We start from the raw sequence: 72,089 nt of genomic DNA on the forward strand, positions 1-72,089 counted from the left end.
AGGTACTTACTTATGATTATTTGCAACACACATAATTAATATTATTCTTGAGAAAATAGTTTTTATTTATTTATTTTTTATTACTTTATAAATAATACCAATCAAAATTTCCACTTCCTCCCTTCCTCCCACTTCCCTCCCATTCCCTCACACACTCTCCCCTCCCCCCCTTCCAGTCCTCAGAGAGGGCAAGGTTACCTGCCCTGTGGGAAGTCCAAGGCTCTCCCCATACATCCAGGCTTAGGAAGGTATGCATCCAAATATACTGGATCCCAAAAAGCCAGTACATGCAGTAGAGACAAATCTCAGTGCCATTATCATTGGCTTCTCAGTCTGCCCCAATTGTCAGCCACATTCAGAGAGTCCAGTTTGATCCCATGCTGGCTCAGTCCCAGTCCAGATGGATTTGGTGAACTCCATTAGATCAAGCACACTGTCTCAGTGGGTGGACCAACCCCTCATGGTCCTGACTTCTTTGCTCATATTCTCCCTCCTTCCTGTCTTCAACTGGACCTTGGGAGTTCAGTCCAGTGCTCTGTCTAGATGTCCATCCATTGCCGGATGAAGGTTCTATATTGATATTCAAGATAGTCATCAGTCTTACTATGGGACAAGGCCAGTTCAGGCACCCTCTGCTCTGCTGCCTAGGGTCCTATATAGGGTCATCCCCATGGACTCTTGGGAACCCCTCTAGAGCCAAGCCTCTTGGCAACCCCAAAATGGCTCCCTCAATTAAGATATCTCCTTCTCTGCTCCCATATTTCTCCTTCCTCCATCTCAGGAATCCCACACCCCCTTAATCTCCCCAACCCTCCCCTTCTCCCTTCTCTTTCCAGCTCTCCCCTTTCTCCCACCCAACCCTAGCCCCATGCTCCTGACTTTTGCCTGGCTATCTTGTCTGCTTCCAATTTCCAGGAGAATCTATATATGTTTTTCTTTGGGTTCACCTTATTACTTAGTTTCTCTAGGATCATGAACTATAGGTTAAATATCCTTTGTTTATAGCTAGAATCCACTAATGAGTGAGTACATACGATATTCATATTTTTGAGTCTTGGTTATCTCACTCGGGATAGTATTTTCTACTTTCATCCATTTGCATCCAAAATTCAAGATGTTATTGTTTTTTGTTGTTGTTTTTTTCCACTGAGTAGTACTCTAATGTGTAGATGTGCCACACTTTCTTTATCCATTCTTCCATTGAGGGGCACCTAGGTTGTTTTCAGGTTCTGGCTATTACAAATAATGCTGCTATGAACATAATTGAACAAATGTTTTTGTAGGGTGATTGGGCATCTCTTGGGTATATTCCCAAGAGTGGAATTTCTGGATCATGAGGGAGGTTGACTACCAATTTTCTGAGAAACCACCACATTGATTTCCCAAGTGGTTGCACAAGCTTGCATTCCCACCAGCAATAGATAAGTGTTCACCTTACTCCATATCCTCTCCAGCATAAGCTATCACTGGTGCTTTTGATTTTAGCCATTCTGACTGGTGTAAGATAGTATTACAAAGTTGTTTTGATTTGCATTTCCCTGATAGCTAAGGAAGTTGAACATGTCCTTAAGTATCTTTTGGCCATTTGAACTTCTGTTGAGGATTCTCTGTTCAGTTCAGTGCCCCATTTTTTTAAGTGGGTTAATTAGCATTTTAACGTCTAGTTTCTTGAATTCTTTACATATTTTGGAGATCAGACCTTTGTCTGTTGCAGGGTTGGTGAAGATCTTCTCCCAATCAGTAGGTTGCCTTTTTGTCTTAATGACAGTGTCCTTTGCATTACAGAAGCTTCTCAGTTTCAGGACATCCCATTTATTCATTGTTGCTTTTATTATCTGTGCTACTGGAGTTATATGTAGGAAGTGGTGTCCTGTGCCCATGTATTGAAGGCTACTTCCCACTTTCTTTTCTATGAGGTTCAGTGTGGTCAGATTGATATTGAGTTTTTTAATCTATTTGGACTTGAGTTTTGTGCCTGAACACTGTATTTCCTGATAGAGTCATTGTAATTTGCATAACTTTGCTTATACTCTTTAGAATGATTCCCATGAAATGGGCTTGATTTTCTGAGGCTGTCATAACAAAGTACATCAAACTGGGTACATAAAAATAGCAATACAATTTTTCATAATTTTTCAAGGCAGAAGCCCAAGGTCATGAGTTTAGTAAGAGGATTTCTCCTGAGACATCTCTCCTTGGACTGTGTTTAACAGCTTTTGTAGTCTTTTCTTTTGAGGTAACAGTCACCTTGAATTAGAGGTTGTCTTTTTTTTTTTTTAGAGGTTGTCTTAATGGCCTAATTTAAATTGATTGCCTCATGAATTTGTATCTACAAATACATCTGAATTCTAAGGTTAGAAATACTGGGAATTTTAAATAAATTGAATGAATTGATGTTTTTCAAGAAGGAAATGATAAAAGTATTTGACATATTTAACTAACAGTCAGGTTTGGGTATTTGGGCACTTTGAGAGGGTGCAACAGTTACTGAAAGTGAAACTTCTTTCAGTGTAATGTCTATAAGAGTTCAGATTCGCCATAGTAGAGATCAACTAGAACTGGAACTCAATCTCAGGATTGGAATGTAGGTAATTGTTATAAGACACACATAATAGGTGTGAGGATTGGATAATCAGTACAAAACCAAAACTCATTTCATTGAAATAAATCATCAAATCTTTTGAACTAAATATATGACTGGGCTTTCAATTCCATTCATTTTCAAGGCTTTTAAAAATTTTATTTTGGCGTAACTAAACAATGTAAATATATTAGCAAGCTTTCCATGAATAAATAATTTTATAGTGCATTTTATGTACTATATTTGAAGAAAATTGGAAGCATTTGTTTCCAGTGTTTTTCACTGCAGTGCTCAGAATTGCTATTTTCAACCCAATACCACTGTTGATGGTCCCCAAATGCTAAAAGTCATTTCTGATTTACTTTTGGCTATGAAATTTTGCAAGTGTTTATTTACTTCTTTGTTTTTACAAATCAGAAAGTATAAAAGATTAATCAAAAGCAGCACATAAATTTTTGTGAGGAATGAGATTACCATAGGTCTGAGCCATTGGTTCATTTCTGAAAGGTCTAAAACATATTAGTTTTCTGTTGTATAACACATACAGTGTGATTAGCCCCTTCATGAACTAGAAAAAACTGTGAATGTGACTTTTTTTTTCTGTCGACCACTAGACATACTCTACTCTATTATCAGGTCCAGTAGGAGGGACTGTTGTGGTTACATTTTTGAGTGATAACAAAATGGATATCAATATAGATGCTCAGTATAGGTAAAATATTTATTTATTTATTTATTTATTTATTCATTCATTCATTCATTTATTAACTATCTGTGGTATGGTTGAACATCTCATGTGTTCATTGACATTTATAACTAGGTATTTTATATGGGAAGATAGATTGAGAAGTTGAAAGAGTATGAACCTGTGTTTCCAACCCATATCTCATAATGTAAAACTTTTTAGCTCCTATCTTCCCCAATGTCAAAGGCCAACTTTTGTATGCAATAGAGACAGAAAACAGGAAAACAGACTTTTGAGGCAGACTAACAATTCCAAAAAAAAAAAAAATGTATTCATAACAACCAATTACTCACAAACTATACTCTGTTTAAATAAATTTTAAAATCAAAAGTAATGCTTGATTCATGGGATACAGCACAGATATGTATTAACAGACTTGAAAATATTACCTCTTTTATAAAAAAAAAACTATGAGCTATTTATTATATGACAATGTATATTTTCAGGAAAGTACTTTGATAAGGAGAGTTTGCCTGAACAGTAATCTTAGAATAATCAGTAAGTAATGTTATACACCAATTAGCTGGAATTCAGGTCTGTTGTATTTACAGAGGAACAAAGTAGATTTAACATAGTGCTCAATGATCCCAGTGTTTCTGGGATAATAAGTGTAACTGTTGTTAGCAGTATCACTAATTGAAGCAAAAGTGTCAATGTGGCTTTTAAACTTGGAAGCCTGCTAAGACTTCCCTCTTTCTGTGAAATCTCAGAGGACATCTTTATCTAATAGGGGCCTATGTTTTTTTTTTTTTCTTTTATTGGCACAGGAAAGTAAACCTTTTGATTAGTATAATCACCTTCATCATCTTCTTAGCTACACCCCCCAACATAGTTTGCTGTGGCTTCTGTAATTGCATTCCTTCTACACTTTGCTGTATTGTAGATGATTGCTTTTCCTAAACATTGAGTATTAAACATATGTGTGTTAATTTGCATTCTTATACACCTTCCTTACATCTATAAGACTTCGTAAACTTGAGGAGACTTAAAATGTGTTTTTTTTTATACTATTTTTTTTTATTGAGAATAAGAAAAAAAAGTTTCCGCCTCCTCCCAGCCTCCCATTTCCCTCCCCCTCCCCCCAATCTTCTCCCCCTCCCCCCTCTCTTCTCCCCCTCCCCCCACTTCTCTCCCCCTCCCTCTCCTATCCAAAGAGCAGTCATGGTTCCCTGCCCTGTGGAAAGTCCAAGGTCCTCCCCCCTCCGTCCATGTCTAGGAAGGTGAACATCCAAACTGGCTAGGCTCCCACCAAGCCAGAACATGAAGTAGGATCAAAACCCCTTGCCATTGACCTTGGCTTCTCATCAGTCCTCATTGTTCGCCATGATCAGAGAGTCCGGTTTTATCCCATGCTGTTTCAGTCACAGTCCAGCTGGCTTTGGTGAGCTCCCAATAGATCAGCCCCACTGTCTCAGTGGGTGGGTGCACCCCCCGTGGTCCTGACATCCTTGCTCGTGGTCTCCCTCCATCTGCTTCTCATTGGGACCTTGGGAGCTCAGTCCAGTGCTCCAGTGTGGGTCTCTGTCTCTATCTCCATCCATCACCAGATGAAGGTTCCCAGTGATGTCTCTCCTGGTGCCTGGACCGGAACTCCTTTTAAAATGTGTTTTGAATTAGGCCCTGGTTTAAGGCTTAAGGTTGGAGAAAGTCTAATCATAAAAATACTAAAACTTTATCCAATGTAGACGCAAGCTTCTGATTGTATGTTTGCTGTCATGGTAGTTTAAATTTTTTTCAAGAATGTTTCTTTTATTTTTGTACCTTGGCTAAGTGCTTGCTGCAAGACACCACCATTCGCAGCTGCTGGACTAAGCATAATGCTTATGCCTTTTAATGTGTCTTCTTCATTAAGTTTAATTATTCTAAAAAATTTGATTAAAGGAGAAATACAAGTCTTTCCTTTTCCTCAAACATTAGAAGATCCTTGTGTGATGTCAAATTGAACTAATTTCAACATTATTGTAGGAAGCAGAGACCACAAGAGAGGTAAAGACATTGGGGTATAACGGATAAAGTAAACAGTTAGAAGGTGCCCAACATCTATCATTGTGTCATGATACATAGACGTGGTTTATAGTACCCTAAAAAAAGTAAAATAGTGAAAACAAAGTGCCAAAGTTTATGATGACATAGAAAATAATTATTAGACAATGAAAATATTATGAGATTTACAAATTTATATTTTACAGACATTACACAGAAGTCTGAAGTGTTAGATGAGTAGTGGCAATAATCTTGCTCAACAAATCATTCTTGAAAAACTACAACAATATCAAGTGAGTAACATTGATATAACTGTATGAGTTTTCAAATATTAAAACACTGAATATGGGTGTTAATAAATAGAAAACAAATTATTTATTCAATAGTTACAAAATGCTAATGGACAAAGATTCACAAAAAACATATCTATGCTAAAATTGGGCATGCTGGAAATAGAAAAATGAAAAAAATGTTATAGAACTTTTGGTGGTTAATATTGATATGTTTTAAAAAAAATAAATGAATGTTAATGACAGATAAAAGAGGATCTACACAAAGTTTTTCTTGTCTATATGACAGGACACATACAATCTTACAGTGTCTGCGGCTGCTTTTATAGGACCTGAACAAAATTAATCCAATCAATATGGAGTTGGAAGAGTTCCTCAACCACTATCCCTAGGTGAGGAGATATTGAGAGTGGATAATTGTTAAGGCAACAGTCAGTTTCTTTAAAGAAGTGGTCCTTGGTTGGTCAGCTATGCACCAGTAGATGGGATTTCCCTATGTCCATGAGTATACCATGGGAAATACAAATTAGACTCAATAGAATGTGAAAAAATCGATGTGGGAGAGAGTATATTTTTTTAAAATGCTCATTTACCATGAAAACTGAATATTAAGAAAAATAATGAAGAAAGTTCCAGTATAAAATAAGTATTCACCCTTTTTCTTTTCTGCTAGAGGGTGAGGTTTGAGAATGTCAATCATTCCAGTATTTTCTGGCTGTGAAACTTTCCCCATTTCAGCAAGCTCAAAACAAGGTTGATTTTAGTTAATTGCAAGGATCTGTTTTTAATTTATATCCGAAAGATAAAAGAGTTGGCTTGTATAGTGGGGATAGTGGAGAATAGTGTTGTCCATCACGCACAGGCCTTGTATGTCCAAGAATACTACCATGTATTTGTTCTACTAATATGAAATGCTTAATTTACTCAGCCTTATATGCTAAGGTCAGATATAACTCGGATATATTTCATTTGTTCTTAAATAAAATTGAGAAAATCAAAAGGAAAATAAAAGGCTTTCCGTTATGCTTCCAAATATAGAATAAAATATGATATATGTAGCACAAATGATATTTTTATGAAAATAGTTCCCTTTCTTTTTAAAAGTAGGAAAAGACTAAGGAAATATTACCAACTCCCCTAATATAATTGCTATCTTGGTTTGTGTGATGTACTTAATGATACTTGAACATGGGAGTATTTACATTTAGCGTGACGTGACCATGCCTGTCATGCAACCATTTTTTTTTTTTTATTGAGCTCTACACTTTTCTCTATTTCCCTCCCTTTAGCCCTCTCCCAAGGTCCCCATGATTCCAATTTACTCAGGATATCTTGTCTTTTTCTACTTCCCATGTAGATTAGATCCATGTATGTATGTCTCTCTTAGGGTCTTCATTGTTGTCTAGTTTCTCTGGAATTGTGATTTGTGGGCTGGTTTTCTTTGCTTTATGTTTATAAACCACTTGTGAGAGAGTACATTGATAATTGTCTTTTTGTATCTGGGTTACATCACTCTAAAGGATGTTTTCTAGCTCCATCCATTTTTCTGCAAAATTCACAATATTATTATTTTTTTCTACTGTGTAGTACTCCATTGTGTAAATGTTCCAATTTTCCTTATCCATTCTTCGATTGAAAGGCATTTAGTTTTTTTCCAGGTTCTGGCTATGACAAACAATGCTGCTATGAACATAGTCGAGCACATGTCTTTGTGGCACGATTGAGAATCCTTTAGATATATACCCCAAAGTAGTATTACTGGGTCTTGAGGAAGGATGTTTCCTAATTTTTTGAGAAATTGCCACACTGACATCCACTTGGGTTAGTGAAGATCTTTTCCCATTTTGTAGGCTGTCGTTTTGTCTTGTCAACATGCAAACATGTTTTATGTAATGTACTTGTATTTCAAAAATACAAATTAGAGGTTTGCTTACTTGAATAGTCTCATCTTTACCTATCTTTTGTATAATCACTTAATTAAAATAATTGTAACAATTTAATATTAATATATTTGTTTTAAAAAATGGAAAATATAATTTGGGAGTAATGACAAAACATAATTAAATATTCATCCCAATAACCTATTCCTAGAAATTTAATTTCAAATGTAAATATACATTTTTAGATTGATATTTTTCATGTAATGAATCAGAAATGTATGTAGTATTTTACCTAATATATAATGAGTCTTTGTAGGAGGACTCCAACATTGTAGACTATGATATAAAACTAGCATCAGTTGTTTTCAAAATGTTCATTATTTGAATCGTCTACTTTGTTGAGAGAAAATGCACAATTTTATGTAATTTGTCTCTCACTCTGAATCCTGCATTCAATGAATGGCCTGATTATTATTTTTGTTTACTACTTTCTTGTAATTCTTCAATAATTTCAGCATTTTAAGCTGTTGTTATAGTTTAATTTGATTTAAATAGAGTAATTTGAATGCAGTTTTCAATTTTTCCCTAGGGAAAAAGAAAACACAAAGAAATGTTTACTAATGATTGAGCCCCATTACTACTGCATTCATGGTCTGAGTTAAACATTCTATTTTACACAGCATACAATTGTTAAATTAGAAAATATCAAAATGAGTGCAAAAAGGTATTTCAAATGCTTTAAGAAAGTGTTCAAAAAGAGGAGAAATAAAAGAACGATATCTAACAAAGGGAAAAATATTTAAGAATTATGTTTCTATAAATTTTCTCTTTGAGCCTTATCTCCCTACATAGTCTGACCTGAAAAAATTGTTTCCCTTGCCTTAGTGACTTGAATATAGTGTTCAATCCCTGCCACTCACCCTGAATACTGGTGAATCTTTGCTGATGTCTTTTATATATGCTCAGTTTTTGTTGTAGGAGCTCGCTTGTTTGTTCCATGCTACTCAGACTCAAAATACAACACTGTGTTAATTGCAATATTGTTTGGCCAATAGCTTAAGCGTATTTCTGGCTAACTCATATCTTAAATTAACCCATCTTCATTAATCCGTGTATCATCCTGAGGCTGTGGCTTACTGGATAAAGTTCCAGTGTCTTTCTCTGGCGGGGTTACATGGTTTCTCACTAAATCTGCCTTTTTCCCCCAAGCATTCAGTTTAGTTTTCTCCATCTAACTACTCTGTCCTACCAATAGTCAAAGGCAGTTTCTTTAATCACCAATGGTATTCACAGCATAAAGAAGGGAATCCCACATCAAATAGAGTTTTTATTAAAAAAAAAATGCTTACCAGGGAATTGAAATTAACCATAAGGGATTCCTGGTTTACCAAAGCAACTTAACAAAAATTGTACTACGACTGGAATGCAATATTTACACAAACGCTATAAAAATGCCTTTAGGCTGTGCTTTAAATAATTCTGAAACACATCACACATGAATGATCCCAATCTTGTAGAAAATAGCAGTATGTATTAAGAATCTGTGAGAAAAAAAAATGCAGGAAGAAATTTCACATGAAATGGATTCCATTTCTAGTCTATCTGTTACATTTTATTCAATTAAAAATTTACATTGTAAAAAAGAATGTTAAATGCATGTTTTGAAATAAGAATATTACCAAATTCAATAGACATGCTATAAAACTATGAAGCAAGAAACAGAGTACACGTTAAAAATTGAAGTATAAAACATTTCCAATCAATGCAGGCTATATTTCTTTACATTTATTGTACTTTCTTAATTATATAGATTCTATGATCTCTGTGTGTGTACCAGAGGGAAATTATGATGAGAAAAGGGGAGAAGGTGTGAAAAATGAAATTAGAAAGAGGGAGACTTTAGGATCTATTTAACTTCTACTTAAATGATAATTGAGGTAGAATTACCATGATAGCCTAAAAATAACCGCATTCATTTATTTCCTATATATGTGGAACCCTAATGCAAAACAGATGCCATTTAAAACCCTTTGTAATTTCAATTGCAAATCTAACTTGTCAACCAAGTCAATATGGTATTTGAGTTCATATGGAGAAAATGTACTTAAGAAATGAGAAGGGTTTAAACATTTTTAAGCTTTCAACATTTTGTTTCACTTTATAAGTTTCAGTTCAATGTTTTATTCTGTAGGATAGAAACTGATCCAATTTTTTTAACACTTAAAAATGGGTATTTTAGTTGAAACACTGAAATGTAGACCAGAAGAAATTATTGATCTATATTCTCATAGACACAGATACTAAACCAACAATTGGCAAATGGAAACTCTTGAAACTAAAAAGCTTCTGTACAGCAAAGGACATGGTCAACCAAGTCAAGAGGCAATCAACAAAATGGTAAAATCTTTTTCAGCTATATTTCTGACATAGGTGTAGACTAGAAAAGGAACTTTGAAGTAAAGGAAAGGAGGAAAGGAGGGAGGGAGGGAAGAAATGAGACATGGAGGGAATAAAGAAAGAGAGAGGGGGGAATGAGGAAGAGAGAAAGGAAAGAAAGTGGGATAGAGAAAGGGAGAAGGAAGAAAAGAAAACCAAACATCAAGAAAATGAACAACTCAAATAACTAAATGGGTTATAGAGCTGAAAAATTTTCAAAAGAAATGCACATCACCAGTAAACAATTTGAGAATTATTAACACCCTCATCTATGACAGAAACAGCGTCTATCTCACCAAGTTAGAATGGCAACCATCAGAAAGAAAGAACAATAAATCTGCCATGAATGTGGAGAGAAGGAAACATTATTTCTTATTTTTATGAAGAACACAAAAACAGAGTTTTAAGCTTTAATTTATGAAGACTTAAATAGTCTTACTTACCTAAACCTATTTTTATACAGTTATTGGTTAAAAATAGTTGTAACAATTTATATTGAATTCAAAGTATAAAATCATGAACTCTCTCAACCCTTTACTCTGAAGTAATGTCTATCTTTGAGGTTGAGGTGTGTTTCTTGTATACAGCAGAAGGCTGAACCCTGCTTTTATATTCATTCCCTTAGCCTGTGTCTTTTTATAGGTGAATCGAGACCATTGATATTAAGATATATTAATGAACAGTGGTTGTTAATTCCTGTTATATTTCAGTGGTAGTGTTTGTGTGTTTTCCTTCTTTGGGGTTTGCTGGTGTGAGGTTACCTGTTGCCTGTGTTTTTATGGGTGCAATTAGCTTCCCTGGGTTGGAGTTTTCCTTCTAGTACTTTCTGCAGACCTGGGTTTGTGAATAGATATTGTTTAAATCTGGCTTTGTCATGATTATATTATTTTCTCCATCGATGGTGATTGAAAGCTCTGCTGGGTATAAATGTCTGGGTTTGCATCGATGGTCTCTTAGTGTCCGCACCATGTCTGCCTAGGGTCTTCTGGCTTTCATGGTTTCCATTGATAATTTGGGTGTGATTCTGAAAGGTCTGCCTTTATATGTTACTAGAACCTCTTCCTTTGCAGCTCATAATATTATTTCTTTATCCTGTATGTTTTGTGTTTTGATTATTATACGGTGAGGGAATTTTTTTTTTGATCCAGTCTATTTGGTATTTTATAAACTTCTTGTGCCTTCATATTCACTTTAGATTGAGTAAGTTTTCTTCTATGATTATATTGAATATATTTTCTGAACCTTTGAGATGGCTTCTTCTCTTTCTTCTATGCTTATTATTCTTAGGTTTGGTCTTCTCATTGTGTACAAAATTTCCTGAATGTTTTGTGTTAAGAATTTGTTAGATTTAATGTTTTCTTTTACTAATTAATCTATTTCTTCTATAGTATCTTCAACACCTGAGATTCTTTCTTCTATCCCTTGTATTCTGTAGATTATACTTGCCTCTGTAGTTCCTGTTCATTTGCCAAAATTTTCTACATCCAGAATTCCCTTGGTTTATGTTTTATTGCCTCTGTTTTAGTCTTCAAGTCATGACTGTTTATTTCACCTGTTTGATTTTTTTTTGATTTCTTTGAGGGATTTATTAATTACTTCAAATTTTTTGTTTGTATTTTCCTCCATTTCATTAAGGGATCTTTCATTTTTTTCTTTAAAGGTCTTCATCATCTTTATGAAGTTACATTTAAAGTCATTTTTTTCCTACTTCCTCTGGGTTAGAAAGTTCAAATCTTCCTGTTGTATGATCCCTGGTTTCTGGTATTACCATGCTGCTTTTTATGTTGTTGGATGAATTTTTGCATTGCCACCTAACCATCCCTTTCTTCTAATGAGGCCCAACAGTGTCTTTGCATCTTGTTTCAACCCTTATAGTGGCTGTCTGAGTCTTTGGGAATTGTTCTTGGTATGCTCTGTACTGGTGTGGGACAATGGTCTGTATTCTGTCAATTATATTTTAAATAAATACTGATTGGCCAGTAGCCAGGCAGGAAGTATAGGTGGGACAACCAGACAGGAAGTAGAGGTGGGTCAATGAGAATAGAAGAATTCTGGGAAGAGGACACAGTCCTGATCCAACCACAGAACAAGCAAGATGTGACTGCCTCACCAAAAAAGGTAACAAGTTACATGGCTAACATAGAGAAGAATAATGGTCTAATATAAGTTATAAGAGTTAATAAGAAGCCTGAGCTAATGAGTCAATCAGTTTATAAGTAATATAGACGTCTGTGTAATTTCTTTGGGACTTAATGACTGTGAAAACTGGGCAGGACAGAAACTCCAAAACAAATGACACTGGATGTGAGGCTGACGATATCTATTTAAAATCCTGAGAGAGCTTGGGAAGTAATTCTAGACAGAAAAAAAATATAGAGTTAAGCCCAGCTTATTGATAGCATCATTTTCTCAGGTGGGCTCTATTTGCTAGAGATAAATGTGTCTCATTTAGGAGAGGCTTCGTGACTCAGCTTTAGCTGCAAAACCTTGCAGCTCTTTTAAAGGTACTGACACAAAACACTTAAATGGTATTGGCAAAAAGCTGACCACATGCTTTTTGGTTTTCTGCTGTATCAGGAAAAAAAAGTTGCACCATTTTAAAATGCTAGCTTTCTGTACAGTCCTGCCAGTGCAAACTCTGACTCTTTCAGGCAGGAGGTCCAGCTCCAGAGCATTTGGCTGTGGTTTGTGAGAAGACTGCTACAGCTTGCTTGCTGGCAGGGAACTTGAAATGCCATAGAGTTGTGTCAATAAACGTGACTACAGTTGGTACCTCTGCCATGAGGCTAGAATCTAAAAAAAAAAAAAAGGCTGGATCCAGCCACCAAAGCCACAGCTTTAAGCCTAGCCATATTGCCTAGCAAATTAAAGAATCATGTGGTCAAAAGAAAAAGAAAAATAGACAGTAAAGATAGATTCAAAGATTTAAAAAAATACTCTAAATGGTTTACTATGTTTAAAAATATATGTAGGCTTAAAAAATGGACAAAAAAGAGAGAGTAGATGGGTTGGTGGCCCACACTTTAATCCCAATACTTGGGAGGCAGAGGCAGGTGGATCTCTGTGAGTTCAAGAACAGCCTGGTCTACAGAGGGAATTCTAGGACAGCCAAGGAGAACCTGCCTCAAAAAGCCAAAAATTAGAAGTAAATATAGAAAAATAGATTTTAAAATAAAGCCCCCTAAAGACAAAAACACACAGAGAATCTGGATACTGTATGTTATTATTTGAGTTCTTTGGATGCTGAGGAAGGAAAAAAAAACAGCTGATAGAAGATATTTGTGTATAAATGCTGCTAAATTAATCCAAGATAAGTATGTTAAAAACACCTTGACTTAAAATTGAAGTAAAAAAACATGTTACTTTGGAGAAGAGGTTTTGCTTTTGTCTCCACAAAAAAAAAAAAAAAAAGAGAGAGAGAGAGAGAGAGGCTGTGAATTCATTCTAAGTTAAGAAAAATCGGGTTTGATCAAGGAAGACCACCTAAAAAAATCCCCAGGAGGAAGAGATGGCCAAGATGTCAGAATTCTATATCCAGAAAAGATTCGAGACTGTTGCTTGAGATGATCAAGCCTAACAGGATACTCCAGTCAGGACTTGATTATACTTCTAAATTTTCTTTAGGCTCCCATAATATTATCAGCACCCCCAACCAGCAAAAGGTAGCCTGGAAAACTATGTCTACATTCCCAAAAGATGGACTATGGATATTTTCCTTTGTTTAGGATGTTGGTTACAAGTTGTTATGCCCAATGGTCCAGAGAAAAAATTAACAAAGGATATTAGATTCAGAGTTCTTAAAAAAAAGGGGGGGGGGAACTGGTGTGAGACAATGTATTCTGTCAATTATATTTTAAATAAATACTGATTGGCTAGTAGCCAGGCAGGAAGTATAGGTGGGACAACCAGACAGGAAGTAGAGGTGGGTCAATGAGAACAGAAGAATTCTTGGAAGAGGACGCAGTCCTGATCCAACCACAGAACAAGCAAGATGTGACTGCCTCACCAAAATAGGTACCAAGCCATGTGGCTAATATAGACAAGAATAATGGTCTAATATAAGTTATAAGAGTTAATAAGAAGCCTGAGCTAATGAGCCAATCAGTTTATTAATAATGTAGACTTCTGTGTAATTTCTTTGGGACTTAATGACTGTGAAAACCAGACAGAACAGAAACCCTGGCAACACTGTACTGCCAATGTCTGTGTATTTGGGAGCCACTGAGGTCTCTCTAAGCTTGCTCTCTTGGCCTTCTCACATGGTTCACTCCCTTGGTCTCCTCAGTGTTTTAACCAGCTTTTGGTCTCTTCAGTAATGTAGCAAGCTGTGTTTCAGAGTTCTGCCAAGGATGCAGGAAGAAAGGTGAGTTTTGGAATGGGAATGGGCTAGTGGCTTGCATGATCCCATAGATGATACCATAGGGTATTGAGGTAGCCTACCTGGAAGAAACTCTCCTGCTTGCTGACTAGAGAAGCAGTTGGGGGAGTAGACCGGGGTTTTGTCCCACTATGGAGGTCCAAGAGAGTGTCCTGCCACATTACTGTTCTCTCACTTTTTGTCCCCTCAGTACTGTATCAAGCTGTGTTTCAGAGTTCCCCCAAGTTGCCAAAAGTGAGGTATGAGACCTAATTTGTTGCAGGATATTTGATTACAGAACCTGGGACTATGTTAATAAAATCAATCTTGGATCAAGGAACAGAGTCAGCAACTAGAAGACAGGAATTAACCATGGAAAGCATGGAGTAACTAGGAAAACAAATAGAGAGATGCACTAGAAAGATTGGGGAGGAACTTGATGTTTCTCAGTCTTTTTGGTTTGGGACAACAAGAGAGATACTCTTTTACTGGGTCTCTGGCCAAAAAGGCAAGGTCAACTGATTTCTTCTCAACATCCCCGAGTGATCAAGTTTTTACCCCAACGTCTGATTCCCAAATCTTTATTGGTAAATAGAAATATAGAAATTTAGTATAAAACAATGCTAACTGATAAACATAATTTTTCAAATTGATTGCCTTAAAGTTGCTTTTATTGTTAAAGATAAGTATATGCAAGACTGTTATACATAATTACTTTTTCATTAAATTGAATAAATACAGGAAAGAGATTCAGGATACAGGCTGAAAATTTGGACAAAGACACATAAAATGGAATATACATTCTTTGAAATACTGTTGAGACAGTCACATAAAGGACAATAATTTTACCAAAGAATAATAAAACCCCAAATGACAAATTACTGCCAATTTATATATACTGTTTCATAAAGAAAATGAACAAGGTTCTAAAGAATTTGTTCATTAGTTAAGAGTAATTGTATCTATTGTTTTGGATACAGGTTAATTTCCCTGCACCTACATGATGGTTCACAATGATATTTAATTAGAATTTAAGAGAATCTAAAACTTCACTCTTAAACATTTCATGTGTATACATATATGCATGAAATATATTCATAAAAAATAACTATTTTATCAAAGGAAAATGACCAAATAAAAATAACAAAACTAGCTAATTGCATCACAAAACCTTTATATTCAACCTGTATAATATGTAACTTGTATACTTATCTTCAAGATTTAATTGGGAACAGGTCAGCATGTAGAGAATAATGAACTGGAGATTGCTCGACCCTAAATGACATATTTTTGGTACAATTCTTCCTTACAAGGATATGGGATCATCTTGGAAAATATAGGGTAGCAGAGATAATAAGAGCCAGAAGAAGTGAATGACTAGGGCAAAACAGAAATGTTTTGACTCACCTGCACACTTAAACTTATAACAGCCATTACTATATGTATAAAACCCATAAAAGATCAAGGCTGTCAAAATCCCAAAACGATGGGAGGTCGTTGTGTAGCCCATACCTTGTTGGAGAGTATTGTCTTTGATGTCTCCAAGAAGAGAGAGAATCCAGTTTCTCCAGGAATGATACCTTTGAGAGACTGACTGCCCATGCTCTGATACATGGTTATGGACCCATATTAGCAGTTCTACATAGAATCAGAGTGTCTCTTTCTTCTTTTTCAGGAACACATAAAATTGGAAAAAATGGTTTTCTTAGATAGAGAATGAAGAGAGGGAATAAAAATTTGATTTGATTAAAATATAGCATATGCAAGTGTGAAATTCTCAAACAATAAAGATTTAAAAGGTTATTAATTGAGAAATACTGAAATAACTTGAATATATATTCTGTTATAGTTTTACCATTTCTATCTGAAGAGAGAAAGATCATCAACCACACAATGTTGAATGGGGTTTGATGGTGCCAGTTGAGAGTTAAGAACAAACACTCATTGCAGGAATGAGAATGCTGTTCCAGAGCCAACTAGTAAATATCAGCAATGATTGTATTTCTGAATTTAAGCCAGAGGAGGAGGAGAAAGCTTTCACATGTTACTGAACCCTATTAACAGCATGGCAGGCTATTTACTTTTCTTTTTTAATTCATTATATTGACTTTATTAAGCTCTACATTTTTCTCTTCTTCCCTTGCTACCTTTCCCCTCTTTTTACCCTCGCCCATGGTCCCCATGCTACCAAATTACTCAAGAAATTTTGTCTTCTCTACTTCCATGCTTGTAGATTAGATCCTTGCATGTCTTTCTTTATGGTCCTCATTGTTATCTAGGTTCTCTGGGAATGTGAATTCTAGGCTGGAGTTTTTTGTTTGTTTGGTTTTGGTTTTGTTTTGTTTTGCATTATGTCTAAAAGCTACTTATGAGGACATATGATGTTTATCTTTCTGAATCTGAATTACCTGATTCAATATAATGTTTATTAAGCCATCTATTTGTCTGCAAATCTCAAAATATAATTATTATTTTCTGATGTGTTTTAAATGTTGATGACAAGTTATCCTGGGGAGGATGTGGTGTAAAGGGAACACTCTTGAATTGCTGGTGAAAGTGTAAACTGGTACAGCCCCTTTGATATCAGTATGGCACTTTCTCAGAAAATTAGCAAACAACCTTCCTCAAGACCCAGCAATACCACCTTTGGTATTTTAGTATCCAAAGGATACTAAATCGTGCCACAAAGACTTGTGCTCAGCTGTGTTCATAACAGTGTTGTTTCTTATCCAGAACCTGGAAACCACCTTAATGCCCCTTGACTGAAGAATAGATTGGGATTCAGTACATAACGGAGTACTGCACAGCAGGCTGTTTTCTTACAGTACCCGTAGTTTGGCTTCTTGTACTACCTAGTATTGTTCTAGTAAATTGATTCCAAAGTTGGGGGTGCAGAAGGTAATCTATTTCTGAGTATCAGAGGAGTGGTGTTCGGTTAGTAATTTAAATAAAACAAAAACTTTGGCTTACTTAAAACATGGAAAAACTGAGTTTATTTAAAGCTTTGTATAGCACAAAAAGGTATCCTACAAAATGGGGAAAGATCTTCACTAACCCACCATCAGACAGAGGTCTGATATCCCAAATATGCAAAATCAAGAAATTTGTCATCAAAGGAATGAATAATCTAATAAAAAATTGGAGCACAGACCTGAACAGAGACCTCTCAACAGAGGAATCTAAATTGGCTAAAAGACACTTAAGGAAATGTTCAACATCTGTAGTCATCAGAGAAATGCAAATTTATACAACTCTGAGATTCCATCTTACACCTGTAAGAATGGCCAAGATCTAAAACACTGAGGACAACTTATGCAGGAAACGTTGTGGGGAAAAGGAAACACTTCTTCATTGCTGGTGGGAATGCAAGCTGGTACAGCCCTTTTGGATGTCAGTGTGGCGATTTCTCAGAAAATTAGGAAACTTCCTTCCTCAAGACCCAGTAATACCACTTTGGGGTATATAAATAATGCTCAATTGTGCCACAAAGACATGTGTTCAGCTATGCTTATAGCAGCATTGTTTGTCATAGGCAGAACCTGGAAACATCCTAAATGCCCCTTGACTGAATAATGGATAAGGAAAATGTGGTACATTTATACAATATAGCACTACACAGCAGAAAAAAATAACGACATCTTGAATTTTGCAGGAATATGAGTGGAGCTTGAAAACATTATTTTGAGTGAGTTAACACAGACACAAAAAGACAATTATCACATTTACTCACATGTAGATTTTAAACATAAAGCAAACTAAACCAGCCTACAAACTACAATCCCAGAAAAGATAGACAACAACGAGGACACTAAGAGAGACTTAAATAGATCTAATCTACATGGGAAGTAGAAAAAGGCAAAATCTCCTGAGTAAATTGGGAGCATGGGGACCTTAGGGGATGTCTTAAATGGGGAAGGGAGAGGTGAGGAGGGGAGCATAGAAAAATGTAGAGCTAAGAAAATCAATAAAATGAATGTAAACCTCTGGAAAAAAATAACTTGTATATGTCCAATGTATTTATAGTGCTATAGTGCTGACAATTATTTGGATAAATGGCAACAAAGTTTTAAATTCTATATTTTAAGTGATATTCAGTATTTTATTCTGAATATTATGAACTCTAAATGGAAATGAAAATTTGATAATTTTGTAAATACACTTTATGTATTCATGCCACAGAATAATTTGAAATAAGATTTCACTTTGTCTCATTCATATTAGTTTTAATAAAAATTATATAATGCTATAATGATTTCAAATAAAACCTCAGAGTATCCCATCTTTAATAGACATTCATTTCTTTTTACCTATAAGAATTAAAATTATATCATTTTTTGATTTGTGAGTCAAAGAATTGTGAATTAATTCAAAACTATATTTCCCTGAAATACTATTGGAATGATGCTATTAAAATCATAGACCATATGATGTAGATGAATTGGACAGCTTAGAAATAATGCTGTTTTATATTTCTAATAATTCTAGTCTGTATAGGTGCCAGACTCGTACTAAAACCTTAAAAATTCTCAAAGTGTAATAAATCTAATGGGTTTTAGATTTTATAGCACTATTTTTTAATATAAGATAATTTCTGAAATTGGAAACTTTCCATGGAAATGTATCAACCTGCCACATCCTAATGTGGTGTTCATTTCTGTAATATTTGAACTTCTGGATAGAGCTCATTTCACCAGTTGACTTAGCTTATTCTTTCATAAGCTAAACTTTCCTGACAGATCTTTGCTAGGTAAATTGTGTTCTCCCAGAAATTCAGATAAGTGCAACTGTTTGACTATACCAACCAATTGTTCTAAAAACTTTTGTATTTTGTGACAAACATCCATATACAACATAAATATTAAAGGACTTGTGAACCATTAAGTGATATAATTGTATTACCCATGCACATGAGATATGCTGGAGTTCTAAAGCTTATCACCTCAAAATTTGGTTTCAGCAATAGACACTTGTACGTGTCTAAGATAGGGAAAGATGGTTAGAATTGATTTTCCACAGCCTTTAAAGGACCCAACCCTGCTGATACACAGGTTACTGACTTCTGATCTCCACGGTCTGTTAAACCATTCTCTCTGTGATATTTCTTTTCCAATGTTGGTTCTTCCGAAGTTATCCAGAAACTTCAAACACAGAATCAAATATTTTTGTCACCTTCTTGAAAAATGGAAGCTCCATGACTTTAGTACACATTGAAAAGTAAACAACTATTATGTAACTATTACAGCATATATGGCAAATCAATCTATGGTACTATACCATTCAGCAAAAAATTAAACACATATGATTTAATATTTAAACAACAAATTTTATTCATTTGGAGGACAAAATGATTCTCAGAAATAATTTATCCTCATATCATATGTGACATTTATTCATATTATGTGCCCCACAAAAGACAAGATTCAAATATCTGTTCTCTAGTCACCTTAAAAATGTGCAGACATAATCAACTTAAATTTACATGTAAAAACTTCAGCACTGTTTTCAGAAAAACTGTCAATTGACATTTCTAGACTAATCTTCTGAAATACTTGTTATAAAAACATAGGAAAAAAAGAATGAAATATTCTTCATGAATGCAAAATGGGTATTCCACGGAGGGTGCATATCTAGAAACCTAGGGCAGTTTGGAATCTAATCTAATCTTCTACAATTCTTTGGATATGTACACCTTAATATTAAAATCTAGTTGGATACCAGATCATTAACATATCTAAGCAACATATACATTTCATTATTAAGTGCCCTATTTTTCAAAGTATGCATGCATATTTCTGCAAACTCTATGGAAAAAAAATATTTACCAACTCCTAGTTTTTCAAAGGCAAATAAATCAGAATGATGAAAGGAGATCTTAAATTAAGACTTAAGTTTATCATTGTGCTGACTATTCACTGCCTACACATCAAAGTAGATAGTGTTAGCCTATTGCTTATAAAGTACCTGGTGACATTGCGGAAGAGAGGGCAGAAAGCATGAGAGAAGCAGAAGATATGGTGCAAGGCAGGGAAAAAATACGATCTTAGCGTAATACTGTTAATGCAAAAAATGTCTCACAACTGTGGCTACCTGTCAACACCTGACGTGTGGGCAGTTATTCCACAATGACTTGAGAAGGAGTTAGGGGCCTCATCCTTTACTGCTGGACCAATACTGATACATACTGATTCTGGGGAAGGTGTTGACATTGTCTTCAGTTATGCACACACTAAGGGGCCAAACCAATGACAGGTGGCATCATCTGAAGCACAACATTTAGGCATCTAACCAAAGCAGAGAAAAAGATGACTAGGACAGGATCCATCAGTACCCCCCTCTTTTTTTTTTTTTATTTTCGAGACAAGGTTTCTCCATAGCTTTTTTTGGTTCCTGTCCTGGAACTAGCTCTTGTAGACCAGGCTGGCCTCAAACTCACAGAAATCCGCCTGCCTCTGTCTCCCGAGTGCTGGTATTAAAGGCGTGCGCCACCACCAGCTGGCCCATCAGTACTCTTAAGAAGGACACTCAGCATAATCTAAAGTTTTCCTAGTAGTTGCTAACACTAGCCTTATTCAAAACTGCAACTCTAGAAGCAAAGCTTTCTTACACAGGTTTTTGGATGCACACTTATTACCTAAAAATACAATACTAATATACTAAAGGTCAAAAACTATTATAATCATAAATGAAATAATGATATACATATTTTAGAGGTAAATACACAAATTTAAAAACTCACACTTGTACCACTTCAAGAATAAGAATATATTTTATACTATCATAGATAACATAAACTTATGAGATTCTGATGAATTTTATATAAATGCATGAAAAAATTGAAACACAAAGGGATTCCATAATCAGCAACATAGAAAATATAGTTTTTCCACTTAAGCAATAGTGTGCTGGTGGTTACATTTGCAAATGGCCCAACTTCATTTCCTAATGAATAATGGAAACCTTAAAGAAGTACAAACAATACTTCACACATACACACACACACACATACACACACACATACACACACACACATACACACACACAAACACACACACACACAGAGTGTCCCAGCTCTCACATTATTGGAATATGCATGAAATATAATAAAATTTCTGATTTTCTGAATAGAGTCAGCACATCAGAAGGCCTAATGAGCAAGCTATTTTTTCCTCTTTTTTTTTTTTTATTGAGAAGATTTAAATTGTAGGGACAGGCATATAATTCATTCTATCTAATATAACTTATATTAAGCCACAAGAACTACAGTCAGTTATAATCCTTTCTTTTACTTCATGGACCAGATGCTGATTTAAATGGGCAAGCCAAATAGTTGGCTAGCTGTTGGAAAATTAAATATTCATGAATGTGTTTGCACATGAGTGAATGAGTGTATGTTGTATGCATTTTTCATCTATGCAGATCCTTAATGAATTATGGAATTTCTCTCTAGCTTACATATAAGGAGAGGACCAAATAGGAAGCACAAGGTGTTTATTTTTAGTTTTCATTTGCCAAAGCAAATGGTTTTGATTATAACAGTAATAAATTTCAATGATTTTCTGTTTTATAATTCTGGTATTTTATTCTAAGGTTTTGCCTCAGCAAGACACCATCTAGAGAAATGGAATGCAAACCCCTAAAGTGCAGTTTACTTACCAGTCAAAAAGTAAATTACCTTCATATATATTTGATTAGATAATAGTTTTATCAGTTTGGTTTGCAACCCTTAATTTTTCCCAATAGCTGCATTATATAAATATTTAATTACTTAAATCAATCACTGTAGTCTTAGCCAATCAAAAGTGATTATGGATTGGCTTTGTTAACAAATCCTGTGAATATTGTGTGGAAGGGTGATCAGCAGTTGTATGTCTCCTCTAAAAGTCCTGAAAGCTCTTAAAAATGCTAGCATACAATTTTTATCATTTACTAAGAAATCCTAATCTTTGATCTAGTACCTACCATATATAAGGAAAAATAATCTGATATTCACACCAATACACAGATAACGTTAGTATTAAGAAAGCAGAAAATAATTTTTCATAGTGACCAATTACTGACAAATGCTTAATAAATAATTTGAAAAAACATAAATAATTTAAAGTTCTTATTATTTTTCACAATAAATGTCATCATCAGCTCAACACCTTTATTTTGGGACTTTCTACTTGATGTGCTTATGAACTGAAATATCTCTTGCATATGCCAAAACATTTCTTAGTGCATAATGAATACTGTTGCTTTTTGTCCATATAGCTTCATCCTTTATATTTCTCAATTTTTAGCATAATTATAAGAGCATTATTCAAATATGCAACCTTGAAATACAGCTTTTAAAATAAAGAAAATATTAACTGCATTATATATATATGTATATATATATACACACACACATATCTGACTTTATTAAAAAATTGGGACTACTGGAGTGTGACTTTATTTTAGGTTTTTACCTGTTCAAGTGTGTTTTTGAACCTTCTGCCTCACACCCTTTCCAGAACAGTATCCATACACCATGAACCCCTCTAAGAATAAATATCACAGCCGGGTGGTTGTGGCGCACGCCTATAATCCTAGCACTCAGGAGGCAGAGGCAGGTGGATTTCTGTCGGTTTGAGGCCGACCTGGTCTACAGAGTGAGTTCCAGGACAGGCTCCAAAGCTACACAGAGAGACCCTGTCTATCGAAAAGAAAAATGAAAAAGAAAAAAAGAATAGGAAGACTATATAACACAAGGATTCAAATAACTTGTGAACAGAGAATCCTGGGGTGTTATCTTACACGCTTGTACATTCTCCTCATTTTTATTATTTATTTACATTGGCAGCTACCCAGGAAACCATGCTCAAAAGCGAGAAAATAACTCTGTTTGGATTATGTAAATTCTCACTTGACCAGAGCAACCGATTTTCTTTCTCTTATGAAGAATCTTGTAAACTGATAAATAACTTGCAAAATATCTTTGAAGAGAAACTCTAGTGTCTACTGGCCGTCTATCATAGGCCCTGGTAATTTAAATGCCATATTGTAAAGCAGGGTGTGGTGATGCATGTCTGGAATCCCAGCACTTGGGAGACTCAGGCAGAAGGATTAGGAGTTTGAGGATGGTCTGGGCTACCTATCAAGACCCTGTCTCAAAAAAATACCTCCAAAAAGTGTTATTATTTCAAATTAACTCTACATAAAATAACAATATATTTTCTTTGTCTTAACCAAAAAAAATATTGGGACTAAAGTAATTTGATTATTAATCCAATGAATCCTATTATTAACCATAAAATTAGTCACTTATAATATTTTAGTTTCTAAAATATCTAACACCCAAAGTTATATAATTACTTGGTCTAACAGAAATATTTAATGTATCTAAAACAAAGAGTCTCAACATAGTTAATGGTGAGACTCTTTCATATAGTTCCTCATGTAGTGTTGCCCAATCATAAAAATTCTTTTATTTCAATTGCAAAGCTGGAACTTTGCTACAGTCATGTATCATAATGTAAATATTGACATGCAGGATATCTGATATGTGCCCCCAAGGAGGTTGTGACCCATAGGCTAAGAACCACCTATAGAAAAGAAATGTACTTCTTTTCAATATATTAATTCACAACCTTAGTAATACTTCGATTTTTACAAACATTTTGTGCTTATATAGTTAAGGAAATTATGAATCTTTCCCTTGTGACCATATTGTCAGGAATGGAATTCTATTTTACAGAATTATGAATGATAAAAGGGTTATTTATTTAAGAGAAAACTTACAAATCACTGGCCTAGATGACAGTCTTCTGCGCAAACAGATACAGAGTCTAGCAACCGGAAGTGGAAGCTGGAAGCAAAAGAGCAAGCACACGCTTTACAGCTGCTTTTTACAGTATCAGAGACCACATCCAAGTGGGCTGGTATCTTAAAGGCTATTGGCTGAAGGGGCGGAATGTGCTCCACAACAGTGATAAAGCCTCACAGAGGCCAGAAATATATGTATATCTTCTAGGCTGGCATGAATTTCATGATGATCCTCCTGCCTCAGCCTCCTCAGTGCTGGGATTAAATGTGCCAAGCAGGTTAGGAATAGAGACAGTGAGGTTCTCCTGATTTAGCTGGTCAGGCCCAATATAATGACAATGATCCTTCCACGTGTAAGAGAGGAGCCCAGGCTCACCTGAGCCTCACTACAACCCTCCAATGCTGGCCTCCTGTGGGTTGGGAGGACTTGTTTGTTTGATCACTCCCAGCTGAGCGTTCAGAGGCGAATCTTGGAATTCTTTTTGTTTGTTTTTTTGTTTTTTTTTTTGAGACAGGGTTTCTCTGTGGCTTTGGAGCCTGTCCCGGAACTAGTTCTGTAGACCAGGCTGGTCTGGAACTCACAGAAATATGTCTGCCTCTGCTTAATTCTTATTTCCAACACTTCTGCTTACGCGATGTTTCAGTTTTAAACAAGGAACCATGCATGACACTCAAAGCCATTGTACAAACATAGTAATTGCCACTACAGTACAATACCTTTGTCTAAAGAATGCTAACATTCATAAGAAACCCAGTTGTTAGTGATGGTTATTCTTAAAATTCCAGCCTATGGAGACTCTCAGCTCAGAACAAGCATAGATCATATCTCGGGTTTGAGGCCAGTTTGAATTAAATGCACCATCTCACTCACTCAATTAATTAATAAATTAATGTGATCATTAATATTTTAAAATATACAGCATTGTTTTTTTCTTCTTCTCTCATCATTATATCATTACATCCTGACCCACAGTTTCCCATCTTTCCACTCTTTCTAGTTACCCCCACCATCACCACCTCCCCTCTCTCCCAGATTCACTCTTCCTCCATTTCTTTTCAGAAAAAAAGACCAGGTCTCTAAGAGAAATCATCCAAATATGGCAGAACAGATTACAATAAGACTAGGTACAAACCATTATATCAAGAGTGGACAAGGCAATCCAGTAGGAAGAAAAGGGTCCCAAAAGTAGGCAAAAGAGTCAGTAATACCCCCACTCCCACTGATAGGTGTCTCACAAGAAAAACAAGTTAGAGAAACATAGCATGTGCAGAGGACCTTGTTAAGGCCCATGCAGCCTATTTTCTTGTTGACATGGTATTTCTAATTTTCCACCCTTTGGGAAAAAGCTACCGTTCTGAAAACACCCAACACTTGAAATCTATTTTTAGTGCTTCAGGTTGGACATAAGTTATAATTTTAACATTATATTTCTTTAAAATAAGAGAGATTTTCATTTTAAGATGAACATTTTACATTTTTCTTAAGCTTCCTTTTTCATAATTTCATTTATATTGTAGATAAATATTCATGTACCTAATCATCTGTCAAATATATTTTCCAAACCTTTTTATGAATTTACTATTATACAGAATAATTATGTGTTTAAACAATATTTTGCTGGTATTTATATCAAGGATAGCCATTGACACCCAATGAATTATGAGTCAGCACAAAATATAAGATGCTGAATGTTCAGGACACTCATAAGTAAAAAGTGATGTAACATATAATTAGTTCTATAAGATTGACAGCTTTGTGTTTATTAAGCATGAATATGGTTTTGAGGTCATAGAACTTTGGCTTCCTCCACCCATTATGTGTCTGAGGTTGCCTTTCTGTAGGCCTCTATACTTACCTCTGTGTAGTCTGTGCACAATATATGCACGTGCTTATGTTCACACGGTTGTGGCCTGTGTGTGCTGACACAGGCATGGGTACCTGGCATTACCTACTTTCACTTTCTGAGCAGTTTGTGTGCTGCTCAATAAATTATGTCTTACTTGTCTAAAACTCCTATTGTTCTCGATTTCCCAGACTCCAAAAACTGCCTTTGCATCTGGCATCAGAACTTCTACCCATCACATTAATACACAAGTATTTCAGGGAACACCATTTGTCAACTGCTTTACTATTCTGTTCACCGTTTACAAAACATGATCAACCTATCTATATAAAGTCTGAACTATGATGTTTAAATGAGTACCATCCACAGTATTATGATTTGAGTGCCTTCCAGATCTGATGGAAGAAGGTCATTGGCCCATTTTATTGGTTAGAACATAGGTGGGTGGAGTAAACAGAAGAGAATGCTGGGAGGAAGAGGAAGTGAGGTCAGAAGTAATGCAGCTCCTCTCAGAGCCAGACGCCTCAGACAGAGAGGCATGCTCCGCTCTCCCGGGCAGATGCACACAATTAAGTTCCTCTGACCCAGGATAGACGTAGGCTAGAATCTTCCCGGTAAGCGCACCTTGGGGTGCTTACACAGATGATTAGAAATGGGCTAAATTAATATGTGAGAATTAGCCTAGAAGAGGCTAGATAGAAATGGGTCAAGCAGTGTTTAAATGAATACAGTTTGTGTGTTGTTATTTTGGGCATGAGCTAGCAGGCGGCTGGGGTGCTGGGGATGCAGCCCCGCCGTTCCTATTTCAACACAGATCCGCTAATAGAATAAATTTCTCTCAAGAAGTTTATATTCTTCATCAAACATTCTCTTTCAAATCCCATAAATTCTCAATATTATGAGACACTGAAATCAACACTCAATTACATAAGAAAAAATACTGCATGTTTTCAAGATCTTTTGTTCTTAAATCTGGATTACACCCTTCTAAGTATTTGTTATTAATCTCCTTTTTTTCATTCTGTCTCTTTGCATGTCTCCATGTTTGTCTCTATTTCTCATCGTTCATTAAAACAATTTTGATAAAGATTAATAATCTCATGCTTTTATTATTACTGTTGTTTTTTTTTCCCTCTCTTGTTTTGTTTCCTTTTGTTTGTGACAAGACCTTCCTATGCAGGACTACAACGCACAATGTAGGCCAGGATAGCCTGGAACTTATCAAAATCTGACCCCAGAGTTCTGGGATCAAAATTGTGATCGGCTAGATCTAGTTCACCTCCATTTCAATGGTGTGTTTTCAGCACCATTTATGCTAAATAGTATAAAGAATTATAAAAATAAGTAGAAACTGATACATCTTTTGATCTAAAAAAAGTATATTTCAAAAGCAAAGAGCATGGGAAAAATATTTATTCAATGCCACAGTCTACTAGTGCCAAAATCTTGACACTTAAAGAATTCATTTATCAACCAAAACAGAATTCTAATGTTTGGTAGCAAAGTGATTAAACTCTAGATTCTCTACAATCTGTAAGGTAAGACCTTCCTTCCTGACCTAAATGTAGGACAATCAATAAACACGATGCCCAGAGACAGAGATCCCTCTACTTAAGTGGCCTTTCCCATTTATGCTGTCATTTCTTCAAGGGAACTTGCTCTCATTTGCTAGAAGGACCCAGTCAACTCTATCTGTAAGTACAGTCGAAGAGCCAATTTTTTTTAACCATGAGGAAAAATCAATTTATATTCATAGGACAAGATCCGCTAATAAAGTATTTGTGCCTGGTAGATGTCATGAGTTAAGTACTGTATGGCATGTCCCTCAGTAAATGCTACCACCTCAACTGTCATTGAGGTAAGTAGTGATGTTGGAAATTCTCCAAAATGTAAATGAAGGTGTATGTAGCTCATAATCTGAATCCTGTAGATGCTTATATCTTTGCTGAATCTACAAAAAGCTGGTTAATATTATCTGATTTCTAAAAAATACAAATAAAAATATCGTTTTCTAATCAAAGTGTTAAGTGAGTTGAATTAAAATTCAGGAAATTTGTTTCAGTTTTAAAACTGATTCATTGTTAAAAATGCAGATATTTTATTTTCAGAATTTATCCTTTCTGGAAGTTCAAATTTCTATTACTGAATAATTGTGGTGTATTTATTTTATATGGCGCTTTCATGCTGTGCATGAAATATGTATATATGCATATACATGGCAAGGTAAATAAGAGAAAAATATTCTATGTTGTGTAGTGATTATTTTTCAGATCTTTAAGCTGATATATAACCTCTTTGTGATCATCTTGAAGGCTAGGCAAGAAAGAAGGTGTGTCTTTCTCTAATAGGAAGACTATGTGCCTAACAGCTTTAGAGTCAGAGGAAATGCATTAAGTAGCGTTCCACTAAATATAGAAAATTTACCATTTATGGTGGAATTAATCCAACTACAATCATCGTTAAGCAATTTGACCTAAGAAAAAAGCATACACATACACACACACGTGTGCACACACATACACAAAATCATGGGAATCAAAAAAGAATGGGAGAAAGAATGTACTGTGTAGACAGAACAGATATGAAGGAAGTGAGTCTTCTGGTCAAGGAAGTTAATGGAATGGCTACTTCAAACAGGTCAAGAGAAGGCTTAAGGCTCACTTTGGAGTTTGATGCTATATAAATGAAAAATTATTTAGAATTGTTCAAATTCTTGTACATCCAGTTTAAAAACATAAGTAACATTTGGTCAGTAGTGCCCATGTAATCTGTAGCCTGTCGTTCCTCATCAGCTTCTTAGATTTTATTCTAAATTTTCCATTAGAATAGTATATGGCAATATTCCAGAAACTTACAGGAACCCATCTAAACTGCCATAGACTTACATATTTAATAACCCATTCTTGCAGGTAATTAGTATTTTCTGCATTAAATGCTTAGTGACTTGATGGATAAACCAGTGAAGGTGGTGAAGGGAAGGGATAGTGGTTAATACTTGAGTGGAAGTCTTGATCAAACACTCTAAGCTCCTAAAAACATTCTTTGAAATATCCAAAGCTACAGCACTTACCTTAGAATTTTTAATTTTTATTTACCTGGCGATATCATTTTGATATTGAAGTAAATGAAAAATATTTCATAAAGAAAAATATAAAAGTTGAAATACCATGTTATTTTCCTTTTCCCTTCATTCCTTCACATATATGTATGTGTTATCATTATGTATACATATACACATATTTAAAAAAATATACACACACACACTATATATATATATACACACAAAATTATTTAAAATAAACAAGAGAAGTGTGAGTAATGAGTAGTGAGGTGATACTCATACATTTTTATATCTATATGTACATAATTATTTGTCAAAATGGATTTTAAGTTCTATAAATCTAAAATGGCTAAGAAATGTTGGAACTGACAAAATTACATTCTAATGTTGTTATAGAAGAACTTAATATCACTGGATAACAGTCCTGATTTTAAGAACTAAGAGGCCAAAAAGATTTGGGAGGTCTGTGGCTTATTTTCCAGAGTGCTCTGAGTGAAAAAGAACAAATCATCATTCCTAACCTACCAGTAGTAGAGACGACCATGGCCCAGAGTCACCACAGAGGAGTTAGCTGAGGCCATCAACATTGTAGGCATATTTTCTCTTTCTAGGCAGACTTGTATATCCTGCCAAAATATCTTTTCTTTCTTTTGTTTTACTTTTTGTTGTATCTATCTACTAAAGTTATCTTAACTCATGTGTATGTCACAGTTTCATATTTTTTCAAAGTATGTATAGGAGAAAGAAGACCACTTGTTTCTTGACTGCTCAGCTGCGAAATCACACAGAAACTATATTATTTAAAACATTGATTGGTTCATTATCTCTAGCTTCTTATTGGCTAAATCTTACATTTAAATATAACCCATTTCTATTAATCTCTGTATCGCCATGTGGCTGTGGCTTACCGGGTAAAGTTCCGTCCAGCTCCGGTGAAGCTTCATGGATTCTGCCAGACTCTCTCTCTCTCTCTCTCTCTCTCTCTCTCTATNATTTTAAAACAATTTCATTTCTTGTGGAAATAATGTACATTATGCTTTTCACTGTGAATTATATAAATAGTCCATGGGGTCGGGCACAGAAAACAAAAATAAACTCAAGAAATAAAAAGGATGATTCCAGGAAACCATCTTCAATTCAAAGGAATACAATGTGAATTTCATTACTACTTTTCTCTACCTTTTCATTTAGGTTTCAGTATGTTAAGATCCAAAAATGTGACTCCATCATGAATACCTTAGATGTGCACTCAAGTGTCTATTCCAATATTTGATTTATGCCTTATTTGAGGCTTTATAAATTCTTACTTAATTAAACATGGACTATACAAGTCATCTGTGGCTAAGAACTCAGGAAGTGGCTGATTAAATTGTCTTTAAATTGAATTCTTGTAGAGAGAGTTAATCACAATGGCACTTGCAGATAGATGACATTCTCAAAAAACAAAGAAAGAAGCAGAGGTGACAGGAAACAGATTTTTGTTGAAGCACAGATGGTGAGAGGATGTTCATGCTTCAAACAGATGTCTCTGGAGCCATAAATATTTTGTCCATATTATGTGGACATGGTGGATTTAAAAAAGAAGAGTATAAGAGTCAGGGGAGAGAAGTGTTAGTATGATTATTGAAAAGTAATCAATGAAGAACTGTAAGAGAGAGAATGGGAGGTGACATTTACTAAAAAGGAACTATATGCATGCATGAGTCGATCAATAATAAAAAAACAAATAATTTCTATTGGACTTTTGAGGGTTTCAAACGGTTGGGATTTTAGAATTAACATTTTTGTCCCTCTTTCTGGCAATCTCTAAGAAAAAGACTGGAAAGTTTTAGGATTTAATTTGATGACATTTTATTCTCACCAAGGTTCTTCATGTTTCTGATATTGCAAGTTGTCTCTATTCCCAATATATTAATTTTGCTGCTGGGCCTTTTCAGTGTAGACCCATGAACATTGTCATTCTTCTGGATTGTATCTGCAAGGTGAGCAAGGATCACTCACTCACAGTATGTTAGATATGCCTTAAAGTTTTTGACATCTGAATGTTCTTCAAATTAACACACCAGTCTAAATATTTTCTACTATGTTGCCACTAACCTGAAATTAGAAAATCTTATATCTGTCGTCTGTTACCGCTTCTTTGTTTATGATTTGTTTTTTGTTCTTTGCTTTATTAGTATCACTCTTAAAGATCCAAGTTCCCTTATTGATAGACAATAAATGGATATTGTCCCTGAATATTCTTCTTGGTTATTGCATTAATTTAATATATATTCATATATAATAATATATAATATAATATATAATAACAAAATACATAATTTAATATATATGTACAGAATTTGTCCAAGAGAGAGAAAGCTGCATTTTCTTATGCCCCTATATTTATAACATTTTACTCTTTCTTAATCTCTAAATTTACCATATTTATTATTTTCTCCCATCAGCACATCTCAGTGGATTTATTTTAAAACAGAAATTTACATTCCCTAAAGTATTTTCTGTTTCGTTATACCCTTGTGAATCCATATCCTCACAATATTCAAATGAAACAAATCCCTTTATGACATAACATATAGCATATTGTTTTATGGTTATTTCTGACCTTTCCTCATGTCATTTAGTAGATTATAAATTCCATGCTAACAATGCCAAGTATTGAACTCGGTTATAATTCTTGATGCTTCGAAGACAAATGGAGGTGCTAAAGCGAATCTAAATGTTTTAGTGAAAGTTAGAAATAATGTAGGTGTTTAATTTGCAGCAATATTTTAAAACACTCCTAAAATATATTAAACTGATATTTCAATTTCATGTGAAAATCCTTCAAGGATACTATCAGGCAATTTGTTAAATGCTCATTAAATTAAACTGAATCTGCACCAGGTCTTGCACGCAAGTAATCCATGCAGATTCTCCTAAGTCCATAGTCAATGTGAGGGTTGAACACTGCTGTAGAAACATAAAATGTCCAGGGTTGAACCTAGATATTATTATTTTTATGTTACGTTAAAAAAAATCAAACTATACCAAACCTTAAAATAAGGAGACTCTCACTGATTTTTAGAGGAAGACCTAACTACTATCAAAATCTATCAGGAGTAGAGGACTTTCCCACCCCCTCATACCCCGTGGGCATGAAATTATGAAACAGAAGAAAAGGACCAAAGATTTACTATGAAAAATAACCGAACCATTTGTTGCTGGCACTGAGAGAAAAGGCTATGTAGTCATGGCACTTGAGAAATTTTTGGAAGCAGAAACTTAGTGTCTGCTACAGGTCTCTAAGGGAAAGCAGGAAATGTGATACAAATAAGACATAGAAGACTTCCAAGAAGCAAGAAGAGGCCAAGGCAATTTTACTCTGTGGTTGGCTGTAGCTGAAGTTTATGAGTAAATAAGGTCTTTTATTACAGAGGATCCCTGTGGATGCTGTGATAAGACTAAGTAGATGAGAAATGAAAGAAAGACAGTAGTCATACACAGGTAATTGTGTCAAAACTGATTAAATACAGCTTCAAATTGGAACAAGAAAGAGATAGGTGGAGAGATGATAGATAGTGAGATTCTGTACAATGTATTCCAACCATAGGGTAAGATAGCATTTGCAGGTAAGAAAAAGAATTTAATAATAACTATAACAGAGCTGTAGTGAGAATCTAAAAATAAAATGGAATTTTGATAAATTGAAGAAATAATCCAATTGATGAGGATCTGGATGCTGTGTGTTGACTGAATTTCTAACAATGTACGGTAAGGTGATAGGAAGTTGGCTGTGAGATATTTGAGTGCTATATCATGAAGATGCTTAAGTATTTGAGAATATTTTAATAATGAATACACAGGGCAGAAGAAAGTCTCTGAATATGGTAAAACCATCAGGAACATAAAAGTCCTGAGAAATGGGAGGGGTACCAGGTAGACTCTTTCCTAGTGAATTCAGGTTATAAGATCAATAACAGAACAAACTCTTAAATAGAAATAATGGAAAAGATTCACAGAACAATAAGTCTCAATAAACCGATTCCCTCTTCTCTCTTATACCCACATGTGCATGCGAACATACACACACAAATGCACACATACACACGACTGCAGCTTATGCATATGTAATTTCTACAGTCAGTAAAATATTTTCAAAGTAATGTAATCTCCAAATGTTTGCTTTGAATAAAACAAAAATAATTTTACACTTGGCATTAGTGTTTTTCTTAATTAGAATATTTGGTGCTTTCTGCCCTAATTCTCTCTGCCAGGCTCAGTATATCAACTTTATGGGCAAGGGTTTGGGTCTCCAAACTGACAGAGAGTTCTCCTGTCACCCCAATAGCCCAGAAACTGCATGGAAAACAATATTAGAAAGTTCTTTGAGCACAGCCTTGAAGGGTGATCATTGTGGATGTGCTTCACATGCAAAGGGAATTGTGCTGGGAAAAGGATGTGTTGAAACTAAATAGACAAATTCTGCGATCAGGAAGAGAACGGCAAGAAGATCACAGGCCTGTGTGCTTAATAATGGCTGCTTGAAATTTATTGAGGAAAATGGTTAAATTCTATTTGTTGGATATGGTAAAAAAAAAAATAAAGGTCACACTGTAGGTACTATTCCAGGAGTCCACTTGAAGCACTCAGTTTGACTCTTTTGTTCCTACTCTTCTTTATATGAATGTTCAGATGTTTTAGTAAACTCTCACCCATTGGATCTCTTCCTATTTGATAGTAACTGAAGTTTTCAATTGTAACCAGCTTGGGTATCCATGACTCATCAGGATATAGTCTCTGTGGATGACATTGCTTTTACTTAAAAAGAAAAAAAAAAAACTTTTCTGATAATTCAAGCTTTTTTTTTTTTTTGCCAATGACTTCTATGTTGGCCATCATTAGGACTCTGATAAGTGACCACATTTCATTCCCAAAATTGAACATCTTAACAATACATAATTTAACACACTTAATTGGTATTCATTAATATGAAAAGTTGTTGAATTATTAAAATTCTGGTATCTTAATTTTACGATTGCAATCTTCTGAAGTTTCTGAGAAAATGTCTTTGAGCTGTACCTCCACTGGAACATCTGAGAACAAATCCAGAAGCACAGGACACCTGCCTTTTGATTTGACAGTATCACTTTATTAGACAGTGGCTTCCTTAAAGTAAAGCATGTATTTATAGAAAGTATTTCTTATATTAACAGAAAAAAGTGAAAGGAATGTCAAACCAATTAAAATTGTATGGTGCTGTGATGCTGCTTGTCTTTAGTGCTTTATATCTCAGTTTATGTCGTGAGGTGTTCATTAAATTCATCTGTTTTGGTTTAAGTGAGTGTAGGATGGGCATCTAGAATCTAGCCAGAAAAAAAAATACTGCAGATCAAAAAATGTTTTATAGTTGAGCCTTCCATACCTTTCCTAGTAGTTTCTTATTTGTATTTTGATGAATAAATCTCAACCCCCAAACTAGAAATGTAAGACATCCAAGCCACTAGAAAAGTCTTTCCTCTACTAAGGCTCAGCAACCGCTTCCCTCTCCTCTCATTTAATATTCCCTCTCATGCTGGGATTAAAGAAGTGACTCCCTAGTACCAGGATTAAAGGTGAAGACATTGAAGGTGAAATCATGATGTAAATATCTGATACGCAGGATATCAAATATGTAATCTCCAAAACAGTCATGATGCAGTTTGCAAACTGCTGGTGTGGTTTACTAAATTTCTTATTCCATCAACGATTAATCAGTCATGGGTATAATTACCTCCAGAATTAATTTATGAATATTAGAATTAAAGAATTCTAATTTATCCATTATCACTATACAACAGAAAATAATTGTTCTTCATAACTAGGATTTCAACATTTTAATAGTATTTGTTATTTTCCTTATTCATCATTCTCAAGTACCAAATTTTCAAAATTTGATAATTTTATGTATCTCAAAATGTGCTGTGTAGCTAGTACTATGGAGTATTTTGGATAAATGCAAGATAGATTGCTGAATTTTTAATTTTATTTTCATAACAACCATAAGCAAATTAGAATGTTTTAGTAATCTTACAGAAACTATATATCTACTTAACTTGTAATTAGAATATGTTCTCCTTTCTTCACTACTCTGGAGAACTAAACTGTAGAAAGCTTGCTGGCGTCTGAGTCACATACTTTAATAGTCTTTTTTATCACATTATTTGTGAAAATTTCTCTATCCTATCCTATCAGTCCTTAGCAGTTATAGATACCATTAAGACAAGAGTCATCAACTTAGTATTCATGACATTGTGTGATAGGAAGCAAGAAAAAATTAATCAGAAATGAAAGCAACTCATAAAAAATGAAAACTATAAATATTAATCCTCTGAGGCCAGATCCAATTCATTGTATCGCAGTAGGAATCTTTGAATTTAAGGGGAAACTAAGCATTTTCTGCATCATTGAATAAGGACATTTTCTTCATCATGGAAATAATACAGAACTGAAATCTTAGTATATCTCATCTTATTAAAATGGAGTACAATCAGTAAAATCCTCTCAGGGATCGTTCATTATAAATAGTGTTGCTGCTTGGATACTTCCAATTTCAGATAAAAATAATAGAGAAATTATATTCCAATTTGGACCAATACAATTCATGGGACAAACTGTGGGTTCGTCTATGAACTGAAATAAGTAAGCCCAGAGTTTCCAGAGGCCAGATTTGTATCATTAAAATAGTTTCTTTAAGTAAGATGCTATTTAAAAGTTTTCCTTACAAGGTGGAAAACAAAAAAAAAAAAATTCACTCATTATTTTTGATGATGTTTTGATAACATTTTAATGACAGCAAATATCATTTTGTTATTACTGATTAAAATGGCAGTTACTTGAGATCAACCATTTTGTCACACATAATTCAATAAATGTTTCTTATGTGGACAGTAAGATTAATTTATTACATATTAATAGTCAACATTATATAATGGTAATATACATACACACATTTATATATATATATATATAATTACTAAATTTTAATAAGGTACTTCTAATTACTCAAATATAATGGGAGAGGAAATATGTAGCATGTTATTTATGCTAGGGTTGTTTGACTGGTTTTGGTATCTGCTTTTGGTGCTGAACAAAATGCCTATGTATTCTGTACATATTCTTTGTCCTCAGGCACCCAATCAATACTTGTAGTTGACGTTTTAACAATCTAAAAATTTAAATACTATTTTATTACTTATTTAAGGCATGTTATCACATAAATAATTCTGTAATATAAAAATTATTCTCTCTCAGTAGCATAAACAATTGTCCATTAAGAGCTGTAAACAAGGTATCAAAATCATATCTGAAAATCATTCTTTATTTCTCAATGAGTGTAGCACCATAATATGTTCCATGAATATAATTTTGATGTTTCAAACAATATTTCTGACTGATAATATGAGTCACTGACCTCATTTTCACAAGATCAGAGAAATAAAACTAAGGAACGGGACCTGAAGACTAATAGAAAATCTTATCACTTTCTTTCACTACTGAATGCAAATACTTATGGGTTGATGGTAGATAGGGTCAAAAGAGATTTCCATATCACCATTCATTAAATCCATTGCAATTCGTCTTCTTAGGAAAAAAAATTGCCAAGTACTTTGGCATCTTAAAAGAGATAGGAACATTCATTAATATGTCAAACAGAATGAAGGTTAAAGCACTGACAACTGCAATTGCTAATAGAAGCAGAGATGCAATAAAACATGAAAACATTGTACTGAAATTCAATGAGCATATCAAAAAAAATGAATGAAAATGTATGACTAACAAAAAAGGAAAGGTTTTAATTTTTGTTCTTGTTTCCTTTCAATTTATTGACACTTTTTTTCTTTTATTGAAAATAAATTGCTTTTTCATATAGTACATCCAGATTATAATTTCTACTCCTCCCAGTTCCTCCCCACCTTCGCTCCCTTCTGGATACACTCCAATTTTGTCTCTCATTAGAAAACTACAGGCTTCTAAGACAAAGTAACTAAACATTAAAAAAGAAAATATAATAAAATGAAACAAAAACTATCATATAAAATTTGGACACTGCAACACACCTGGACAAAAAAAAAGTCCCAAATGCAGGCAGAAGAGTCAGAGACCCACTCACTGTCAGTCAGGAATCATATATAAATACTAAGCTAATAGCTCTAGTATATATGCAGGAGAGCTCATGAAGACTCGTGTAGACACTATGCTTGCTAACTAAGTCTCTGTGAGCTCATATGTGTATTGCTTAGTTATTTCATAAGACCTTGTTCTTGTGGTGTCCTCCAATTCCTCTGGAATTTAATATCTTTTCACATCCTTTTCTTCAGGATTCACTGAGCTAGGAGGGGAGGGATGGTCTGGAGACATCCAAGTTAGACTCTTTCTTCACACAATGTTTGGTTGTGAGTGTCTACATTTATTTTTTTCTGCTGCTGGAGGAAACCTCTCTAATAATGTTTGGGTAAGGTACTGATCTACAAGTATAGCAAAATAACAGTAGAAACCACTATACACACACATATATGTATATACGCACATATACATATATGTAAGTGTATGTATACACATATATGTATATATACATGTACTACTCGATTACCCAGGCAGTATTGGGTATGAGTTCCTTCTAGTAGAGTGGGTCTATTAAGTCATATCAGACACTGGTTGGCCATTCTCTCAAGTTCTGAGCCACCATTTCCCTAACGTATTTTGCAGTCAGATAAATTGTAGGCCAAATGTTTTGGGACTGACTTGGTGTTTACATTTTCCTTCAGTAGTCTGCAGAGCAAATTATAGACCCGAAGAGAATTGAATTAGGGTGAAGGCACCTGCCCAAATTATCCATGTGGAATGAGTTATGTGGGCATTGTACTCAACAATGGGTTCCTGACGTCAATCTGAGGAAAGCCAGAAATTTGTTTAAGCAACAGTCTGAGTTGTTTCAGGATTTTCATGGGACTTACTTGACCAACAACTCAATTGAATGCAACCCAGTCCCATCATTGGCAGCCTTCCCTGTCTACAAGAGAAAACCAATGAATTCTCCGTATATCCCATTACTCTTTAGGATCACTTTTAGAGATTCCAAAATGTTTTAACTGCACTAGGTTTCTACACCAATCCCCAAATGATCCCTGGTACTAATCATTTTGCCCCCAGATTCTCTCCCTTTAGCTTATTCCCCTCATCTGATCCATCTACCTCAGTCCCCACCCAACTCCAGTCTTCCCACAAAACCTATAATATCACCCCCTACCAGGGACATCCATGTGTCATTCCAAGACCTTTCCTCTTTACATAACTTCTCTTGGTTTAAAGATAACACTTTGGTTATTGTCTATTTAATGTCTAATAGCTACTTATGAATAAAATAAAACATATTTTTGCTATGATGTCTAGTTTACCTAACTTAGGATAATCTTTTTGCTACTTTTATCTAATGGTCTACAAATTTCATAATGCCATTTTTTTTAAACAAATGAGTAATACCTCATTGCAAAAATGCACCACATTTTCTTTATCCAGTCTTCTGTTGAAGGACATCTAGGTTGTTTCCAATGTCTGGCTGTAATGAATATTACAATGAGCATAACTGAGCCAGTGTCTTTGAAGTAGGATGGACTGTCCTTTGGGTATGTCTCCAAGAGTAGTATATCTGGTCTTAATGGTGCGGAAGAATTGTCTGTAATCTGTCAATTATGTTTTAAATAAACGCTGATTATCCAGGCAGGAAGTATAGGCAGGAAAACCAGACAGGAAGTAGAAATGATGCAATGAGAACAGGAGAAGTTTGGGAAGGAGGAAGTTGATATCTCCCACTCCCGCCCAGACCATGAAGCAGCAGGATTTGATCTGCCCCACTGAAAAAAGGTACTGAGCAACATGGCTAACATAGATCAGAAAAATGGGTTAATCAAGATGTGAGAGTTAGCCAGTGAGACACTAGGGCTAATGGGCCAATCAGCTTATAATTTATGGAGATCTATGTGTGATTTTCTTTGGGGCTAAACAGTTGTGGGATACTGGGTGGGACAAACCCCAAAAAAGCAGGCCTGGCCCTTCATAAACAAGTAGACCGTTCATGTTACATCTTTAGGAAGAAAATTTCCAACTTTCTGAATAACCACAACATTTATTTCCATAGTGGATATACAAGTTTGCACTCCCATCAGCAATGTAGGAATGTTTATCTTCTCTACATCCATGCCAGCATGAGCTGTTGTTTCTGTAACTGATCTTAGCCCTTCTGACAGGTATAAGATGGAACCTCAAAGTAGTTCTGATTTGCATTTCCTGCTGGGTAAAGATGTTGGACATTTCTCTAAGTGTTTCTCTGCCATTTGATATACTTCTGTTGAGAATTCTCTCCTTAGGTATGTATCACATCTTTATTGGATTATTTTTTTGATATCTAGTTTCTTGAGTTCTTCATACATTGTGGATATCAGTCTTCTACCAGCTGTGGAGATGGGAAAATCATTTCCTATTCTCTGGGCTATTATTTTGTAGAATAGATGGTATTGTTTGCCTTACAGAAACGTTCAGTTTCATAGGATCTTATTTATGATGGTGTCTTCAACTCAATGCCATTGATGTCTCTTTTTATGCTAATACCACGTGGTTTGCAATATCATACTTTAAAACAGAAACGGTGGTACACTCAGCAGTTCTTTTGTTGTTCAGAATTGTTTTTAGATATCCTGTTTTTATTTGGTTGTTGTTGTTGTTTTTTTTTTTTTTTTTGTCTTTTTTTTTTCCAAATGAAGTTTGGAATTGTTCTCAAAGAATTAGCTTTTGTTTCACTGATTTTTTTTATATTGATCTCCTTTTTTCCTATTTTATTGATTTTAGCCCTCAGTTTGATTGTTTCCTGGCTTTTGCTCCTCTTGAGGGTGATTACTTATTTTTTTTCTGTACAGCTTTGGTTATGCTGTTAACATGCTAGTATGAGAACTCATCAATATTTTGTATCTAAGTACTTAGTGCTCTGCAGTCCCTCTTAATACCACTTTCATTCCGTTGCTCTGATGAGGGTCTCTGTCTCTACCTCCATCCGTCGCTGGACGAAGATTCTATGGTGATATTCGAGATAATCATCAGCGTGATAGTGGGGCAAGGACGGTTCAGGCACCCTCTCTTCTGCTGTCCAAGGACCTAGATGGGGATATCCCCGTGGACACCTGGGATTCCTTCTAGAGCCAAGTCGCTTGCCAACCCTAAAATGGCTCCCTTAATGTAGCTATCTTCTTCCCTGCTCCGATATCCACCCTTCCTCCATCTCCACCCTCCCACTCCCCCAAGCTTTAGCCAGTCTTTCCCTTCTCCCTTCTTTCTCCTCCTCTCTCCTTACCCCAGCTCCACTCCCACCCCCATGCTCCCAACTTTTGCCTGGCAATCTTGTTTTCTTCCAATTTCCAGGAGGATTTATATGTTTGTCTTTGGGTTCACCTTGTTATTTGGCTTCTCTGGGCTTGTGAACTACAGGCTTAATGACCTTGGTTAATGGCTAGAGTCCACAAATGAGTGAGTACACACCATATTCATTTACTTGGGTCTGGGTTATCTCACTCAGGATAGTGTTTTCTATTTCCATCGATTTGCTTGCAAAATTCAAGCTGTCATTTTTTTTTCCACTGAGTAGTACTCTAATGTGTATATATTCCACACTTTCTTTATCCATTCTTTCATTGAGGGTGACCTAGGTTGTTTCCAGGTTCTGGCTACTACAAATAATGCTGTTTTTATATAGACTTCTCTATATCTGGGTTTGTGATGATTATAGGTGTTGGTGATGATTTCTGGATTTGTCTTTTTGCATGAATAAATCTTGGTTTCTGACTTCTCTCTGGATTTTGGGACAGTTTGATGACTGTGTGTTGCCTATATTTCATGTAATGTAATGGTTAGCACTCTGGACCATGAATCCTGCGATCCGAGTTCATATCTTGGCGGGACTTCCAAATGCTGCGCACTGCAGCCCCCGTCTGTGCTCTATGCGCTAGAACCCAGTTCGCGATCTTCGTGTCAGGGGCTGGAGGTTAAGAATACACATGCAGAGACAGACGGATGCAAGGATCTCCAATCACTGGTACCAAAAGCCCCTCTTTAATAGCACCTTGGAGGCTTAAATACCCTGCAGTCGTTGGCCAACAGGTGAAAATCCCATCCTCTGATCCCCTAAGCTAGGCACAGCTTCTAGTAACTTCAATTAGAAGGCTCTAGACAGGAAAGAGCAGCTGAAAGCCAGGACTCAATTAGTCCCAACATCTAAGTTTGTTTGTTCACAGGAAATACCTTCTGATGTTGGTGGCTAGGAAACTAGATGCATTGGGGAAAGAAAATAGGAAGCTGAGTCTTTGTGTTCAGTTGAGGATAGGAGTAGAAAGGAAATGGAGACCACAGCAGATTTTCTGCTACAGATCTGGGGATGACTGAGGGGATTACATCTCAGGAGCAATAGGAAAGTTGTGGGTCTGCCATCAGCTTATTTGTTGCCTTGGAAGTGTTACCCTTGGGTTTGCAGGGGCAGGCTCCTGAAGTTGGGGACTGAGAAACTGTATGAAGTAAGGCAAGGGTGCTTGGGATGGGATGGTCTATGGGATCCATAGGGGAGAAGAGCAGAGGGAAGGAAGACTGCACCTCGAGGGACAAGACTGAGTGATTGGGTCTGGGGAATAGAGTAATTGGATGGCTTTTATAAAAACACTTTTGATATTTAAATTATGCAATTAATTTTAAGATTGGATTTAGAAAAAATATAGAATTCTGTTGCAAGGAGAACTGTTTGTCCTGGCCACCCAGAACCAAAATAATCACACAGAAATTGTATTAATTAAAACACCATTTGGCCCATTCATTCTAGCTTGTTTTTGGCTAACTTTTAAATTAAATTTTAACCCATTTCTATTAATATGTATATCACCACATGGCAGTGGCTTATTGGCAAAGATTTGGCATGTCTGACTCTGCTGGCTCCATGGTGTCTCTCTCTGACTCTGCCCTTCCTTCTTCCAGCATTCAGTCCAGCTTTCCCTGCCTACCCAACTTCTGCCCTATTAACAGACCAAGGCAGTTTCTTTATTCTTTAATGGTAATCACAGCACATAGAGGAGACTCACACATCAGAATTCAACAGTCTAAAAGTCAAAATTAATTTCTAGTCATAAAAGTAGAGAGTTGATTATGGGGTAGCAGGAAAAACTGAGTTGTGTTTCAGAAATAAAATTCTACTTTTTGATTATATAGGTATGTACATATATGTATGATAATTCACTTAGATGTTGTCAAAAGAGTAGGCATTCATTATATAAGTATTTTATATTAGTATGATACATATTAATTGGTTGCCCATGATCTTCTAGAGTATACACAATTAATAAATGAAACTTACTGAAGAGAGAATGTAGGAAAGCGATCATATGTTCATTTTCTGATATGAAATATTTGATGACATACATTGGAAAGGCATTTGGTGTGTTTTCCTCTATTTAGCAAATAGCCAAGCAGCTCAGAAAACTGAAGAGAAACTAGCATATAAATGTGACATAAAATCACTCATTCCTCAGAGTACCAGAAGGAACAGAAGTTAAAACATTCCAACCGTTGTTCTGAGAAATGAAGCTAGTTAAGGGAAGAGCTTTGTAAATGAAAGTGACTGTTGATGTTGTCTACAACACATCATATTTGTTTTACTTTGTCAGAGAAAAATATCAAGTAAGAGAAGAATCTATCATCACCACTTTACTAAACCAGCATAATTCCTAAATATTTCTTTTCTAAATATTCATTCTTATGTCCACAGGTAAGTACAGCTCTTGCCCCCTCAACAGGTAAACTTCATTTTGCTACAATCAGACACCATCACAGAAAGGTGTACCTGATTAAAACAAAGAAAATGAGTGATCTTGTGGTATGCAGTCTCAACTGATGCATCTACGATACGCAGGTCCTGCACCTAAGACTCAGGCAGCATGATGGAAGAGGGAACAAAAGACTGGAAGGACCTCATGAAAGGATGTTTGCTGTAAAGTTTTAGCACTTAGGAATGTCAGAGGTGCTGCACTGACAATGCATCAAAAATATGGCTGTCTAAATATGACAACACCAATAACAAACTTAAACAAGGACAGGATCCATATACATGCTAGCAAGGAACTGGGAAAGCTCAAAGACCCTAATCCTAAAAGAAGAACTTCAGGATATATATATTCCTATGTCTCCTGTCTCCTTCTTGTACCTTTTCTCCATGTGCATGTGTATGTGCTCATGTTTTGTTTTTGTCCTATTCTGATGTGTTAGTTTTGCTTTATCTTATCATATTGTATTTTATTTTATTATTATTCTGTAGAAGCCTGTTTATTTTTTAGTGAGAGACAAAATTGAGGTAGATATGGGTGATAGGGAAAGCAGGGAGGATCTGGGAGGAGTAGAGAGGAGGGAAACAGTAATCAGGATTTTTTATATGAGAAAACATCTGTCAGAATGACTAAGATCAATAACACAAGGGAGCAGTGCTCATGCTGGTGAGAATGTGAAATAAGGTGAACACTTATCCATTACTAGGAGTTCCAACTTGTACATCCATTATGGAAATCTATATGACAGTTGTTCTAAAAGTTGGAAATTAATCTCTTTGAAGACCCAGCTGTACCACTCTTGGGTATATACCCAAAAGACAGTTCATCTTACCACAAGGACACTTGCTCAATCACTTTCACTGATGCTCTACTCACAATGGCCAGAAACTGGAAACAACCAAAATGTCTCTCAACAGAAAAATGGATAAAAATATGTGATACATTTACATAGTGAATATTACTCAGCTGTTAAAAAAACCTGACAGCATGAAATTTGGTGGAAAATATATGGAAAAAGAAAATAATCACACTTAATGAGGTAACCCAGACCCAGAAAGATAAACATGGTGTGTGTCCACTTATATGTGGATTATTAGCCATTAAATAAATTATAGCGAAGCTATAATCTATAGGTTCAGAGAGACTAAGTATAGAGTAAGGGACTGGGGTGGGGACACATGGGTCTTCCTGAGAGGGGTAAATAGATTTTATGGGAAGATTAAGAGCATGGGAGATGGGAATAGGAGAATCAGGTGAAGAGGAGGGGAAATGGAATTTATTCAGGGAATACTGGAAAGGACAGGTAGTATTGAGGCACATTTATCGAAACCTAGTATAGTGGAAATTTCCTAAAATGTATTAAAATGGTCCTAATGAAACCTCCAAATAACGATAGAGACAGAATCCCAACTGATCATCTCTTGGCAACACACAAAGTTTCTGTTCTGGGATTGGGTTACATCCAATGTAATTGTTGGCCCAAGACATTCTTTTGAAATCCCCAAACAACCCATACTGCTAAGACAATAGGTTGCAAGTTGAAAGCAAGAGTCCATTTCTGAAGACAACATACAAATCTCATTCATCATGGGGAGGTTCTGTTGGTGTTTACATAGAGCTTTCACCACTCCATTCTGGTGAACTTTGTACAGGAAAGTACTCTGCAGGCTGCCAAAAGATAAATGTAAAGGCAAATTGAGCCACCGAACCTTTGATTTACAAGCTGCCCTGCCTTCAAAATATGTTTGGGTAATGGTGGCACAGAGCTTATGGGAGTAACCAGCCAATATCTAATTTGACTTATAACCATTTCCTCAAGATGGAACTCCTGCCTTCCCAATACTGCTTAGGTGGTTAGGAATCTAAAGCAAGATAGATAGAGACCTAGGGCAAAACCAAATACTACTAAAAAGAAAAAAGCAACAATGAAAGAACTTCTGATGATATTTTACTGTTCTCTGTTCAGCTACTAACAGAGAATCTTCTTTCTGAAAAAGATGGGGAAAATACAGAGACCCACAGTGAGACATTAGGCAGAGAAAGAGAGAGAGAGGGAGACCTCGGAACACACAGCTCTAAATGGGGTAACTCAATCAAATTGCTCCTCTAGGAGCTCAGGAAAGCTCATGAAAAAAGAGGCAGGTAAGGCAGACGAATATACAGTAGACAAGAACAGAAGCTGCCAGTGTATGAGAGCCAGAGGGGATGGAGAACAAGGCTTTCTAAATCACCTGAGCAGAGCTCATATGAATTCACAGAGACTGAAGCAACAAGCCCAGGGTCTGCCCTGGTCAGCACCATTTTTCCATACTCCTATTATAGCGTTCAGTTCAGTGGTTTTAGGAGACTACTGAGATACGATTGAGGAGGTCTCTGAATCTTGTGTCTTCTCTTAAGGGCTCTACTCCTATTGCATTCCCTTGTTAAAATTCTTTGTAGTAGTTTTTGTCTTATCTTATTATATTTTATTTTGGTTTGCTTTGTTATCTCATAGAAACCTGTTTTCTTTCTAATGAGAGACAAAAAGTGAGCAGATTTGGAGGGGACAGAGGGAAGTGAGGAAGAACTGGAAGAGAGAGAGGGAAAACTGCAGTCAGGATATGTTTTATAAGAAATGAGTCTATGTTTTAATAAAAGGAGGAAATTTCAAAAATTAAAAAAGAGAAGAAGAAAAAGAGAATAAGAAAAAGAGAGGGAAGGGGAGGAGGTAGGGGGATTCAGGAGTAGCAACAGCAGTAGTAGGCCTTCCCCATGGTGAAGATAGGAAGATAGGACTTGTCTGTGCTGATACAAAGTGATCTTATGGCCAGCTCTGAGGTGCAGGTAAGGCAGACGAATATACAGTAGACAAGAACAGAAGCTGCCAGTGTGTGTTGAGGGCTGAGGCCGCAGCATGGGCTGGCATTGCTGAAGCAAAGGCTATGCTCTGTTTTGATTTTGATTTCTTGGCATTTACCTATTAAGAGTGTATGTGTGTTTCTGGGTGGTGGTCGTGCACACCTTTAATCCCAGCACTTAGAAGGCAAAGGCAAGAGGATCTCTGTATTTGAAGTTAGCCTGGTCCATAAGAGCTATTTCCAGAACAGGTTTCAAAACTACAAAGAAACTTTGTCTCGAATAAATAAAGAGAGAAAGAGAGAGAGAGAGAGAGAGGGAGAGAGAGAGAGAGAAAGTGTATGTGTACTACAAGAAAACTTTGTGTGATCTTTTCTCGGCTTCCATCATGTAGGGTCTGAGGATTGCATCCAAGTCAGAAGGCTTAGAAGCAAGTACCTTTAATACCTTTATCCATGATCCATCTTGCCAGTTCTCATTGACTAATTTTATTGCAGTAAAAACAGAGTTGTTTTTGAGCTTGCATGTTAAATAAATTCAAAAGTAACAAAACCCCTTATTTTTTTTAATAAAAAACAATAAAACAAAAATAAAATAGAGGACAGATATCATACATCTGAGCAAGAACAAAGGGGTTTATATGAAAGGGGTTTGGAAGAAGTATAGAGAAAGAGAAAATGATGTAATTATATTATAATATTAAAATAAAACATTAATTCTTTATTGATCATTAACCATATTGTCAATCATATTGATGGCTTAAACCTGTTTATACTTTAAAACTATGAATATAAAAAGTTCCATGTATCTAAATTACTAGTATACCACTAAAATAAAAGTTATCATCCTGACAGTGATATGAAGAAAATTTGATAAAATAGTATTGAAATTTTATAATTGGATTCATATGCAAGAAATTGAATAATGCTGAAAGTAATATCATATATCAGTGGAAAGGAGGGTACTTTTAATCAATAATTTATAAAAATATTAACACCTAGAAATATATATCTATCTTGCTCTGTGAAGAAAATATAAACCATATAAAAATGTACAAAATTGGAAAAGGTACTAGCAATTTAATCTAATGAAAATGTATAGTCTTTATTTCTTACATAAGAATAGGAACAGATTATATATGTATATTATATAATAATAGATTTATAATAAGCAAAATTATGGATTTGATTAGACAGATATGTAATAACAAATGTTTTAAGCATGCAATTATATTAAGTTTAGAGATATCTAATAGCCTAAAAGAAGATACATACACTATACAAAACTAAAAATAGGATTAAAGAATACAAATTTCCTTTTCCATATACTTAAGGGATTGTTTTAAATTTTCATGCTACCTAGTGACAAGGAAATTTCTGTGGGATCAGGAAGAAGGCAATTGTATTTAACTATGCTTATTTTACATTTTCCCTAGTAAATTTACTTTGCTCCTATTTAATGCTATGAGATTAAAGACCTGAAAACTTGTTGTTCAACATTCACAAATCATTAGCTTAGCATGTCACCTGTGGACCTACAGATGAGTTGAGTAGCTCTGGGTTCAGTTCAGAAGCACATAGTGAACTATGATTACTTAGTACACATAATGCATCAAGCAATTTCTGCACATATACCACAAAATTTCTTTGCGTGGTCCCATCTGAGACCTGTATACGGATATATTTTTCTTGTAGATTCTTATGTTAAGATGTTCTAACCAGTCTGTGCTGTCTCAAAGGCATGTGTAAGATGTGACAAGGGTAACAAAACCAGCAGTCTCCAAAGCCTTACATATAAGGCTTGCATAAGCCCCAAGCTTATGTATACAGCACATGGCTGGCCACAAACTGAAGGACCTAGTATGTGACAGCGTACAATGCCGATGGGATGAGAGGTTAAAAATTAAAAGTATTTTATAATGTCAAAGTTAAAAGGATGCACAGAAAACCCACAGAAGTTATAATGACACATATACACTCTAAGATGATTAAAAATATTGAACATGCATTTTGGACAACTGGGATAATACTAAAAATAGACAAAGGAGGAAATAAAAGCAAGAAAATTAGAATAAGCTTTTATGGACTAATAACACTCATTAAAATATCACAATTGTATGACACATTGAAGAGATAAAACATGAAGGACATAAACATAAAATTTTCTCCTTAAATTTAATTTTTTAAAAGCCACACTTCCAATGTTGCTTCATTATTGAATGTTTCGTTTTAAATTATCTCATAAGAACGTGTTTTATGGACAACTATTAACATGCTTGGGTTGTTGTAAAGATGGAATGATTATAAGAAACATAATTTACAGATGGGTCTTCTGTGCAAGCTAAATGATTTCCTTGTGACATGGCTGAATTAAACGTATAGCCTTTATATTTGTATCTTTTCTATAAATTAACTTAAATTAAAAGTTGGGGGTTGGAGAAAGGGTTCAGGATTTACAGGTGCCTGCAACTAAGCCAGATGACCTGAATTGATTCCTTGGTAAACAGACAGTGTAGAGAAAATAAATCAAATTTAGCAAATATTCCTCCACTAATTATAATGGCCCATGCACATGTGTGTACAAATGGGAGCACACATACACACACGCACACACACACACACACATAAACATAAGTGTAGTTAAAATTTCATACCTTCCTCAAAAATATTCCTAGGATATTTTTGTACCTTTTACCCTAATATTCCCACTGTACTTTATAAATCAAACACGTTGCCATAAATGCTTCCACATGACCATAGAAAATAGAAGAATCTGATGCTGGCAAAGAGGGTATTCGGTTCATGCATATTTGAATTCCCGTTCCTTCAAATCCTCCTTCTTATTCTGTGGTAATTCTCTAAAAAGCACTGGATTTAACTAAGTTCACTAGTCATTGCCTCTGTGAATACAAATTCATATTGTATTTCATGTGGTTTCTAACTGCTATTACCAGTATTTAAAATGCATGTGAAAATATATTTAATAAAACACAACCTTGTTTGCTTTTGTAGAATGAGTTATGTCTAGCCTACTATTATATTGGTAGATTCAACTCCAAAGACAATATGTATGATCTGATCTGTGTTTTCCACTTAGAATTATCCCAAATACAAAGCATAACTAGCACTTTCTCTTTGCACTTTCAAATTGCTTTTTCTCTTGTCTTGAACTTGAATTTAGAAATGGCAGTCTCTATAGAGGTAGAGGGTAATTTCCCACAAGACCTAGCTAATTTATAGCTTTCAGCACACCAATGACCCCTGCAATTTGGCAGTTGCTTCATTAATTCCTCTACACCTGCTCCATTTATATTGAAAAAAAGAGACAGATAAAAGGCACAGTATTTTTCAGCACAGCTATTGTGAAGAACAATTCTTTACCTAGTCCTGGAGTAAATCGTAACCAGCGTCATGGAGAACAAAAAGGACGGCTGTGTAGATGGGCATTTCTTGTTCCTCACTGGGACAGAGAAAAAGAGTCTTAATGGCCATATATTCTGGCGATTTATTTTTCCATTATTTAAAAGTAATGTCTTCTTAAGGAACAGCGCAGTTTCAGTAAAGACTGGCATTTCATTCCTGCATTTTCAGGAACATAAATGAAATCAAATGAATGCTTTACGATGCCCTAAGGTTATATAGATATCTTCCTACTTATTGATATTTTTACCTGTAAATCATATACTTATCTGTTGTCATAAAATACATAAACATAGATTTAGAATAGCTCTTTCCTATATCACAGTATCAAATAATTCATTTCCACAAAATATAAAATATAATGCTATATCTAACCAGAACAAAGAATGTAATTCCCACCACTGAAAGATTGCATTAATTTAAAACAACACATTTTAATGTTATATAAATCCTTTATTTGACTAAACTGAATATAAAAGAATGTTTGCTTTTTTTATTGATTGTAGTATAATTACATTTCTTCCTCCCTTTTCCTTCTTCCAAACCCTTCCATATACCCCTCCTCTCTCCTTCAAATCTATGACTTCCTTTTTTTCGACTTGTTATTTCATGCATAATTTTGTTTCATTGTTTGCATAAACCTTCACAGAATCCATTAAAAACTCAACTTTGTGGTTTGGTTATTACTTTATGTCAAATAATTGTAATAATTTTATCTTTAGTAGGTCACCATTATGCCTTGACCAATAATAAGACAATTAGTAATGGTATTATTAATCAGAGCTTTTAAAATATTGTATGTGTGTGCACTGTATGTGTGTACATGTGTGTAGATATCTGTATGTGTGTGTACAAATCTGTGTATTTATGAATTCTGTGCTTCTGTGCATTTAATGGTAATAAGTTTAAGTCAGATACAATTTTTTCTTCTAATTTTTTGTTTATTTTAATATAGAACATGGAGGGTTCTCAATCATGTATTATAGCATGGTGGATAATTCCATAAGATATTTATGCCATTGTTGCTAATATATGTTTTTAGCAATAACAGAAACTGCATACTTTTTTTATTTATGCATGTACCATATTTCAAACTCACAGGTGGATAACATAAGAAGAATATGAGAAATACCACCTCTCCTTAATAAATTAGCAATTATGTTCTTCACAGAGGAAGCATGATGATTTTTGTACATTTCAACTTTTATTATCTGGATTCCAAATGTTCTACAAGTCATGTCAAATAGTGATTCTATAAAAAATAAATAATATTCATAACCAGCAAATACTAAATTGCTAGCGAACTATAGTCAAGACTTGAATCTAGAATGTAAAATAGAGATTGAGATCTTTGTGTTATCTACTAATTTCTGGGTAGGAATAAATCTTAAAATTAGTAGATTACCATTAAAAAGAAATAGTACATGGCTATTAGTAGTCTTCCTTTTAGTCAAATAATGTAACCAGTCTTCTTTTTAGAGTGTCTCAGCATTTTTATGGACCTAATATTAAATGATATAATTCATTCTAATTACTCTCATCTCCCACAGTCTCTTAACTTCTACCCACTCCTGTCAACCTTCCCAACTCTCTACTAATTCTCTTCTCACATTCATGACTTGTGTTTCATTTTTGGGTTGAACCGCTGAACTTAACGAGTGCTGGCCATATGACTTATGGATTCTGTGCTATCCCATGGAGATTGGTGTTCTCATTAGTTGGCTCACAACTGAGGAAAACGATTTACCCTCTCCCACAACGTAGCACCATGAATCTTCCCCTTCTGTGATGGCTACTGACAGAGTCATGCATGTTCAGGCCCAGTGCAGATTAACAGGACTTGCTATGAGGTAATGATTGGCTAAATCTGTCACAACCAAAAGATAATGTTTAGAAGTCCTTTTCCCTATATTTTGGCTCTTATACTATTCCACATCCTCTTCCATGGCATTCACTGTTGTTTACAGGGGTTGATATTAGTATTCCACTTAGTACTAAGCACTCGACTAGACTGATCACCATGAACAGATGAGAATTTCTTTTTAATTTTTTTAGTTTTATTTATTTATTTAATTTACTTTTTTTTTTTACATTCTGACTACAGTTTCTCCTCCCTCCTTTTCTCCCATTCCTTCCCCCATCACCTCTCCACCCTACTCTCCCAACCACGTTTTCTCTATTACTGTTCAGACATGAGCAGGCCTCCAATGGTATCAACAAAGCTTGGAATATCACATTGGAGTAAGACTAAGGAGCTCCCTTTGTATTAAGGCTGGGTAAGCAATCTTGAAGAGCCAACCAAAGCATTAGGGGCAATTCCTGTTTGCACTGTTAGGAGTGCCACAATTAGAACAAATTATACAACTGTCACATATATTTAGAGGACCTAGGTCAGCCCCATGCAGGCTTCCTGGATATTTCTTTAGAATCTGTGAGCTCCTAATGAGCCAGCTTAGTTCTTTCTGTGGATTTTCTTGTAATGTCCTTGACCCCTCTGGCTTCTACAATCTTACCTGATTCTATTCGGCAGGATTACCCAAGCTCAGCCTAATGTTTGGCTGTGGGTTTCAGTATCTGTTTCCATCAGTTACTGCATAACAATTGAGGTAGTCACTAATCTGGCCACACGAGATGACCAGTACAGGCTAGGTATTCCCTATTGCTAGGTGTCTTAGCTGTGGCCATCCTTGTAGGTTTGTGGGAGTTATCCTTGCATCATGTTTCTACCTGATGCCAAAATGTTACCCCCATTTCTAGTCATCTCTTTCAATACTCTCCTCCTCCATTCATCCCCCAACCCAATCATTCAAGTTTCCATCCTTCCTCTTCCCCAGTCAACACAACAGATCTTTTCTCAATCCCCTTCCCAGGTAGATCTATATGACTTCCTTGAGCCCTTCTTGTTACCTAGTCTCTCTGGGTCTGTGGATTGTACCATGGATATCCTTTATTTTACAGTTAATATCCATTGTGTGTAAATGTATATCATGTTTGTCTTTCTGGGACTGGATTACCTCACTCATGATTTTTTTTTCCTCTTTCCATTCATTTCACTTCAAATTCCCTGTTGTTATTTTTTTAACAGCTGATCAATAGTCCATTCTGTAAATGTACCACATTTTCTTCATCCATTCTTCAGTTAAGGGCCATCTACGGTGTTTTCAGGTTCTGGCTATTATAAATAACATTGCTAGAAATTAGTTGAAGAAGTTTCTTTGTGCTTGTGGTATGATTGAGTATCTTTTGGGTATATGCCCAAGAGTGGTATCTCTGTGTCTTGAAGTAGATTGATTCCCAATTTACGAAGAAACTGCAATATTGATTTTTGAAGTGGCTGTACAGGTTTGTACTCCCACCAGCAATGGGAAGGTATTACACTTTCTCCACATCTCAGCTGTCATTTGTGTTTTGAGCTTAGCCATTCTGACAGGTAAAATGAAATTTCAGAGTCATTTTGATTTGCATTTCCCTGATCCTGTGGGTATCACAGGACCGATCCCTTCAAAAGCTCCAACAGTTCACAGATTGGGAGGATATTAGTATGCACAAATATCCATCCCATTAGTGGGCCTGGGTGAGAGCTAAGCTGATCAGGTGAGATGCAGAATCAACTCCCCAGTGTCCATGCCATCATTGATCTGCTCTACTTTGCCTGTTTTGAGAGGAGGGACAAACTCTCCACAGTGTAGAGGTCGAGGAGCAGCTTTCCCAGGAGCGTTGGGGCCAATTCTTTTGCTACAGCGTTCAGCCAGGATTAGGGGGTGCTAAGAAATATTTCTTTAATTGTGTCACTATCATTTGAGATTCTCCTGTTGAGAATTCTCTCTTTAGACTTTCCCCATATTTTTAAATTGGATTGCTTATTTTTTGATATCTAGTTTATATGCACCACTATTCACAAAGAGAGATGACTGATTAAGACTGAGAGTAGAATTTGTCTATGTGTATGCACAAATATTTAAAAATTTGTTAAGTGCCATAGCAATTAAGCTACACAACAGAAGCAAGTTTTCCCCAAGTTCTAAGATCTTATCAGTCATACCTTAACTTGGTTTATAGTACCAGACTTCTAATCCAATCATAGAGCTGTTGGCAGTATTACAGCAGTGAGCCCATAGTGCCCAGGTGTTTGGTATTACATTATTGACACCTTCTCTACTCCACCAGATTGTACATCAGCTTCTGTGCCTATAAAAGCTATCCATTAGAGAGTGGACTTCTATTTTAATATTAACTGGGCTTTGCTTTATCTTGCAATGTGTTTGATGTCATCTCTCAGAAGTAGAGTTCATTCAGCCACTTTTTCTAGGAAACCCACAGCAATGACAAATACCTTATTATTCTGGGTGCCTCTGAGTCCTCCCAGAACAGCAGCTCATAAAAAAGTATTCCTCACTTGTCTCTGGATTTTTATTAGAAAGACAATATATTTTATGTGCAACATTTTCTGGCCATGCAGGGTAGCTCCTTTCTAATATTTTAAAGATTATATTTTAAGTTAATTTACAAGCTACCTAGGTTTCCTTATGACTTCTTTCCTTTTCTTTCCTCATGGAATCTGGGATTTGATTTCTTTGATTTATGAAAAATAATCTAATGTGACAGCTCCCTGGGGCATGTGTGTCTCTATGTGTAAATGTGTGTTCGTGGTTGTCTGGGTGTGTGCATGTGTCTGTGTGTATTTATGTGTGCGTGTGCATGTATGTCTGTGTTTATCTGTGTTCATGTGTCTGTGTGTGTATCTGTGTGTTTTTGTGTATGTGTGTGTGTCTGTCTTTGTGTATCTGTCTGTGAGTGCCAGTGTGTTTGTGATTGTATGTGTGTCTTGTGTTCATGTGTGTTTGTCTGGGTCTATGCATGTGTGTGTCTCTATGCCTGTGTCTCTATGTATATGTGATCTGTACATGTCTGTGTTTATATGTGTGTTTGGGTGTCTGTGTGTATTTGTGTGTATCTGTCTCTGTGTATATCTGTCTGTGTATGTCTGTCTGTCTCTGTTAGTGAGTTTGTGTGTATATGTGTGTGCATCTCTATGTGTGTTTGTCTATGTGTCTATACATGCATGTGTTTTTATGTCTCTGTCTCTGTGTCTGTATCTCTGTGTGTATGTGTGTACATCTGTGTGATCTATTTGTGTTTGTATATACCAATGTGTTTATGTGTGTTTATATATTTGTCTATGCATGTGTCTTTCTCTATGTTTTTGTCTCTGTGTGTGTATGTCTGTGTATCTGTCTCTATGAGTACTGTGTGTATGTCTCTGTGTGTTTGTCTGTGTGTATCTGTGTGAAACTGTGTGTATCTGTGTGTATATCTACATGTGTGCATCTGTGTGTATTTTTGAAACTGTGTGTATCTGTGTGTGTACACAAGCAAGTGTATGCACAGATGCATTGTATTTATTGTCCTTTTTTGATTTTTAGACTTTAAATTATATTTCACATTTTTTCTTTTTATATCAACAAAAACATCACTCTTATCGTTTCAGTAAATATAAAGTACAGAGGCAAAAAATTGAGTAACATTTATGGGGAAAGTAATTATATCTTCAAATATCTAAAGTCCACTTGGTCCCAAAATAATATCTCCTAGTTTGATGTAAATCACAAGGCAGTATTATTATTTTTTTTAATTCCCATGTTAGCTTAACACAGAGAAATGAGTTTGGGTTGTTTGTTTTCCAGTCTTTAACATAAGGCAGTTCTAAAACTGGACTAAAAGCCTACTAAAACGGGACTAAGGGAATGTGAGACAGGGTAGATTCGTTCCACATTTTTGAACAGTTCTTTAGTAAGACAGTTTTACAGAGCTATAGCACTTGCTTTTCTCAATCTTCGAGTCTCATGATTGGCAGTCACATTAGGACTGAGCTCTGCTCACTTAGCAAGGAAGCACAATCATCTGCAAGGCTAAAACAAGGGACAACATTCAGCTTTAAATTTCATAAAGCTTTATATATTCTCATTTTAAAATTCAAATTTAGGTAATTAGAATTATTTAGCCATAAGAGTAGCAGATCCCCTGAACTTTTTATATTTGGTTATTGAGATTGGTTGGCAATGCTTTTGTCTCCCCTCTGTAGACAAAATATTCATGGTTCAAAAGAGTGTTAATTTCTTCTATTACCCTGTATCTACCTGCTTATATATTTATTGTTGACCATCTATCTGTCTGTCTGTCTATATGTCTGTTCTGTCTATCATCTATTTATTTTATACCGCCTACCTACCTTCTTAGCTCACTAGTTACTCATATATCTACAATATCATGGCTCTCAAGTTTTTGAGATATTTTCTGAGAACATAGGCATTATTTCACAGATGTTTAAGGCATTTAGATAATAAAGATGAACTTACAGGTAAGTACGTATTCATTCATTACTCAGAAAAACATACATTTAATCATAAAATGTATGAGATGCATTTGTAACAACATTCATTAAAATTTTTAAGACCATGCCCTATGCTAAGGCCTACAGAAAATGAACTCAGTGGTATTTTAAGAGGGTTTTTCATCTCATAAAGCTTTGAATATTTTTTCTTACGCTACATGTCCTTTGTTTATATATTATGCTTTTGGATTTGTTATTTTAGGTGACTTCTGTGCTTTACAATGTGTGTGCCTCCATCTCTGCATGTGCTTTTTGTTCTTTTCTTGGGCTTTCTGTGTTTCTGTTCATTTCTTGGCTTTGCCTCATAGTTTGTTTTTCTTTTATTTTAGATGTTATTTTCCCCTCTCTTTTTCTTCTGAATGTATGTTTGTTCCTAATGAGAGAGAGAGAAAAAAATGTGGATTTGAGAGGGGAGGCAGGTGGTGAAGTTCTGTGATGAGTTGGGGAAGTAGGAATTATTATTTAAAAAGTATGTTTTAATTAAAAAAAGAAAAATATAAAAAATTTTCAGTTTTATTTTTTTTTGAAATAAGTGATTTTATTCCAATGAATTCAGGTTCTAAATTTTTGAAAATTGAAAAAAAATGCTATCACAAAAGTTGAGTAAAGTGGAATATTTCAAGTACTATATATTGATTCAGTATTATCACACCATAAACTGATTCAACATTACCATATTTCAATTTAAAAGATTATTATAAAAACATATTTAAATTCACTTCAAGTATTAAAAATAAGGTAAATTAGAAATGTTTGTTTTCTGAAAAATGACACTTTTTTTTATAGGAGTCAAGGTAAGATTGCTTTAAAATTTTCTGAAATCTATAATGTTGTATTCATCTAAACTTATATCAGGACTAGCTTGAACTTGTAGAGTATGAGGCTATGTGTTACTCATAAGTCGCTTAATGATAAAAGTGATGGACAAAAAAAAAAAGAAGACAGATTATAACAAAGAGTCTTCTGGACAGCTTCCAACACACTCACATTCTGTCTCTACAAGTTGCAGGGCGATAAATTTGTGAAAGAAGTGTTAAGCAATTAGTTTCACAGAGGAAATAGAGCTAATGTTCTGAAATCTAAGACACCCATGAAGGATGACTGAAGTTCACAGAATGGCCATGAAGTTCACGAACTTACATAAATTCTGCTTCAAGTTTAGATATAGAATTAAAAGTGAAAGTCTGATGGTTTGTTGATAATTTCCTTAAATATAGGAGCAATTTTATGAGCTTTTGTCACAATTCTGTACTTAATTATTGCCAACTAATATTTAAGAAATATAAATTGAAATACATCATTGGCTATTGCAGGTTTATTACATGAATTGTTAAAAGTAATATGTGGAATAGAATTATGAAAAACATAAGTCTGAAAAATCAATAAAACTCTGAAAAAGAAGAAAAGTAAATTTTCATTTTTTCTTTACAAGATATAGAATAGGATTAGTGATAAAAATGTATGTTTGGTGTCTGAAATAATTTAATAATGGGTAGATTCCAATGAACCAGTAGACATCAGTAATTTCTAAATTTTGAGGGAAAATTAAATAATTGTATTTAATAAAGCATCGATTTTTATTAATATTCAGAGCTGCAGGACCACTGGCAGTGGCACCAGGATTTATCCCTACTGCTTGTTCTTGCCGTTTGGAACCCATTCTCTTTGGATGTATGCCTTGCTCAGCCTAGATACAGTAGGGAGGGCCTTGATCCTTCCTCAAAGCAATGTGCCTTACTCTCTCTGAGGAGTGATTGGGGAGTGGGTGGGAGAAAAGGTGGAGGGAATGGGAAGAGAGGAGATAGTAAGGACTGGAATTGGTATGTAAATTGAAAAAATACAGTTTTTTTGTTTTTCAATAAAATAAAAATAAAAAACATGAAACAGAAAAAATAAAGAACAAATATAATTGACTTAATATCTAACCTGCTTTTTTTCACTAATGTTGTTGGCAAATTCATTCACATGTACAGTGTATTATGGTCATATTCTCTCCTAAGAATTTCTTTTGTAATATGCCCCTTCCTATTGGCCTTCTTCGTATCTTTTGTGCCTGTCATTAATGAGTCTCTCTCTCTCTCTCTCTCTCTCTCTCTCTCTGTGTGTGTATTTGTGTGTTTGTGTGTATATTACTGTCTTATGCAAATGCTTACATCTCATGTTTTTCATGATTTTTAATGGTCATGCATTTACAGAATATCTTTTTGTTCTTGAAGAATGTTCTCTGAACTGTAGAGCTGGTTATATAGATATTCTTGTTAAGTCTGCACATTTGACATTCATTCTTTCTTTTCATCTTAACCAGCTACAGCTTTGAGTATCTTATCAACTGTCATTTTGTCATAACGGCAGGAAGTAGCTTCCGCAAACAAGGATGAAAGCAGCATTAGTCTGTAGTTATAAATTCTTTAAAAGCAACCTGACTACTGATCCCTTTAGCAAACGTCAGAGCCCTCTTCTTCCAAATGCATTGATTTAAATACTTTCTTCCAGAAAACTGAATTCATATTGAAGAACCATCTACTACAATTTGTTCCCTCATTTTGTCAAATAATAAAACAAATAAAATCCTAGGGACATGTTCAATAGACTTATATGCCTAATCAGCATTCATACATACCTACACAAGCATACATACACGAACACGTGTACAAACATGCATAGACATACATAAACATACATAGATCATAAATAAGTGCAGGCGATAATGCTCATCAAGAATTTAAACAAAATTAATTTGGCAGAATATTTGTAAAATGGTGATAATAACAATAGGAACAAAGGTAAAAGACTCTCATGTGTTTCTGTCCATTCAGTACCTTCTCGGCAGATCTTCAAATGCACATCAGCACAGACTATTATACTCTCATGGCAGCACACTGATGAAAATAGTGGTGTTTGGTATGTCTTCTTTAGAGAGACAACTTTTCTATACAAAAAGCACAAGAATTTTTTTTTAAATAAACTAAATATTTTCTGGTGTAGCGGTGTTCGTTTTATTGTCACTTCGCAAGAGGGAGAAGCGAACTGATCTCCATAGGTTCGAGGGCAGCCAAGTCTACAAAGCAAGTTTCAAGCAGATCAGGGCTTCATAGGGAGATGTTGTCTCTAAATAAATGATTAAATAAGTAAAAGAGAAAAACTAAAAGAAAGAAAGAAACAAAGTAGATGTTTAGAATGAATTTTTGGGATTATTACATGGTTACAACATTTGCTCCTTATCATTCTTATCTCAAGCTCTCCCACACATTTCTCCTTGCTCACTTTCAAATCCATGACTCCTTTTTCATTAATTGTAACTAAGCCCATCTTTAAAAATGAAAGATAATATGTCATTAAGCATAACTTGAGTCTCTTCTCAGTTTACTGTGTATTTTGATGCCTTTTTTGAGCAAATACTCTCCAGAACATTATCTTCATATTTTAAGTCAGTTTTCATTTTAAATATAGCAGCACCTTTTAAAATACATAATGTTTGAACATTTTGATCTCTAATACACTAAGTTTTTGTTGCTAGAAATTCAAAGATTCCACTTTGGTAACAGTTACGAAAACAAGTAGGAAAAGAAACTTGCAGCATGAGATACAACAAAGAATGTTTTAACAGTGCCCGAATTTATCAAAAATCCAGTCCACTGAAGCAAAAAATGAAAGAGAAACTTTTGAGATTAACTTGTGCAGCAGTCTTATCTATGTAGGTGCCCAACTGAGCTGATGAGGGATAAACACTAAAATCTGCACACATTCAGATAAACTCCACAGGGAAGGACGTGTGATAAAAGTGATGCCTCTATGCTGAAAATTTTGATAGAAACATAAAATTGAACCTACACGAATGTGATTAGCCAAAACATAAAAAAATGATTTATAATTCTATCATTCTCCCTTGTTTATTAGTAGAGACATTTAAAACTAAACCACTGCTAAGTAGTATAGTTATGTCTAATTTAGTAAAGAACATTCCATCTGTATTGAAAAGTTTCTTTATGAATGCATGAAGTATAAAATATATGTACATAAGAAAAGGAAAAGGAAGCAAATTTGCATTAGAAATAGAAACTACCAAAGTTTTCCATTATTGTGCATGAAGAAGTAATGTAGCTATGATTCTCCTGCTTCAGACTCCCATCAGGTACCATGCATAACTTAACATTGTTTCTTAACATAGTGTGTTTCTTAAAAGTGCTAGTTCACAGTTGTTCCTTTCCAGGTGGAATGATAGGGATGAGGTAATGCTTTGTCCTCCTCTCCTCATTATTTCAGTCATTGCTGCTTCTTATCTGTATATTACATATGCCCATTAATACTCCTCATCTTTCCAGAAGGACTCCATGAGCGCATTATACACAGATAAATAATCCAATAATCTCTTCCTCTGGTAAGGCTTTATTGTTGTTCAAAATACATAGTGCCCTATGTATCTTAATGTCTACACACACTAAATACATACACACACTTAATGTCTACACACACTAAATACATACACTGTGCATATTATAGTTATAAACACTTATCCACTCAGAACAATAATTTGAACAAAAAGAACAAGTATAACCTTGATTTACTTGCTTTTTTCCAAGATTGCATATTAATATCAAATATCTCAATGTGAATGAAATATTCCAGCTTTTCAAAACTCCCACACACTTGAAATATTTTACTATTTGAAAGTCCAAAGTCTCTTATTTAAAAGGCCAAGTTTTCATTTAGTTCTTGGGGGAAGAGACAGAAATCTTTAATAAATAAATTTAAAAAAAAAATACCGATACAATGGTCTTCTGTAACAACAGAGAAGATGTTCATCGTTTGCCATTCACAATTAAAAAAAAAAAAAAACAGATAATCTATTTTCTTACTCCAGCACAGAAGAAACAGGGCACAGTCACAATAAAAAATCAAAGCAAAATTGTACATCTATTGTATAAAACATTCAATGTTTGGTATCAACTGTGCTGATTTTTGAGGAAATAGCCCTAGAACATTTCAATGATTCTAATTTCTTCTTCTTCTTCTTCTTCTTCTTCTTCTTCTTCTTCTTCTTCTTCTTCTTCTTCTTCTTCTTCTTCTTCTTCTTCCTCTTCCTCTTCTTCTTCTTCTCTTCTCCCCCTTCTCTTTATTCTTCATTTTACAGTCACATAGTTATTAAACAGCAGTATTCAGAAACTTCAAGCAAAAATGTATGTTATAGCCGGGCGATGGTGGCACACGCCTTTAATCCCAGCACTCGGGAGGCAGAGGCAGGCGGATCTCTGTGAGTTCGAGACCAGCCTGGTCTACAGAGCTAGTTCCAGGACAGGCTCCAAAGCCACAGAGAAACCCTGTCTCAAAAAAAAAAAAAAAAAAAAAAAAAAAAAAGAAAAGAAAAGAAAAGAAAAAAAGTATGTTATATAATTTTCTTTTCTATTGTGTCTATAATCCAGTTTTGTTTATTTTTTTTATTTTTTATTCATTTTACATATCAACAACAGTTCCCTGAACCGACTCCTGCAACTTCCTCTTCCTTTGCCACCCCCATACCCCCAGCCTACTCCCCATCCACTCCTCTGAAAGAGTAAGGTATCCCATGGGGAGTCAACAAAGCTTGGCACATTAAGTTGAAGCAGGACCAAGCCCTTCCCCTCTGCATCAAAGCTGAGCAAGACATCCTACAACAGGGAGTGGGCTCCAAAAAGCCAGCTTATGTCTCAGTGATAGATCCTGGTCCCACCGCCATGGGCTCCCCAAACAGACCAAGCTACACAAATATCACCCACATGCAGAGGCCCTAGTTCAGTCCCTCCACAACTGTCAGTCTAGATATCTTGAGTTCCTTGTTGCTGTAGATTTCCCCTTTATGGTCTTGACCCTCTTTGCTTCTATAATCCCTGCTCCCTCTCTTTGGTTTGAGTCCCGGATGGTGATTGACTGTGGATCTGTGCATTTGCTTTATTGGTTGCTGGATGAAGGCTCTATGATGCTAGTTGGGGTGTTCACCAATCTTATTAAAGGGGAAGGTCAATCCAGCCACCCTCTCCACTATTGCTAGGAGTCTTACCTGGGGTCATCCTTGCGGATTCCTGGGAATTTCCCTAGCACCAAATTTCTCCCTAACCTCATAATGGCTCCGTCTATCAAGATACCTATCATTGCTTTCCCACGCCATCCCACCCTCAACTGATCATCCCATTCCCTCATGTTCCCATTTCCCATCCCCTCCACTTTATCCCACCCCACCCCCAGTTTACCCAGGAAATCGTATCCATTTCTCCTTTCCAGGACGATCCATTTATCCCTCTTAGGGTCTTCCCTGTTATCTAGCTTCTCTGGGGCTGTGGATTGTAGTTTGTTTATCCTTTGCATTACATCTAGTATCCACTTAAGAGTTAGTACACACCCTGTTGGTCTTTGTGAATATGGATTATCTCACTTAGAATGATTTTTTCTAGTTCCATCCATTTGCCTGCAAATGTTATGATGCCATTGTTTTTTTTTTTTTTTTTTAACAGCTGAGAAATACACCATTGTGCAAATGTACTACATTTTTAATCCCTCTTTGGGAGAGGGGCATCTAGGTTGTTTCCAGGTTCTGGCTATTATGAGTAATGCTGCTAGGAATATAGTTGAGTATGTCCTTGAAGTATGGTTGAACATTCTATGGCTATATGCCCATGAGTGGTATTACTAGGTCTTGAGCTTGATTCCCATTTTTTCTGTGAAACTACTATATTGATTTCCAAAGTGGTTGTACAAGATTGCACTTCCACCAGCAGTGGAGAAGCGTCCTTTTACTCTACATTCTCTCCAACATAGGCTGTCATTTGTGTTTTTGATCTTAGCCATTCTGACAAGTGTAAGATGGTATCTCAGAATTGTTTTAATTTGTATTTCCCTGATACCTAAGGATGTTAATTCCTTAAATATATTTTATCCATTCTTTCGTTGAGAATTCTGTTTGGATCTGTACCCTATTTTTAAATTAGATTATTTGGTATTTTGCTGTCTGATATCTATATGTTTTGAAGATCAGGTATGGGGTTGATGAAGATCTTTTCCCATTCTATAGACTGTAATTTTGTCTTGATTATTGTATATTTTTCTTACATAAGCTTTTCAGTTTCAGAAGTTCCCATTTATTAATTGTCAATCTCAGTGTCTGCTCTACTGGTATTATATTTAGAAAAGAGTCTCCTGTGCCAATGCATTCAAGGCTACTTCCCACTTTCTCTTCCATCAGGGTCAGCATAATTATATTTATGTTGCAGTTTTTGATCTACTTGGACTTGAGTTTTATGCATTGTGTTAATTTAGCCACATGGAAAGATCACACATTATTAATTATACCAACCTGAAAAAAAGTAAGAGTATATACTGTATGTTTCTACTTACTAAAATGACAAAAGGTGGTTTGATTCCATGGTATAATCATAATCTAGTATTTAATGTGATGAAGACAACCCTCTGGAAGAAAGAGAGAATGCTGTTATCTTTCATAACATTATACATAGTCCTGGTGTGACACCATGTATGGTTTGAAACATTAAATATTGATATAAGACAAGTCTTCCTCTTAGTCTACTTTGTAAAATTTAAGTATGGCTTTGACATTATCCTCTAATATTTTTGGATGATCTGAATCATTGCTGTCCAAAGACCATATTCAGTCTCAACAATGCATACATTTAATATGATATTTAAACAATAACCAGACTCTAAATCATTAATACTTGTCCAGCATAGATTTATGTTTTAATTCCAATATTTTGTTATCCTTATTCTAGTTGTATCTCTTGATGACTGGAGTAAAATTGCATTTAGATAAAGTCAAATATATCCACAGTACTAGAAATTTCTTTCAATTTACAGCTTTATGAGTATTAATAGATACAAATTTTAAAATATTTAGTTCATATTTTGAAATTTCCTTCTAATTTCTTTCCCTGTGTCCAGAATGTCTACTTTATTTGAGACATGTTGGATACCCCTGGGTCTGAAAAAAGCCTCACATTGAAGCTGTTGCGTGGATTTTATCTGGAGAACAATTCCTGGGTTTTAGAGCACAGTTGGGGTTCTCAGTGATGTCTTAGAAAAGCAACAACTATAATGACTTAGGACCTCTGTGAAGGATTACATGAAAGCTTTTTAGTTTGTTTGTTTGTTTCTCTGTTGGTGAAATTTCTAGATGTTTATTGCTGGCTTTATTTCTTGCTTCCCCTGATGGTTGCCTCCTTAATTTCTTGTTTTGAAAAGTAAATTCAGCTTCATAGGGCTCTTCCTTATAATTCTGCATCCATGGATGTGGACCTTGACCTAAGCTTGCATTTTATTTCTCTTCTGTTTTATGATAACTTGTGTGTTTTGTGTATTATATTTATGTATGTGTTTTTAACTGTGCAGGCTCACTAATGGAAACCGAAAGTCCTTGTCAGGTGTTTTACATATTGTTCTTCTCTCTTTTTTTTTTTTTTTTTGTGACAGGGAATTTTACTAAACCTGTAAGTCACTACTTTGGTTATCCTGGCTGCCCATCAAGCCCTTTGGTATCCTCCTGTCTCTGTCTCCTATGCAATGGAATTATAGGCACACATCACCACTCAGGGCTTTTCAAATGGTGACTTGTAAATGGAGAATGCATTTGAGTTTCCCGGCCACCCATACCCAAGTAATCACACAAAAACATTACTAATTAAAACTCTGTTTGGTCAATGGCTTAGGCATTTTCCCAGCTAGCTATTACATCTTAAATGAAATAAATTTCTATTAACCTGTGTATTGCCACTAGACTGTAACTTATCAGTGCTGGGTTACTTTTTTGGCAGCACTGGATTTCTTGCCTTGGTACATTCTGCCCTGCCATAGGCCAAAGTAGTTTCAAAGTATGTTAGCCATTAGCCAATGGTAATTAAACATATTCACAGTATTCAGAGGGGAATCCCTCATGAGTGGCTAGAATAAAAGTCAGATCCTCAAGCTTATATGGCAGGAAATTTTCACTCGAGCAATCCCCCAAGTCGTAAGACTCTTAAACCTTACATATCACTTTCTGTAGATGTTTCTGCAAATTTATGCAGCTTGTACTATATTCTGTGATATCAAAATTCAACAGTATCCTTTAATCATATATGATACACTCATAAACTGACAAAATATCTTTAAAATAAATTTAGTATCTGAGTTTAAGAATGCAGTACTTTAGTATAGGGAAAGACAGGTATAGATTTCATAACAATTCCAAAGGAACACTCCAAATATTAGTAATAACAAGACTGGTACTAAAAGCTATCAAGGAAATGGGGCAGGGCTTCAGTGAGAGACAGTTGTGTTTGTCATGTAATCATGCATACCTGAATTTAAAGCCTAGAACCCATATAAACCAGTTGCGGTGGGTCCGACTGTAATCCTGGTACCCGAAATAGAAGATGTAAGTGAGAAAGGAAGAATCACTTGGGGCTTAAGAATTCTTTTTACTGTGAACAACAAAGATACCCGGCCCTAAACATGTGCTCCTGCTGGCACACAAGTGCTTGCATTCACACATGAACACACATACACACCACACATACCACAACACGTACACATGCACCATTTACTCAGTAAAAGCCTTTTTTTTTGTAAAAAAAAAAGCTATCAATAACAGAACTAGGTAGGCCATTTATTAATAAACTATCCTTTAGAAAGGACTTTTGAAAAAAAGTGGGTTTAATGACGATGTCATAGGAGACAGGTTTTCTAGAATAATGTGTTGTCTTATGACAGATAAACCAGATTTCTTGTATCACTAGTACTTTTAAAAACACATATTACTGAATAAAATGAGTGCCTTTTGAGTCATATGTTTTAAATTTAATTTAATATCCATTAAACTAAGCCAAATAAATATATAACAATAAATTATCACCTAAATGTCATTTGAAAGTTAATTACGGGCTTTATTTAAAATTTAGACTGCAGTTTGGGAAACTTTGAGTTAAAGAGTAGTAATTTTTCTTCTTTAACAAGAGAGGTGACCTCAGCCTTCAGTAAGTGCTTTGAGGAAACATTTAGCACAGCAAAATTGCAAGTGCGTCCCAGGAGAAAATGAACTGCCATTGATACCAATGCCCTTTATAAAACAGGAACTTCAAAACACATTTTTACCTTAGTGCAAAAGTGGAGATAGAACTGATTAACTCCAAACTAATCAAAGATTTGGCCGAAGCACTAAGTGCAATAATCTCAAAGCCTTTCTAAACAAAAGTAATCAGGAAGCTGTACCACACTAATGACTTTTATCATAAGAGCCTGAAATTTCGGTATACTTAGCTAAAGGTGTTATTTCAAGATATAAGTCTGTCCTTAGCTTCTATTGTACTGTGTACTCGGTGTAAGTAATGGTAATAATGCAGAGGTAAAAGACCTTTATTTTACAAAAAAATTATCATTTGCAAATCTCAAGGACTGCTAAATTGTTGTAAACATACCATAAAAATGGACACACACACATGCATGAATATGCACACACACATACCCCCCCCACACACATGCCCAAATTAAAGTAGAAAAACAATAGCAAAGTTCTATATACATATTTTTCATTTATTTACCACATATATCTGCACACTATACAATTCATAAAAGTGCCTTAAATTGGCAATTTCAAGCATATTATCTTCAGATACGACTAGCAAAATTTCAGCACAGATTTTGAATATCATCATTTTACTTAATGGTTATAATACAGTCAATCTATAGTAAGTAAATATGATCCATATAAGAACCTCAGAGAAAATGCATGCAATTACAGCTTAGGCTATTCTTGACAAGAAATGTTTTGCTTGGTTGAAAGTGATGAAATTGAGTGAATTGAGACCATTGTTATACTCTGTAGACTACATAAAAAGAAATAAAGGCAAAGTTAAGGACACATATTTTTATTCACTAAATTATTTTATGATTTATGTTTCTATAACATATTTCAATTATTCTCATTCAACTTTTAAAAATATCTTATTTGATAATTTCTTCCATTTCTATTATGAATTTATTCATTTATACCCTATACTCCTTTCCTCCCACAAGGACTTTTATTTTCCACAAATACCTTGCCTATTGTCATATTTTACTTTTGTGTTTTTTTACACTGAATTTAATTAGAATTTATTAGCTAAGCGTGTGTGAGTGATTATTTATGGGTGCAATAACACTCATCATGACTACGTCTTTGAGGAAAATGGTATCCTCCTTCAAAACCACTGCTGGCCAATGTCTTTAGCTATAGAATAGAATCATATGACCCCTGTCTCATCCTTGCTGAAAAGTTGATGAGGCAATTTTGTGAAGGCCTTATGTAGATAATCAAAATGGAAGTGTGTTCATGAGGACAATCCCTAAAACTTCTTGTTTACATTTCTCAGTGATCTTTCTTTCTTTCTTTCTTTCTTTCTTTCTTTCTTTCTTTCTTTCTTTCTTTCTTCTTCCTCTTCTGCGATGTTTTCTGAACCTCAGAATGGTGAAAGAGTTTCCTCCCAAGGGTTGAGCACAGTACCATCACTTATTCCTGGCACATTGTAAAGTATAGTAACCTCCACCCACGGCAAAAAGTAGCTGGCCACAGCACTAACCTATGAGGAAACACTAGAGCCTTGAGAAGGCATTTCAATGTCATAATCATTTAACATGCCAGTAGTGACAGGTTCCCCTCTCAGTCCATGCCTCCTAAAACTATTGGTATTGATGAAGATTACAGATGCACATATGAGTTTCTTTCTGATGAGCAGGCCTCAGATCCAATCAGAATATGTTTGGTTACCTGGCCCTAAGAACCATACCACTATTGCACTAGAAGACACATCTTGATTACCCTAACCCCAACCCTTAACTAACCCTAAGCCTAACCATTATTGTGTTACTATTGTAGCTTCAGTGAATGACTGTAGTCCATTAACATTTTTTGAGAGGTAAGACTATTACTTTCTGTAGTGGTAAACCCACTGATGAGTTACTCTTTCCTTAGTAAATAACCTCACACACATGCTAATGTAATTCACAATAATGGAGGGTAAAATTATTAAACTTTATTATGTACTGTAAGAAACTATCAAAGAATAAGAAAGAAAGATTATCAATTAACAGGAATTTAACAAGGTGGGAGAAAATCAGAAGTATGTAGTTTCTTAGAGGATGATTGCTGTTGGTTAAAATAAAATTAAAACAAAAGAAAAAACAAAGAACCTCATAATCAGCAACAAGCTCCAAGGTCCCTCATATAAAACACATTTGATATACACACTGATCACTTAAATATAATTCATGATTTTTCAAATCATTCTAATAATTGATTAGTTTAGACATAGCTAGGTCTTGGTGGTTGTTGGAAAATTGCCGGGATTTACTGCTAAAATCATCAAAAGTTCTATTTTCAATATAAATTAACCCAACAAACATTATTGTAACCATGTAAATGATACCAACATAAGGATCACATATTTATATCATTTTATTGATACAAAATTTATGCAAGATGTGCATTCATCTGTAGATACAGAAAGTAGAAAGTGAGTCTAGACATAAGAAGCTTAGGAGATTTTGTGTGTGTGATTTAAGAGTAAAAGAATTCTAATTACATTGCAATACAATGCTTCATAACTAATTATAGTGGTAACAGGCTTGCAATTCAATATTCCCTTGTCATGGTCTAATGTCTTTGAATTCTCTTAGGTTATATCTAGCTACATTCTAAAATTTTGATATACAAAGCTACAGAATATTAAAGACATTTAAACCCTCCTTGATATTTATTTATTTTTATTTATTTAAAATTTCCACCTCTTCTCATCCTCCCATTTACCTCCCACTCCCTCCCTTCCCCCTCCCCCTCTCTCCAGACATAAGACCTCCTTGAATTTAAAACTCATATTTTTCTTAGTGCCATAATGAAATCCTACAACTGCCTGTCAGTGGGATGGAGTGATCACTGTACTCAGAATATCTGTTTTCAACATTACCTACATTATTTACTTTGTAACCCTCATTTCTCAACACTTTTCATAGTGTGAAAGTGTTTGTTTTCAAGGAGTTATTATTATACTCAATTGATGTCCCCAAGAACAAAACAGTCGCTGGAACATAAAATATAAAAAGTAAGATTTGTGCTCTTTGGTAATATTGCAAAATGTGCTAGTTAGCAGAAAGAAAAGCAGGGAGCACTCCTCTGGAGTGTGAAACATGCATATCTTCAAGTAGTTTTCTAAAGATTTGTAATGGGGCAAAGGGGCTAAAAAGCAGGGGATAAAACCGGACTCCCCGATCATGGCGAACAATGAGGACTGATGAGAAGCCAAGGTCAATGGCAAGGGGTTTTGATCCTACTTCATGTTCCGGCTTGGTGGGAGCCTAGCCAGTTTGAATGTTCACCTTCCTAGACAGGGATGGAGGGGGGAGGACCTTGGACTTTCCACAGGGCAGGGAACCCTGACTGCTCTTTGAATTGGAGAGGGAGGGGGAGAGGAGTGGGGGGAAGGGGAGAAGAGTGGGGGGAGGGAAGAAGAGTGGGGGAAGGGGGAGGGAAATGGGAGGCTGGGAGGAGGCGGAAACTTTTTTTTCCTATTCTCAAAAAAAAAAAAAAAAAAACATTGTAGAAGAAAAAAAACATTTTAGAAAAAAAAAAAGATTTGTAATGGGAATGACTCCCTGAAAATTAAGATGCACTACTGAATATTGAATATTACTAAAATGTACAGTTAAATGGAAAATTTATCCTATACAAATTTCATCTTAATAAAAGTGTATGAAAGTTAAAAATAAATACTTAGGACCTGTACACTGTATATAAGAAACATCTTTGCACATGTGAAATGAGAATAAAGAAGGATTATCTTCCTCGGCCTAGACTACATATTAGTTGCCTACTTAGGACTAAAGCTTTTATATAGTAACAAGAAAATGAAGTTTCAGGGTTATAAATCAAAATCTACAGAAAAATTTGATACTTAGCAACATTTTATATGATATTGATTGGAACATAAGATAAAATAATCAGAATTTCACAAAAGAGGAAGAGTTTAGTTACACTTGGGCTATTTTCCACATATATGTAAGCATAACAAATTTTCTTGTAGCCTTATAATCTACTATGTAAAAGTACCATACAATTGAACAGCGTTAAAAGCATTTGTTTAGGCTTTTGTTAAATTGAGCTGCAGTTTCTCTTGGAGCATTTAAAAGTATAAGTAAATGACTTTCTGTGATAAAAATTATCCTGGACTCTTGCTGTATGCTTGCTTGTAAAAACATTACTGCTTCTCAAAGTCTTGGAATACTTGATGTGTCAATATACGCACAGCACCACTGTACACACACAGCCAAAGAAAGAAAGCTTATTTCAGCACACATTCTCAGAAAGTTATATTTCATATTGATGGATTACAGCAAAAAAAGGTTTTCAAAATGATGCAAGGAAAACCTGAGGGCAAGTTTGTTGTGAGTAAAATGGCAAGGGAGTGAAAATACAAAACAAAAGTCTTAGACGGCTGTGATCCACTTTTGAAATCCAAATTCTGCTGGGGTATATACTGAAATTTCTTCAGAATAAGTTGAAATTCAGAAAAATTTACTACTAAGAATTTTAAATATCAACGAAAATGAAACAGAAAGTTTCTTTATTTGAACATGAAATTGTTTTTCTGTTTATCACAGACTTCATCATCTTGTAACCTGATTTAATTTTTTAAAAATATTAAATACCCATCACCCATACCAATGTGTCATTTAGAAATTTTAATTGAAATTTACACATGGAAAAATATCTGTTCCCATATTTTCAAGGCATCATGTGAAGTTACTGAATCTGAAATTGGAGAATTATATTGCTTGAAGCAAACTGAAAAAATCCTAAGACTGGAATAAAAAGCCGATTTGTATGAAAAATATTTCTAACAATAGGCCACTTGTACAGGGGATGAGATAATAAACTATCACTTGATAGAAACATGTCTTCCTAAAATATATTTGATGATATTTCTTTAAAAAATTAAATTCAGTGCTTATACAAATATATGTAATGGAAAAAGCTCTTGGTTCCATTATATTCCTCTAATTCTTTTCTAGCAAATATTCTGTCTCTGCAATATAGTTGAATCTTTCCATTTTATAAGCTTATGTATATGGAGTATAAATTAGTAGTTTCTCCAGTATATTTAATTATTCAAAGTATGCTTATTTGTTTTGTGTATCATGCATACAATATATTTTGTCAATATTCACCATTCCTCCAACTTCTCCAAGACCAGCCACCCCACTTCCATACTCAACCAATTTTGCTTCTAATTTTCTGTAAATTCCTGGAATCCAAATTGTGCTGCCAATATAATGCTAAAGCTGGGTATGCAGCTATTTACGGGAGCATAGTTGATCTACTTGTGATCATAGCCTTAAAGAAAAATTAACCTTCCCTCTTCTAAATGTTATCAATATTTAGTAACTCCTAAACTAGCTGTCACACTCCCATGCAAACTTCCCCCACCCATAATCCGCAATCTGTTAGGATGGAGCTTCTGCCAGTCTTTTGCCTGCTGCTATAATCATTGTGAGTTCTATGAGTAAGTATCATACTGTGTATTGAAAGCATGCCAACCCTTGTACTCATTTCAACTCCTTTTACAAACTTTCCACTTCCTCTTTTAACATGATCCCTGGACCTTGGAAGGGGGGAGTGACATACAGATGTCCCACTTAGAGCTGAATATTATACTGCCTGTTCTCTCCATGTTGACTTGCTGGGGAAATCTTTGTATTAATGACTACCCACCATAAAAATAAGCTTCACTGAAAGTTATGAAAAGCACTGGTCTATTGGTATAAAGATATAAGAAGTCAACTTAATATTTGAATCCATTTAGCAGAATAATATTAGTAGGCTCTCCTCCAAGTCCTCTGAACTGCCTATAAGATGGAGGAACCTCTGCTCTGCCTTGCCTTGTCAAGGATAGAGACAAAAGGAACATCTATCAGCATAATAAATGAGCAGAGATTGTTGAATATTGTTATTTTTTATTGCTGCTTCTTGGTACAAGCTTCCTCTATTTTGATTTGCTGGTCTGGGCTTATTTTCTACGTGTGTTTTCCTAAGTATAGTTAACTTCTTTTAAGTTGGAATTTTTATATGATTTTGTTGAAAATATTTTCTGTGGCTTTCATCTGGATTTCTTTTTCTTCCTCTATTCCTATTATTCTTAGATTTGATCCTTTAATGGTGTTTCAGATTTCATGAAATGTTTTGTGTGAGGAGTGTTTTACAGTAAATATTTTGCCTGACCGAGTTATTCATTTCTTTTATCATATCTTTAATGCCTGAGATTCTCTCTTCCATTTCTTGTATTCTGTTGGTGAGACTTTCCTGTGAATTTCCTATTTAGATTCTTATATTTTTCATTTCCATTTCATTTCCTTATGTTTATACTTCCTTCAGTTTGGGTCATCTTTATTTTCTATCCACTTTCAGCTCTTGAACTCATTTATTCATTGCTTATCACTGTGTGCTTAGCCTATCTCTTTTCCTAGATTTCTTTAAAGAATTTATTCATTTCTTCTTTAAGGAACTCTACCATATTGACAAAGGCTACTTAAAATCTTTGTTTTGTACTTTATCCGTGTTTCAATTT

The sequence above is a fragment of the Alexandromys fortis genome, unplaced genomic scaffold (assembly GCF_014885135.2).
Source record: "Alexandromys fortis isolate MF-2015 unplaced genomic scaffold, M_Fortis_MF-2015_v1.1 scaffold_4, whole genome shotgun sequence".
Classification (NCBI taxonomy): Eukaryota; Metazoa; Chordata; class Mammalia; order Rodentia; family Cricetidae; genus Alexandromys; species Alexandromys fortis.